Source organism: Vigna angularis, chromosome 5, assembly GCF_016808095.1.
Source record: "Vigna angularis cultivar LongXiaoDou No.4 chromosome 5, ASM1680809v1, whole genome shotgun sequence".
Lineage (NCBI taxonomy): Eukaryota > Viridiplantae > Streptophyta > Magnoliopsida > Fabales > Fabaceae > Vigna > Vigna angularis.
In genome coordinates this window covers 8,628,131-8,700,219 of record NC_068974.1, presented here as the reverse complement: position 1 = coordinate 8,700,219, position 72,089 = coordinate 8,628,131, and the positions used below count along the sequence as shown (strand labels likewise).

The 72,089-nt window shown below is 36.5% G+C and overlaps 3 protein-coding genes across 6 annotated transcripts; 2 read left to right on the top strand and 1 right to left on the bottom strand.

The window, feature by feature from the left end:
* The first annotated feature begins 4,708 nt into the window (after positions 1 to 4,708).
* LOC108339170 (L-ascorbate peroxidase 5, peroxisomal-like) lies at positions 4,709 to 5,463 on the top strand. The gene is made up of 4 exons (XM_017576312.1): positions 4,709 to 4,839; positions 4,919 to 5,043; positions 5,122 to 5,171; positions 5,338 to 5,463. Exons 1-4 carry the CDS (start codon positions 4,709 to 4,711, stop codon positions 5,461 to 5,463), a joined length of 432 nt encoding a protein of 143 aa, XP_017431801.1.
* A 194-nt stretch (positions 5,464 to 5,657) lies between these two features.
* On the bottom strand, positions 5,658 to 6,577 carry LOC108339169 (uncharacterized). The gene is made up of 3 exons (XM_017576311.1): positions 6,024 to 6,577; positions 5,813 to 5,939; positions 5,658 to 5,669 (listed from the first exon to the last, which is right to left on the bottom strand). The coding sequence occupies exons 1-3, from the start codon at positions 6,575 to 6,577 to the stop codon at positions 5,658 to 5,660; spliced, it is 693 nt and encodes a 230-aa protein (XP_017431800.1).
* A 16,364-nt stretch (positions 6,578 to 22,941) lies between these two features.
* On the top strand, positions 22,942 to 43,234 carry LOC108339168 (uncharacterized). 4 transcript variants are annotated; one of them, XM_052877628.1, is made up of 7 exons: positions 22,949 to 24,764; positions 36,869 to 36,959; positions 37,611 to 37,768; positions 37,862 to 37,913; positions 38,019 to 38,101; positions 38,270 to 38,353; positions 42,201 to 42,338. In XM_052877628.1, the coding sequence occupies exons 1-6, from the start codon at positions 23,307 to 23,309 to the stop codon at positions 38,336 to 38,338; spliced, it is 1,911 nt and encodes a 636-aa protein (XP_052733588.1). In that variant the 5' UTR covers positions 22,949 to 23,306; the 3' UTR covers positions 38,339 to 38,353; positions 42,201 to 42,338. The 4 variants fall into 4 exon arrangements, with proteins under 4 accessions (XP_052733587.1, XP_052733588.1, XP_052733585.1 ...); XM_052877625.1 differs by having other exon boundaries at positions 22,951 to 24,764; positions 38,260 to 38,353; positions 42,201 to 43,234; XM_052877624.1 differs by having other exon boundaries at positions 22,951 to 24,764; positions 37,859 to 37,913; positions 38,260 to 38,353; positions 42,201 to 43,234.
* The last annotated feature ends 28,855 nt before the right edge of the window (positions 43,235 to 72,089 follow it).

Below are 72,089 nucleotides of genomic sequence, written 5' to 3'. Positions count from 1 at the left end.
GGATGTTTCCATATCAAACTTGAAGATTTGAGGATAAATCCTTTTGAAGAGGGAGGAGATGATGGAATACCCCTAGCCATGGCCCAAGCACTTTCAAGAAGAAGCTAGAATCATTTATGCAAGGTGAAGAAGGCTCTTTCTCATAGGTCATCATGGAGGTTGAAGAGTAATGTAGTTTATTTAGGACTTGTATTCGACCATGTAGTGTAGGTTTGATTAAGGCTTGTATTAAGGCCTAAGTAGCATGTGATTTTCCCTAAGTTAGATATCCAAACCAAGTGAAAAGTGTATGCCATGTGTCATACTTCTATTTGAGAGGATTTTCTTTTAAAAAGGTAGCCACATGACACCTTAGGAGTGAAGAGTTTTTCCTTTTGGAAGTGGCCACATGTCCTTCCACCATTGGAGAGGATTTTATTTTAGTAGTAGCCACATGACACTCTAATAATATAGAGGATTGTGTTTTGTTAGTGGCCACATGTCCTCCCATCATTGGAGAAGATTTGTTGACACTTGTCCACTCGTTAGAAGGCCTCATTTTTTACCAATGAGAGCAAAGGTAGGAGATCATGCTTTTAGGGTTAGAAGGAGACACCATTGACCTATAAATAGAGGTGTCTCCACCCTTGTTTTTCATCTTGGAATTAAGTAATGTTATGCTGCCAAATTATAGTCATACACTTCCTTGATCAAGATTAGCACAACCCTAGAGGTCCTTCTAGTCACCTACCTCATGGAGTTGGCCTAACCTGTCCTTGAACCATCAAACTACACATCATCTTCACCATACACACTTTCATGGAAAGCATAATGTTGAAGCTTACCTTGATTGGGAAATTAAGGCAGAGCAAATCTTTGCTTACCACCAAGTGAATCAAGAGAGGAAAGTATCATTGCTTACTCTTATCTTTCAAAGGTATGCCAAGTATTGGTGGACTTCTTTAGTCTAAGAAAGGAGGCGCCACAATGATCCTCCCATTGAGTATTGGAATGATTTGAAATATGCCCTTAGGAGGAGACACATTTTCTCCTACTATAATAGGGAACTTATGGACAAACTCCAAAGACTTTAGTAGAGGTCTATGACTGCGGAAGAGCATAGGCAAAAGATGAAGTTGTACATGATGAGGGCAGAAATTGTGGAGAAAGAGGAAATTACTTTAGCTAGGCTCTTGAGTGGGTTTAACTTTTATATAAGAGATAGGGTTGAACTTGTACCTTATAGAGATTTGAATGACTTAGTTCAAATGCGTATCAAGGTAGAACAACAAAGCTTGAGAAAATCTTCTTCTAAAAGAATTCAAGTTCAACCTACCTCTTTTGAAAAGAAAAGTTTTAAAGAACAAGAGCCCTTTAAGCCTCTAACTAAAATTCCTGAAAAGACCAAACAAGAAACCTCTACACACACTCGCACTAAAGAATCAAATGTTTTAAGTGCCTAGGAAGAGGTCATATAGTTGCTCAATGTCTGATGAGTGCATATTTATGCCCACATTTTAGATTTAATTTCAAAATTTTAGTGGAATAATTGTGCTTAAATAATTGATTTGAATAAGATTTTGCATGATTGGCTTTATCGGGTTTGGGAATTAAAGAGGCTTAAAATGTGATTTTAGTTGCATAAATTATTTTGGAGAGTCTAATGTTTGTTTATGCATTTGGAATTAAAGTTTGAATTGCAATTTTGAAAATAAAGAAAAGACTAAAGTGCAATTAGAAGAAATTTCTGGACTTCTGTGCAATTATGAATAAAATAAAAAGAGTGTAATTGTAATTTTGGGCAAGTTCAAATCTATTAGATATTTTAAAAGATAATTTAGAGAGAATATATCTTAAGATATTTTATTTGATATTGTTAAATAATTACCTTATTTAACTATATCAATAAATATAAAAAGATAATATTTGCCAAATCTTTTTGAATCTAGAAAAGATATTATCAAATATTCTTAAAAATCGATTAAATCAGTTGAATATTTGGAAGATATTATATATAAGATAAAAGATCTTTTATCAACAGAAGATTAAGAGTCCAATCCCAATCAAACCTATATAAAGAGACCTAGGGGAGGCAGAAAAGATAACTCATTCATTCTCAAACTCCTCCACTAGAAGCATTCATCCACCACTCCTCTCACTTTTATTTTGCCATGTATTCTACTCCGTCAATGAAGGGCTAAGCTTCTAGGGCTATTCCACTATAATTCCATTATGGAATATGAGCTTAAGTTGAATTATTGAATTTGTTTCTTTTGATTATTGATTTGAGTTGAGAATCTACTTTGATTAAATTTAGGAACTTTCATATGATTAAACGAGTTTTTGCTATCAATTGAGAATGTACTTTGATTGGTGGTAATAATTTCAACTATAATTAATTGAGAATTTACTTTGATTAATTAGCATTTAATTTGGTTATGACATTTAAGAATAGACATGATTAAACACAATAGAATTTGATTGAGATTGTACTTTGGTTGAATTCATTGTGAATAATATAGAAAGGTCTTGCATTTGATTAGGAATCTACTTTGGTTAACTACATGATCGCCCTCAAATTAATTAAGAATGTACTTTAATTAATTTGAAACTTGAACAATAATCAATTGAACAATTATCTATGGATAACCGATGATGAATCTATCTTGGAAAAGCAGTGGAATTAGCCTATTTGATCATAATTATTTCACTACAAGAAAAAAGTGAATTACATACAGCCAAAATCCGTATATAAGGCCCAAAATCCATATATAACACTTGGTTATATACGGATTACATACGGACAAAAATCCATATATAATACTATCGTAGCTAGGGTTATATACGGATAAATCCGTATATAACTTATATACAGAACTTATATACGGATTTATCTGTATATAAGTTATATACGGATAAATCCGTATATAACTTATATACGGATAAATCCGTATATAACTTATATACGGATAAATCCGTATATAATGGTTTAAGAAGAGCTAAATAAACACCCTGCATATAGCAGTTCCCCATGCACAATTCATACAAATAGACATGGACATTATAGTGAACATTCACAATTCATATAAGCAGACCTGGACATTATAAATTGCACATTGACATATAAAACCAATAAGCTTTTCACATACACTTAATCCACAAAAGAAATATTGTACATGAATACATAAATATTGTTTACATCAATATAACTACAAGAACAAACATTAGGTAAGTTCATAAACTGATTCTGGTTGTGGTTCTAAATAAGTTCAACAGTAATGGAAATAAGTTCTAAAGAATGCCTAATAATGCATATAATCATTTCCATCTTGTGGTTCATCTGGTGGTTGCTGGTCTGGAGGTTGCTGGTGTGGTGGTTGCTGGTTTGGAGGTTGTTGTTCTGGTTGGACATCATTGGGTACTTCATTTTGAACTTCAGGATTTTGGAGGTTTAAGAAGTCTTGTGCAGCTACGACTGCTGAAGGCGGAAGGAATGGCAGGAGGACACCAATAAAGCCTTCAAAGTTTTGAAGTTGCTGACCATATTGTTTTAATTGCGATTTAAGGTTAACAATTTCTTCTGAATTTTGTTGCTGAGCAGAAGAAGATGCATGTGTCTGTTGGATGTAACTATCAACACAGTCATCTCGGGAACTGACATTTCCAATGTCGTATACGCGTCCCTTGTATTTTCCACCAGCAACCTCTAACCAACATCGGTTTCTCAATCTTTCCTCCTCCGTAGGGTTTAGAGGAGTAGATGTTGAGACAATTATAGATACAGTCTCAAATCTTATTTGAGAAAATTTTTCAACAAATTGTTCCTGTTAAATGAATAAATATTATCATTAAACATAAGGTTTAAAAACCGACAATGTATAACGTGATAGAGTTAGTATAAACTTACATGGGTTTGCCTAGACCTTTCGTCCACAAATTCCCCTGTTGATTGACGAATATGTGTCTGCTGAAATATTTCATCAACATGCACAGACCGACCAAGCTCCTGTGACTGCAAACAAAATGAGTTGTTAATAAATATTTGTAAAGCTTATGATTACAAATATAAGAAAAAACATGTACAAGTTACATATCAAACGAATAGCATGCTCATGCACGCTAATAGATCCTCTAGTGTGCAAACGACCACCCTTTTCAGATGTATGATTCTTCTTTGTCGTTTCACACTTTTATCTATAAAGTGGCATGTTCCACTTTTCCAGAAGACCATTCCAAGTATCATCCCCAGCCAATGAGGTTTTTTTCCTTGAGTTCTAGCTTTTTTATACATCTCTGAGAGTCTATGAGATGCCTTGGTGTGAAATATTTTTTTACCTTTTCCTCATCTTCAGGCTTCCATGAAACCTTTCTCTGTTATATTAGAAATAATAGGTTTGAATAAGTAGGAGTGTTGAAATCTTAAAAGTTGAAAAAGTTTTATATTTTAAAATCAATAAATAAACAAGTTCAAAGTATAAAAGTGTATCACTAACATTTTCTAATTCAGGAAATTAATCTTATTGGTTGTTAGAAATGAATGTTCTGGTTATGAAGGAAACAAAACAAATTATTTTTCTCTAGCTTCAACAAAGTAATCCCTTCCTTGGAATGGCAGCCTCAGCTTCTTGTTCATCAGGTTCATATAAAAACCCTTCACATGCAAAAGCCATTCTGCACTTTGCACCTTCCATTTCATAATCCTCTCTCTGAAATTTATCTCGACGGTGCAATGGCAAAGGCTATAGGTGATGCTGATTATGTGAAGGAAATTGAGAAGGCTCGTCGTGACCTTCACGCTCTTATCTCCAACAGAAATTGTGCCCCTCTCATGCTTCGATTAGCATATGTTACTTATAATTTGTAGCTACTTTCATTTCTTTATCTCCATTGTATATTTCATATAGCAAACTTTTCACTAACTTTTATATCTTATTTGTAGGTGGCATGATGCTGGTACTTATGATGTTAAGACAAGAACAGGAGGCCCCAATGGTTCTATTAGGAATGCACGAGAGTTGAATCACGCAACAAACAAGGGGCTGGAAACAACATTTGTGTTCTGTGGTGAGTCATCTAAAATTAGTTTTTTTCTTTTTCTATCACTTTATAATTCTCACTGCTTTTGGTTTCTTTGTACAACAGAGGACGTGAAGGCCAAACATCCAAAAGTTTCATATGCTGACCTTGACCAAGTTACAATTTTAGTTTTGGCATGTAGTTTCACTCATAAAAAGCACATTTTTTAAGCAAATTTGTAACACATTAATATCAGTTAAGCCAAAAATCATTAGAATTCTTTAAGTTCTCACATGTAACAAATTAATTAACTTGCATGCATTGGATTATTTTGTATTTCAGCTAGCTGGTGTTGTTGCAGTCCAGATTAAATGCAGGAGACCAACTATTGACTTTGTTCCAGGAAGATTTTCTAATTCACCAACTTTGTTTAGTCTCATGCATGTGTTTCGATTTTCTATGTTTTAATTTTCTAATATTGTACAATATGCTACTTTCTTTACTAGGATTCATTGGAATCTCCAGCATAAGGCCATCTTCCAGTTGACAAACAAGGTAAATCAATGTGTTTTTTATTTTGTCTGCAGTTTTCTGTCATTTAGAAGATTGCAATATTTTGAAGATATCATTTCTAATATGTCTCCATGCATGTTTATATTCTATTATCTTTTCATCTGATTCATGTAGAAACTTAAAACATTCATTAATTAATCTATGTTATATTTATTGATTTTTATACACATGAAGAATAGGTTTGATTTACACATACAAAGAATAGTTGCTTAGTGTAAAAGGATTGGGATTGAAAAGTGTGTACCTTAAAACGGTCGAAGAAGACATCTCTAGCTGACTTAGGGATTTGTCCCCATGTTAGCCATGGCTCATCAAACTGTTGCTTGATGGTGGCTGTAATTGCCTTCGATGCAGTTTTTGTAGGATAAAACCTAAACCAAAATTAAACTCAAACATTAGAATAATACAACAATGAATTGGAATATATATATTAATTGAGTTAAATTTTTTGTTACCCTCCTCCAATGGGTGTAATTATTGGACAACTGTTGGAACATTCTTCCACGTAATTGGCGGCTGAACTGGAATGTGGATCTGCATCCTCTATACCAGGTAATGGTGCAATATTTGTGGGAGTTAATGGGTTAGAACCAACATTGGGAGAGAGTGAAGCCATTCGATTAGTAGGCACTTGGTATGGAGTAGGTGTCAAGCCAGGCACTTGTAATGGAGGTGGAAGAGATGTACCAATGGAGGTAGGTGTAGATGTAGGAACTTGATGTGGAGTGGGAGTCAAGCCATGAACAACTAATGGAGGTGGAACAGATCTACCAGTGGAGGTAGGTGTAGATGTAGGAACTTGATGTGGAGTGGAAGTCAAGCCAGGAACAACTAATGGAGGTGGAACAGATCTACCAGTGGAGGTAGAGGTAGGTGTAGTTGGCTGACTGCTTGAACCAATTTCATTATTGAAACGTGTCATCAACTTCACTAAATAAGATTTCTTCCCCTTCCCCTTATCATATTTTCCTGAAGGTGGAAGAGGAGGGTCAGAAGCACCTGATGCCATATTCTTGAACATAATATATGTTTTTATACAATAGAAGAAAAGAAAATATAGAAATAGTACAATCAGAGATAAAATTTTGTAACAAGTAAACCAAAAACAATATTATACTTCAAAAAACATAACTAAAAAACAATATAAACTAGGCCTATGCCAGACAATGTTTAAATAATATATGCACCAATAGTGAAGAAGTTTGTTGCATGATCTTGCGGAAATTTGATGGTTAACAATGCAAAAGCTTTTACACTATTTATGTTAGACTCTAGTTTTAGTTGTCCATAACATTGAAACTATGTTCTCTGTAATTTGGTGTAGTTTTTTATGATTGCAGTGCCAGAAGAGGAAGAGTATATCTGCCATAATATGAATTGGCAAAAGCTAGGCTTTCAGATGATGACATTTTCCAGGGTAAAGTTACAAATAAATGGAGGAAATTCATGAAGGGACAGATAAAGAGGGCAAGGATGTTTTTTGATGAGGCAGAGAAAACAGTTGCAGAGCTAAACCCTGCTAGCAGGTGGCCAGTGTGGGCATCAAGTAATTCCTAAAGAAAAAAAATGGATAATTTGTCATTTTTGAGTTTAACGGAATATTATCTTTCTAGCTTGTGAATCAAGTAATTCCTTGATAGTACATAATAACAAAGATGAGGAAGAGCTTAAGCTTCCTTTCTTTGATCAAGCTACAATCACCAAAGCAACTTATAACTTCTCAATTAACAGTGTATATGGTAATCATATCAAAACCATTAAACTAAATAGAATAGTTATTTACTCATTAAACAAAACATAATAACTACTTACCCTTTTATGGTGATTTTCTTTTTGAATCCCAAAAGCTTCCTCCACTTATCTTACCCTTCGAATACTTAGCAGTCCTATATCACACAAATTCAACCAGAGAAAACCATATAAAACATATATATATAATTAATAATATAAATTATATGTTATAGTCCTCAAAGACTGAGTAAACATACCTTAACACGCCTCTGAATGTTCACTCAATGTCCTAACAATGCACCAAAGTATTCCACAACACACCAACCAAACGACACCCTATTTTATGCCCAAAATACCAAAGAACAAAAGGGTTTAGGATTTTCTCATTTTACAAACGAAATCACTTAGGAATGAACAAAATTTACTTACCACAACAATCATCAATTCAGCAAATCTACAACATCGAACACTGAAAGATGCTTAGACATCCGAACTTCTTCTTCATTGTGAATCACCACAACATTAAACCACTACACATCGAACAAATAAAGATATATATTAAAGGAAGAAAATTCTGGACTCACCATAGACTCACTGAGACTGAATGACGGCGGTCCAAAATCAGAGTGCGAGAACAACAGCCTAGGGTTCCTCTGCAACTGGAAGATCACGGCGGCGTTGACGGAGAACACGATTACCCCACAACGGCACCACGACTGGAACACCACGATTGGAGGCAGGCACTCCTACGGTTCGAGCGACGAAGATGATGGATCGACGAACGAAGATGATGGTTCCAGATTAAGCCTATGATTGATGACAAGAATCGTTTGATGACAAGAATGGCATGAGAAGAACCAAATTTACTAAGCATTAGGGTTTTGTTTACTTACCAGATTAAGCTACTCAGCGCCCAACTACGGCACTGCACCAAACAATGAGCCCCAACCACAGTGTTTGATGAAGGATTGATGAAGGTCACAATAATAGAGAGAGTGACGACGAAGAACCAAAGCACGATCTACACCCACACCGAAGAGGGCTCGAGAGAGCAACACCCACACCAAAGATGGCTCGACAGAAGGACAACGAACTGAGACCGAAGATGGTTCGAAAGAGAAAGGAAAGTGTGATGGTTCCATAGAGAAGAAATCTCGAGGGTTCTAGAAAGAGAGGAAAGCTCGAGGTTGAGAAATGAGACCCAACTTCCACTTAATCAGAAATATATTTTTTTAAAATAATTATTTCCCATATCTGTATATAAAACCCGTAGATAAGACTTGGTTCTAACTACATACGAATAATACACGTTATATACGGATGCCATCCTTGAGTAATTTTCCCGCCACCACGCGCCAACCTTATATACGGAATTTATATACTGAACATTCGTATATAAAAAACCGTATATAATATCTGTATATAACATCTTTTTAAAATTCCGTATATAAATTCCGTTTATAATATTTGCCTTATATATGGATTTAAATCCATACATAAAGTTCCGTATATAAATCCATTATTTCTTGTAGTGTTTCTAAGTTTCCTCTTTGTTTTTCAAACATTAATTCAATTATCATACTTTCTCACTTTCATTCTTGAGAATTGCATAGCATTCATAAGATTCAAATATTGAAAAAAAAATTTGTATTCGTTGGGAGACGACTCAGGGTTACTTTAACTCTATCTACTTTCTTGACTACTGACTTGACAATAATGAAGTTACCTTGAAAAGTAGTATTAATTTGATAGCTTCAACAACAACGTATGAAAATCCCACCAAGAGAACCATAATCATGAGGGCATTGACATCTATAGCAGAGAAGATGAGTCTTCCACTAGTGAGAGTGAGAATGAGCATGAAAAGTCCAATGGAGAGGAAGTTTATCATTATGATGGTCAACTTCTCATGGTGAGAAGAGTTTTGAAAAACCAAACAAGTGTTAAACACATATCCCAAACAAAGAACATCTTTCATATAAGATGTCAAATTCAAAATAAAACTTGTTCTCTCATTGTTGATAGTGGATCATGTTGCAATTTTTGTAGCACTAAGTTGGTGGAAAAATTAAATCTAACTATAATACCCCATCCCAAACCTTTTACGAACATCCTTGGCTTAACGAAAATGGGGATATCACATTAAAGAATCAAGTAAAGCTACAAATTTCCATTGGGAACTTCCAAGATGAAGTTTTATGTGATGTAGTTCCCATGGAGGCTTGTCATGTACTGTTAGGAAGACCTTTGCAATTTGATCATAAAACAATTCATAATGGTCTTGCCAATGCCATCACTATGTATCACCATGAAAACAAATTTTTACTTCATCCTCTTTCACCATCTCAAGTGGTTGAGGATCAAACAAAAATGAAAATCAACAAAGAGAGTGAAGAAAAAGAAAAAAAATCAAAGTCAAAAAGATAATCCTTAGGGATGAAAGAGATTTGTGGGAGAGTGGTGTTCCCTACCACAAGGTTATTCGACATGAAGCTCTTTTGAATAAAAAGGCTTTAGAAAACCTTCTTCATGTAGAAAAACCTTCATACCTCCTTATGTGTCAAAGAACAAGCACATGCGCTTCTAGTGAGTCTAAGACTCAAGCTTTGTCTCCTACCATCAAAATTCTTTTGAAAGAATTTGATGATTTTTTTTTCCTAAAGAAGGACCCATTGGGTTTTCTCCTTTTAAAGGGATAAAGCATCAAATTGATTTTATGCTTGGGGCAAGGGTTGAATGAGCCTATAAATTCACCTTCCTCACACCTTTGTATACACTTTGTGCATTTATGGTAAAGGTATTTTGTTGAGATGACTCTAGAAAATTTTCTAAGCAAAGTCACGGCTAGAGAAAGGGCTTGACCTCCTCTAACGACTTTCCTTAGATAGGTTTACCTTCTAATCTTCGTAGCTCATCACAAACACCACCTCACCATTGCACCCATCCAATCTTCCATCAACTGCACCTTTTATTCCTTTGCTTCCGCTATTTCCATCCACTCTCTTCATTGAATCCATAATTTCTTGGAGTTTCCAACTTCGAGAAGTGTATCATCAAGTGGCTAAGGACCAAGCACAAATGACAAGGAGTATGAAGAAAAAGGAAAAAGAAAAATCAAAGTCAAGAAAATAAAGGAGTAGTCCTTATGAAACTGAGGTGTGGGAGAGTGATGTTCCCTACCACAAGGTCATTCAACATGAAGCTCTTTTGAATAAAAATGCTTTAGAAAACCTTCTTCATATTGAACATGCTTCATACCTCCTTTTATGTCAAGGAACACTCACATGCACTTGTAGTGAGTCCAAAACTCAAGAACTATCTCCTTCCATCAAAGATATTTTTAAGGAATTTGATGATATTGTTTGTAAACATTGACAAATACACATTTTGTGTAGATAATATCATTTTTTTGGTTCTGTGGTCAATAAATAATGGGGTTCATGTGGAACCTGAGAAAATAAAAGCCATCCAAGTGGTCAACCCCAACGAATGTAGGAGAAGTTAGAAGCTTCCATGGATTACAAGCTTTTATAGAAGGGGATTTGAGGATGGAGATGGTTCCTTACATTTGAGGAAAAATCCTTCCCAAGATGGAGGGGATGATAGCTTGGGCTTAAGCCCATACTCTAATCCAGGCCCTATTACTTTAAGCATGGCTAAAAGACTCTAAGAGGACCTTGAAGATACATCAAGCAAGAAAAGGTGAAGAACTTATTCACTTGGATGCAAGGAGAAATGAGCTTTTGAAATAGCCCATCACCTAGCGTGAATCCTGGACCACCCAACGCGCTTGAATTAGTCAGCTCATTTCAGCACGTGTAGCTCATTTTTAACATGTTTGATGCATTGTAAATGTGTAGATATGTGACATTCAATCCACATCAGGTGCCTAATCATCAGGATCTTGATCTGAACTGTGGGAGGCTTGAATCAGCCTATAAATTCACCTCCTTCATCCTTTTGTACTTACTCTGCGATATATGTAAGAGAACTTTGTTGAGATCGCTCTAGAATTTCTTCTTCTACAAAGTCTTGGCTAGAGAGAGAGCTTGACCTCCTCTAGCCACCTTCCCTAGATAAACTTCCTTCTAGACATCATAGCTCATCTTAAACACCATACATACCTTGCACTAAGAGCTAACTACTTCATTTTACTTCATTGCTTCTTTGTTTTTTGTTGTATCATCTTACCTTCTTCATTGATCCAACTCGTGTTCACGCTTTCCAATAATCAATGTCAATAGGAGGAGTGTATCAACCATCATCTAAACAAAGTAGACTTTTTTATACTCTTATCTCAAGTTATTAAACGCAACTCTGCGAAAATATTTTGATTGTTTAGTGGGATTAAACCTTCTAGTAAAAGGGTGACCAACTAAATTCAGTACAGAATCATGGCTATGATATCCATGTATAACCTTTAATCAAATAACATTAAAACGAGATAATAATCAGAAAATAACTTATGGTGAAAACACAAGACTTAGAGTCTGAATCCCAAACACACAAAACCTAGAACCAGAATCCCCAACATAGAAAAGCTTAGGAAAACACTTAGGTTCTTAGGAAATAGAAAATCATCTAGGTTAGAACACCTAGACGCATGGCTAAACGCTGTTGTGGCTAAAACGTCTAAGAGAATGAAAGTTAAATGCTTGATGTTTATCATACCTGAAAAAGGTATTCAACATTAGTCTCGAAAAAAAAATAGGTCAAGACAATGTCTCTAACAAAACATATTAAAAGAAAAATATCAAAATATAAAAAGAAAGCTTAAACTAGCTAATTACTATCTGTCTAAGAAGAGACAAAACCAAAAGAAGCGTTTACTTGACTAAATGATACCATGAGCTTTATTAAAATAGAATGACTAAATTTCTCACACCAAGAGGGGTGGGAGGGTGAATTGGTGGTGTAAAAACAAAAGCTTTTAAAATCTTTTTAACAAAATATGATGCCTTTACACTTTTCTTGAATCGCAAGGTAAATTATTTGCAATGCAGCAGAAACTTAATCGAATATGCAAAGAACTTAATCGAATGAATAAAAGAGAGTAGGGATTAGAAAATTCAAACACTGTGTTTTTATACTGGTTCGGCCAAGCCTACATCCAGTCTCCTTCCAACCACAAGAAGCAAATGCACTATAAAGATCAAGGTTTTTACAACAAGGTTTTAATAGAGACCTCACGTCAAAAATATAAAAAACCTCTCTAACTCTCTAATCTAATATAGGCAGTAAACAACAAGACCAGTAGCAAGAACACCCTCTTCTGCTGTCTAACCCTTTGAGGCACCCTCAAAGTCAAGAACACCACCGTTCTTCTTCCTGTAATCACAACAGGGAAACCAAACCAATCTTGAAAAGATTGTAAATCTTGATCACACAGTAAACACCCAAATGTGCAGATTGATCAGACATTTGAAACACAGCTGGTCTTGCTCCTCAACAAATCTTAGAATCCTTTATCACCATGGTCAATCTTGATTCTTGGAGCTTTTCCCTTCTCTATAAGATCACACAGCTTTCTGTAAAAGAATATGAAAGTGTTAGAATCACTAAAGTTCTTACATAATTCAAAACAGCGTCAATTTATAGTTAGAGACATATCAGACGCATTTTAATCAACTTTGCTACTAACTTAATCAAATACACCATTGAGTTATAACAGTTTAGCAGCAATCACAGCAATTAATTGAATGTACAATTAATGCAATCGACTATCATTTAATGCTTGGTCAACACAATTAAAATTATGATCGTTATGTTAGTTGTGACAAGCATATAACAGTTTTTCAAAACATCAACGAACTTAGTCGAATACAAATCACATGCAATCGATTAAGCAACAATACTTAACACATTTTTGAAAACTTTTCTTCTTGAAAAATCTCACAACACACTTGAAAAGATTCTGTGCAAACACACGAGTTTTAATCGATTCACCCCATAATGTAATCGACTTAAAACTGTTGTTTTGCACATATTTAAAGTTCAACTAAAGTGCATGTGATTTTCCTTTTCCAAAAACATATGTCATGCGTACACATTTAAAATCACATATTTAACACAGTGATATGCAATGAACAACACAATCATGTTCTCATATATGCTTATACAGATTTAACACAGTAAAGAACAACATATAATATGTAAACATAGAACATGTAACACGTAATATACATGTGTTATTAATTATGTGTTGTCATCATCAAAAACACAGATATTTCTGAGATTGGGTTAAGCAACACTTGTGCTCCCCCTATCAACAAGCTTAAACTATACTTCATCCAATGATGAAGTATCTATACTAAATGCTACCTAAAGATAGAAAATAAAAAAGCACCTTATTGTTCTAAGAAAGCATTAAATGACATTAAATGCTTAACGTTCAAAAATAACAAAAAGTGATAAAAAAAAAAGACGTATCTACTGCATGCACAATTTACTATACGTTTGCAGATAAGTTATTCTACATGCATCCATAGAGCTACAAATCAAATATCAAAAAGTGGACGTTAGAGACAAAGGAGATATTCACAGAATGTTCTTCATTTGAAGCCATAACAAAAAAGAGCGTACAACCTACTTCAAGAAAAGGTTTGAGAAAGCATGCCTACTCTGACAAGTTGACTTACCCAACGACTGTTGTACGAAGAAGAAAGAGAAAGCACGAGTATTAAGGCTACAAGCTCAATCTAACAAACAAATATCCATGAAGCCCTTAAGAGGATAGTCAAGTGAGAAGCTTAGAACGAAATATTCATCCTTAAAAGCAAAAGAGAAAGAGCTCAAGAAAATACATTTGAGTTGAAGAAAAGAGAAGAGAAGAAAAGAGAAGAGAAGAGAAAATGAGGAAAGAAATACTCTCAAGCTTCATTGTTATATTTCTTATAGTTGGAACAGAAAAGAGACAAACACCTGCAAGGGTTTAGACTACTTTGTATTTGATTGCGGCCGTACCCGAATCAAATTAATGTGCAGTATACTAGGAAGTGACTCCTAGATCGTCTCTCAAGGACCAAATTTGGACAGTTTAACAAATTCAAATTAACACAATAAATGATTAAATTAAACGCGAACTAAAGACAGGTTGTCCAATAGTTCAGTTATAATGCTTCCAATCCTTGATTAGCAATAAATTACACGCTCATCTCACCCTTATCCAACACGAATTAACCAACTAAGCGAAGGTTAATCCAGTCTTCAAAAATGTAAATTAAGAAAACACAATGCATATGTCTAATCAATTCTGCACCACACAGATTAATCAACTAATTGGAGATTAAACACAAATTAGACAACTAAGCGTGTACCTAATTGCAGCACATAATAGATTAAACATAATGCAAGGCAAGATGAATAGAGTCACAATGACAACACAATAATCTCATGGAAACAATGCAACATCCCTAGTTTCCAATCTAGCAAATTTAAGCTACTATGGAATACAAAAATGAAGAACACAAGCATTTCATTAGGTTTTTAAAACAAAACAGAGAAAAAAACTCAATAAAATGAAAACCTAAGCAAAGACAAAAAACACATTTTACCAGAATACGAAATTCAAAACAGAAAACAAATTTCATAGTAGAAACAAAAAAAGAAACGAAAAGAAATTCAAAATGTGATTTGAAACTAGGAACGAAATTGTAAATGGAAATCAAACTGAACAGCAGAACGAACATGACACAATAAACATGGAATTGGAATGAAACCCAAATTCCATTAAAACTGGAAAACAAAAAAACGAAATAAACCTTAAAGAGAAGAGCATTGTTCACGTCTTTGCATAATAGAATGGCAAGGGAATAGTAGAATATGTTTTTGAAGTGTAAAAATGTAATCGTGAGCTGTTGGGCAGTTTACCCTAGGTTAGTAAGTTAGTCCCAAAAATGGGCCTAATAATGCTAAGTCTGACCCAAAAACAAAGAAAACAAAATTACAATTGAAATTAAACTAAAATTCTGATGTGGAAAATGGTTGTTGATGTGGTAATCCTCTTGGAGTCCCAAAATATAATTCTAAAATTGTCCTAAAAATAATAACTGGAATAATTACGCTCAGATAATTCAAATTAATTAAAATAAGAATTACTGGTAAATTAAGCCCAAATAGCAAAATTGAGGAAATATTTAGCAATTAAGCATAATTCACTAATTAAATTTGATGCGGAAAGCTAAGTGAATAAGACAAAATAATGATTCATCAATATTGTATCTACATCCTCTCTAAGAGAGTTATAGTCTGAACAACTTGTAAACAATCGTTGATTGCAATTCTGAAGGGAAGTAAAATACTTAAAACTAAACTTTATTTTTATTTTTCTTCTTCCTCCAATTATTTGAAGTTGTGATTGAAAATATTGGTCCAAAGATTATGGAAACTGCTCACATTGTGACTCATAATAAGTCATTGGTTGCTCATAATGTGGTTCAAAAGAATGGTCAGAGTATGACTCAGAAGATTGTTGTAGTGATGTAGTTCGAGTCGACCTAGGTCTTGGTCGATTTAACTTGACCTAAGCTCGAGCAAACATGGTTCAACATGATGTGGGGATCATCCCAACTTAGTTTGACATGGTCTTGACCTAGTATCTAGGCCCAAACTAAACTATGACAATCCTGAACAAATTATTTTCTCAGTCCCACCAAAATTAGCCCAATCTACATTTAATGGAGCTTGACTTGACATAAGTCTAGCCCAATTTAACTAACCGTGATCCTATCTCAATAGTTTTTTAATTTTTAACAATTACTTGATATTTAAATAGTTTTAGAAATTTGATTGTAATTGAAATACTTATTGAAACAAGAAAATTAAAATTCATTAAATTTAAATGGTCTTATCCAAATAAAACTTTTGAAAAATAAAACATAATGCTAATAAAAATTGAATATATTTGAATGTCTTACAAATTTTGGAATATAAAAAAAACTCTGAAGAATGATGGGTTTAATTAGGTCCAACAGTCCAATTAAAAACTTTCAAATCTTAGCAAAGTCTATTTACAATAAATTCGCCTCAACCTAAAAATAATAATAATAAATAATAGAAGAAATCAAATCCAACTATCTGGATGTTCATTTTCAAGTCCTAAAAATGTAGTATCCAATACAACTAAATTTAAAAAAAAAAAATATTTTCAAGAAAAGGTAAAGCCAAAATAGTGAATAATAATTAGATGAACTGAGTATGCGTAATTCAAATAATTATTACTAACGAGTCCAACTTATTATTATTATTATTAACGAAAGAAAATAAACTAAAATTCTAAAATTGGACAAATGGTAAGTGAAATCCATGTATAAATAAGTTATAAATATACGTACGAAATATATGCTATCAAATAGTAACCATTTACACTCTAAATTAGATGTTTACAAGAAGGCTTTTAGTTCCTGCACACCCACAATTTCTTTGGGCACACCCTTCAAATTTTCAAAAATGATCATTTTTCTCTAAGTAAAAGTGACTTTCGAATTACATATTCTTGAAATTTTTTGGAAAACACTGTCAAGAATATTCGAAACAAAAATTTTGGAATAGAATTTCTAGAATAAGATTTCAGAAACAAAATTTCCGAAATCATGAAATGAATTATGGAATAAGTTTTTCGGAATGAAATTTCTGAATGAACTTTCTGAAACATATATAATACCTATAGAATGCCTTTTGGAGTGAGTTTTTCGAAACATCCTTAAATGAAGGGATCGCGATATTCCAACAACGATTTCTTAACACTTTTTTTACAACGCCACGTGTCGCATGTTCATTGGTTTGGTTTTAAAATGAATTTTTTTAAAAAACCGTGGAAGTGGAAGTCCGTAAGTTTTGTTTTAATTGAAAATCCCAAAATACCCCTCTGTCTGTTTCATTGGAAACCTCTGTCTGTTTCATTGGAATGGAAGGTTGCGTTTCCTGCCTCTTGAGTTTGCTTTCTCTGTGATTGTTCTGTGTGCGTCGTGTTGTCTCCTTCCAAATATGCCCCTTGTCCTATTTCATTAGAAAGCAATGTTCTCTGCATTCTTCTTCTCGTTCTCATTCTCCCTCTTTGTTGTCGCTCTCGATCTTGGTTGTCGTTCTTCTTATACGTTTTCGTTGCATCTCTTCGTTTTGCTCAACATCGTCCTCTTTGTTGAGGGTATTGTGCGAAATGGCAAGTTTCGGTAACCATGGTCCTTCGAACAAGGTAAATGCGTTATTCCTCCTTTTTCGTCATTGCGTTTTTGGTTTGGCTTTTGGGTTTTCCCTTTTGTGCTAAAATTTTTGTTGTTTTCGTTTTAGGAATTTGCCCTTTTGCTTATTTTGTTTGTCGTTGATGCAGAGAAAGTTTTATGCGTGCTTTAGACGAGCAAGACAATCTAATTGCAGAACTTAAACGGAGGGTTGTTGTCCTAGAGGCAGAGTTGGCTGAAGAGAAAGCTAGAAGAACAAATAAAGATGATGGTGGACAGAGTGTGCCTCGTGCAGAACCCTTCATGAACAATGAATTTGTTTCCCCAGGAGGCATGTCCACCAATCCACCTCCTATGAAGACGTATGTAGGGTCGGATCACGAAGGCGTTACAAGAGTAGAGCGCTTAGGACTCCTGGAGATGGATTGTTTAGAATAAAAAATGAGTGATATATTGATTGGTTAAAAGAATGTAATACAACATTGAAATAGATGAACAAATTGTGTAATGTAACCTATTTTGTTCAATGATATAAAATATGCATCTTTGCTTGTGTTACTTATTATTAATGTTAATTGAATTCCTTTTTTATTGTCATTGTGAAATGAGCTTTTATTTGGAATGTGAATGAATAAAGTGGCCATTTTGATTGAGTATTCATGTATGTGATGGATGAATGAAACAATATTTGTGAGTACAGGATGGGAAGTCATGTTTTGGCAACCCATGATGGAGGAAAGGAACAATGTTTATGAGATGAGCAACTTGGGTGAAGTCCACAAACTTTTGAACCAAAAAATTGACTTGTAATTGTTTACAGGTTCCTGGTAAACGATTACAGGACAAAATCTGGATTTTGTACAGAAACTTGAACTATAGGAACCAGCTGTGGTAACCTAGGTGACCATAGTCAAACTTTTTCATATTTTGGCATAAATCTCATGGTTTTCACTTGAATTTGTTGTTTAAGTGTGAGTATAGGGTGAGAAGTGATGTTTTGGCACCCCATGATGGAGGAAAGAAACAATGTTTATGAGATGAGCAACTTGGGTAAGATAACATGCTGTCAACTTTGACCTTTGCTAGCTATTTTACTGATAACTTTTCCCACCGACCTCCAAATGATGTGATTCTTTTTTTATGAGAACCTAGACTCAAAAATCTTTCCAATGACTACTAATTTGTAATTTTTGGACATCTGAGTTGGTACAGTTTATTCTTTCAAGTTAGCGTTTCATATATTCTTGCCAACTCTAACCTTTGCTTGTTCTTTTGCTCATAACTTTCTTCACCGAACTCCAAATGAGTTGATTCTTGTTTTGTTGGAATCTAGACTCAAATACCTTTCAAATTATGCCTTAGAAATCAAGTTTACACCTTTTTTGACACTGTAATCGATTACAAGGACACTGTAAACGATTACACGAACAAAATCCAAGATTTGTACAGAAACTTGTACTAGAGGAGTCAGCTGTGGTAACCTAGGTGACCATACTCAAAAATTTTAATTTTTTGGCATAAATCTATTGGTTTTCACTTGATTTTAGTGTTTAAGTGTGAGTAGAGGCTGAAAAGTCATGTTTGGGCACCCCATGATTGAGGAAAGGAACAATGTTTATGAGATGAACAACTTAGATGAAGTCGTGAAACTTCTGCACCCAAAAATACACTTGTAATCGTTTACAAATTCTTGGTAAACGATTACACGAACAAAATCCAGCATTTGTACATAAACTTGTACGGGAGGAGTCAGCTGTTGTAACCTAGGTGACCATAGTCAAAATTTTTAATTTTTTGACATAAATCCGATGGTTTTCACTTGATTTTAGTGTTTAAGTGTGAGTAAAATCTGAAAAGTCATGTTTGGGCACCCCATGATTGAGGAAAGGAACAATTTTAATGAGATGAACAACTTAGATGAAGTCTTGAAACTTCTGCACCAAAAAATACACCTGTAATCGTTTACAGATGCTTGGTAAACGATTACATGAACAAAATCCAGGATTTGTACAGAAACTTGTACTGGAGGAGTCAGTTGTGGTAACCTAAGTGACCATAGTCAAAAATTTTAATTTTTTGGCATAAATCCATTGGTTTTCACTTGATTTTAGTGTTTAAGTGTCAATAGAGGCTGGAAAGTCATGTTTGGGCACCCGATGATGGAGGAAAAAAACAATGTTTATGAGATGAACAACTTGGGTGAGATAACATGTTGTCAACTTTGACCTTTGCTGGCTATTTTACTGATAACTTTTCCCACCGACCTTCAAATGATGTGATTCTTTTTTTATTAGAAACTAGACTCAAAAATCTTTCCAATGACTACTAATTTTTAATTTTTGGACATCTGAGTTGGTACAGTTTATTCTTTCAAGTTAGCGTTTCATATATTTTTGCCAACTCTGACCTTTGCTTGTTCTTTTGCTCATAACTTTCTCCACCGAACTCCAAACGAGTTGATTCTTGTTTTGTTGGAATCTATACTCAAAGACCTTTCAAATTATGCCTTAGAAATCAAGTTTACACCTTTTTTGAGACTGTAATCGATTACAATGACACTGTAAATGATTACACGAACAAAATCCAAGATTTGTACAGAAACTTGTACTGGAGGAGTCAGCTGTGGTAACCTAGGTGATCATAGTCAAAATTTTTAATTTTTTGGCATAAATCCATTGGTTTTCACTTGATTTTAGTGTTTAAGTGTGAGTAGAGGCTGAAAAGTCATGTTTGGGCACCCCATGATTGAGGAAAGGAACAATGTTTATGAGATGAACAACTTAGATGAAGTCTTGAAACTTCTGCACCCAAAAATACACTTGTAATCGTTTACAAATTCTTGGTAAACGATTACACGAACAAAATCCAGCATTTGTACATAAACTTGTACGGGAGGAGTCAGCTGTTGTAACCTAGGTGACCATAGTCAAAATTTTTAATTTTTTGACATAAATCCGATGGTTTTCACTTGATTTTAGTGTTTAAGTGTGAGTAAAATCTGAAAAGTCATGTTTGGGCACCCCATGATTGAGGAAAGGAACAATTTTAATGAGATGAACAACTTAGATGAAGTCTTGAAACTTCTGCACCAAAAAATACACCTGTAATCGTTTACAGATGCTTGGTAAACGATTACATGAACAAAATCCAGGATTTGTACAGAAACTTGTACTGGAGGAGTCAGTTGTGGTAACCTAGGTGACCATAGTCAAAAATTTTATTTTTTTGGCATAAATCCATTGGTTTTCACTTGATTTTAGTTTTTAAGTGTGAGTAGAGGCTGGAAAGTCATGTTTGGGCACCCCATGATTGAGAAAAGGAACAATGTTTATGAGATGAACAACTTAGATGAAGTCTTGAAACTTCTGCACCCAAAAATATACCTGTAATCGTTTACAAATATTGGGTAAACGATTACACGAACAAAATTCCGGATTTGTACAGAAACTTGTACTAGAGGAGTCAGTTGTGGTAACCTAGGTGACCATAGTCAAAATTTTTAATTTTTTGGCATAAATCCATTGGTTTTCACTTGATTTTAGTGTTTAAGTGTCAGTAGAGGCTGGAAAGTCATGTTTGGGCACCCCATGATGGAGGAAAAAAACAATGTTTATGAGATGAGCAACTTGGGTGAGATAACATGCTGTCAACTTTGACCTTTGCTGGCTATTTTACTTATAACTTTTCCCACCGACCTCCAAATGATGTGATTCTTTTTTTATTAGAAACTAGACTCAAAAATCTTTCCAATGACTACTAATTTGTAATTTTTGGACATCTGAGTTGGTACAGTTTATTCTTTCAAGTTAGCGTTTCATATATTTTTGCCAACTCTGACCTTTGCTTGTTCTTTTGCTCATAACTTTCTCCACCGAACTCCAAATGAGTTGATTCTTGTTTTGTTGGAATCTATACTCAAAGACCTTTCAAATTATGTCATGGTAATCAAGTTTAGGCCTTTTTTGCCATTGTAATCGATTACAAGGACCCTGTAAACGATTACCATAGTGTTTTTTCTACAGATTAGCTCTGCACTTGTCCAACTTGGTCCCTTCAGTAAGAATGGCTTCTTCCCCACTTCTTGGGGTCACCTCCCATCACCTACCACCCTCTACCACCAGTCAAACACCAACACCAAGTAAATACAAGTGGACTTGTGCTTTAAATTAATAGTTTTTGCCAATGATCACCCAGGACACCACAACTGACTACTTCAGTTCAACTTTCTGTACAAAGCAGTGATTTCTCTCGTGTAATCGTTTACGAGGCCACTGTAAACGATTACGACAATGTTTTTTCTGCAGATTAGCTCTGCACTTGTCCAACTTGGTCGCCTCAGTTAGAATGGCTTCTTCCCCACTTCTTGGGGTCACCAAACATAACCTCCCAACCAGTAATGACCCTTAAATTCACTTGTATGGTTTTTTGGTCAAAAATTCCACAACTTATATTCATTTCTGAAACCATTGCCTACATTTTAAATACTTATTAATATTCTGCGTTTTTTTTTCAATATAACACCTTTATTCATTATAACACACATAACGTAAAAAGAATTAAATTCATGACACCCAAACCGCCACCAAACTTCGAATCAGAAAAAAGATACAAGAATAGGGTTAGAACGACAGAGAAGATAGAGGTTAGATCGAGAGAGAAGATAAAAGGGATGAAAGAAGTGTAGAGGTGAGAGCGAAAAAACGAAAACCGCGAAACTAAAAATGTTAAACTTGTAAATTTTTCTTCCAATTTTGCCCTTAGTCTGATAACTTCTCTTTATTTTCTTTTTATTAAATTTGACCAATGCAAAAACGCCACCTGGCGTTGTCAAATTGTTGGCTTAAATTCGTTGTCGACATATCATTTTCCTAAATGAAGTATGTTCTGAAAAGAACTTTTTGAAATGACTTTTTTTTCTCATTTTTTTTTCTTTTCTTTCTCTGCAGTGTTCTTCCACTCTGCTTCTTCCGCTACAACACCAATGATGTTGGAAGCAACGACGCTTGCAAAAATGAGAATAATAATGTGATGTAATAATGAAAGATATTTGAGTATTTTTCTTCTTATCGCGGGGTGCTGGTAATAATTATGGGAATATAGGAAGCAATAGCCTTCCAAGAAACCCTCTTCTAGCCTTTGTCCATGTCTATTTAGACCTTAAACCTATAATTTTAATCTCTCTGAATAGAATGTATGATTATGGTAATGAAATATGTACTTAAACGAAAATACTACTAACAAATATATTTTTCCTACCTATTAAAATTTATTAAAACTAATAAACTTCAGTAAGTTTATTTCCGACTTAATTAAGTGTTTATCTGAAAGTGATATTTACTAATATATACGTTTTTCTTAGTGAGTTTCACTGTATGCATAATCAGTAGAATGTTGCCAACGCTTTTGTTTTGCCAAACCTTTGTATTGGTTAAAAATAATATTTATAAAAAAGGTTTGTCATCTCGCCATCTGCTTGATTAATTTGTGTTAGAGTCATATGTAAGGAAAAGAGAAAGCCCCCTCCCTTTTTTTCATTAGCAAACGCAAGTTCTTTGTGCAGTCCCTACCCCAAAAGAAAGGTAAGTTCTCACTCCAACACAACAGAACTGAACACAACACAGCAGCAGAACCCACCTGGCAAACACAACTCACACACACACTCTCTCTCAGCGCAGGTTTTCATTTCCATTACATCTCATTAACATTCTTACTGTACCATTCATTGGATCTGACTCAAACCGAACACGTTCCCCGGCATTGGATCCGTTCCACGATCCGACCCATTTGCCCTTCGGGTTGGTTGATCCAAATGGGAATGCCCCACAAGCCATGACCCCAGCCGTGGAGGAGGACCACCACGACCCTTCCCTTTTCCACGACTCCAACGACCGTTTGCTCTCTTCATGCTCCTGCTCCACGTCCGCCTCCGACGACGACGCTCCCACTCCCCAAAACGACACCAAACCTATTAAAAACGACACTCATGCCCTCCCCCAATTCCCCTTCCCCACCATGTGCAAGTACGATGCCTGGATCTCCGAACCCTCCTCCCTCTCCGAGCGCCGCTCCCGCCTCCTCCGACAGTTCGGTCTCCCCACCCCGCCTTCCCCCGCCGCTACCATCCCCCGATCATCCTCCTCTCACCAATGCACCGACACTTCCACCGCCGCCGCCACTATTCCCCGATCGAAATCCGACAACACCGCGGATCGCGGTACCAAGCATTGCAAATCATCCGTTGTTCCCATTCGCGACAATGACAACGGTTTTCTCGTGAATAATAATATTAATATTAATAGTAGTATTAGTGGTAGTCATTCTGTGAATAATAGGATTTGTGTGAGTGTATCTGAGGAGGGTGGAAATGGGGAGGGGAATGTGGTCGATGAAGTGGAGCAAGCGTGTACAATTAGGGATTTGGACAATGGGAAAGAGTTTGTGGTGAAGCGGGATGGGGTGTGGAATGAGGTTAAGGAGGTGGGGACTGGAAGGCGTTTGACTGTGGAGGAGTTTGAGATGACGGTGGGGCATTCTCCGATTGTTCAGGAGCTAATGAGGAGGCAGAGTGCGGAGGAAGGTCGCGATGGGGACGGCGTGGATGGAGAAGGTGATTGTGGGAATGCTGGTGGTGTTGATGATGAAGGGGATGGTGGCAAAGTGAGGAGAAAAGGTGGGTGGTTTAAGTTCATGAGTTTGAAGAGTGTTGTGGTGGGTCAGAAGGAGAGGAGAAGTGGTGATGAGAGGGATACGTCTTCCTCAGAGAAGGCGGGTGGCCGGAGGTCAAGCTCTGCCACCGACGATAGCCAGGATGGTGGTAGTGGTTTGGTTCAGGGGGGTGAGAGAGTGAGGGTTAGACAGTATGGGAAGTCTTGTAAGGAGGTTACAGGGCTTTATAAGAGCCAGAAGATTCAGGCTCATGTTGGATCCATTTGGAGCATTAAGTTTAGTTTGGATGGGAAGTACCTTGCTAGTGCCGGTGAAGATTGTGTGATTCATGTTTGGCGGGTTCTGGAGTCTGAGAGGAAGGGCGAGTTACTCGTGGAGAAACCGGACGATGGGAATTTGAACATGTTGTTTGTTGTTAATGGGTCGCCGGAGCCTTCTTCTCCTGGCATGGAGAATAATTTGGAAAAGAAGAGAAGGGGGAGGTTGTCTGTCAGCAGAAAATCGTTGAGCGTGGACCAGTTAGTAGTGCCGGAAACTGTGTTTGCTCTCACTGATAAACCGGTTTGCACCTTTAAGGGTCATCTCCATGACGTGCTTGACCTTTCTTGGTCCAAGTCTCAGGTTAGCTTCTGTAAAAGGATGATGTTATTGTTTAATTCTACTTTTGTCTTGTATAACTGAATATACGTGTAAAGTTCATTTTATTTACATTCATTCGTACACCCATAAACATTAAAATTGTTATTAGTTTTTCTGCTTTGTCTTGTTAACAGATAAAATCACTTAAGAGGAACAGCTAGGCTTTTCTACCGCCACGTAAAATTATTGAGCTTGGATTGAGAAATTGATTGAGTGCTTACCAAACAAGCACCGAGTGAGGCTCTTGGTAGAGAAAGTGGATATAATGAAACAGTTTGATTAAATGGGTAGAAAACCAAAACATCAGAAAGCATTAAGAAGATACTCTAAACAGTTATACTGAAAATTTGATTATTATGGAGCCCATTAGCGTCTATTGATTTATTTTAGCTGGCGTTGCCTAGTGGGACTTGGTTCATATTTTATTGTCCATTTATTATTAGCAGAATAGGCATCAAATGTGAATTCTGAATTGTATCAGAGTATAATATTTATTAGTTTATGTATTGAAATGATTCTTTTTTGTGGAATATGCTGTTAAGGGAACATAAATTGTTGCTATAAGTTTGAAGACTATTTTCGTTTATTTATTTTTCTGGTTAGAACATTATGGAATTGTTTGTGCACTACAACAACTTTTGTTTTAAAAGTTCGTTGTTGTTATGAGGTTACTTACTGTAGTTTTAAACATAAACTCAATATTGAAATCTGAAATCTAGGAACAAGTAGATAAAGTTATGTTTCTGAGAGTAGATTTCTAGAGCTATTTCCTTACTTCCTGGTAAATTGATTACAATTTATTTGAATTTAAGGTAGTAGATCAACCATTATTTATTTTCTGAAGTTGCATTTTCATTCTAGGCCATCCTTGGAAATGCATTTTCTAATTAATAGTTTAAAGTGTGGTGACTTGTAATGGTGTCAGAATATTTATCCTATTTATCATTATTAGAATATTTATCCTATTTATCATTATTAGAATATTTACCCTATTTATCATTATTAGAGTATTTACCCTATTTATCATTATTAGAGTATTTACCCTATTTATCATTATTGCATCAGAACTGCCCTATTTTGTATTTGAACTTTCTTATATATAAAATGATAGTGAGAGAGATCTTTCAAACCCTCTAGAATTATTTTACAGTTTCTATCACTTAGCATTTGTAGGGTGTCGTTTGCCCCTGTCCGTGGTTGTCCTCTTCAACGCTATCAACCACTGTTCTTCATTGTTTTGCTGTTGTCCGCCACTGTCCGCTGCCTGTCGCAGTCACAGTTCCGTCAGGCAACCACCGGATCTGGTTCGTCCCTTCGAGCGACGACCACCCCAACTAGTGCTGGGTCTCATTCTCCTTCACGCGCCGCCACGCACTCCATCTTTGTGCATCGCGAACAGGCGCGTACTGTTCACACGCTGTTGTTGGGGTGGTGGAGACTGCTCATGATAGTGATTCCACGCTTCACGTTACTGGTGAGACCCGTTCCGTTTATCTTCTTCTTCTTGATGATTTTCACGGCCACGCTCTGTCCCGTCTGCACGTTGTGCGCATAGTGCACCTTTGCGAAGGCGCCGCACCTAATAACGCACCCAAGCTCGTACTTTCCGAACAAGTTATTGTCCTCCATCGCCACTTGCTCGATCTTCGGCATGGTTGCGCCGGCAGTGCTGCACCAGAGATCGAACCCTAGCTCTGAATGACAGAGGGAACCACTTAAAGCAAAATTGAAGGACGCGTTACCCGATAAGAGGGATGGATTGAAATGGGTCAATCGCAGAATTCGATTTTCGTGAGTAAATGCAAATGGGGCGTTTTTTGGGGGAAATATGATAAGGATTTTTCAGTTTTTTGATTGTGGGTTAGGAGGAGTTCCGAGAAGACAGAGGATTGTAAGGTGTTGTGGACATTGCGGGAATCGGTCGTGTTTCTTCTGTTGCTCGTCTTCGTCTTCATTTTCCTGGCGGCGGCTGTGGTTGTGGTTTCGGCGGGGAACAAGGCGGAAGTGAACGATGGTGGGGATAGCGAAGAAATTGGTGTTTTTCGGGAATGCGGCTAGGGCGTTCGATTTGGAGGATTTGGTCAGGGTTTCGGCCGAGGTTTTGGGGAAGGAAAGGGACTTTCGGAATGGCGTATAAGGCGGTGCTGGAGGTAGGGCTGGTGGTGGCGGTGTAGAGGTTGAAGGATTTTCTAGGCTTGCTTTTCAGTATTTTCTAGGTTTGCTTTTCACTCAATTTCGCCCTTTTCGAGTTCTTGGACAATAATTAATGATGATAATGACAGTGAAGGTGGTGTGGAGATTTTGCATCAAAATTTGACCTCTGCGAGTAGTCCACTTCAGGGGCTGCTTCGGAAGCTTGGTGTTGGGTTGGATGATTTGCTCCCATCTTCTGCCATGGTTATTTGTCGGAGAGAAGAGGGAATCGTGTAAATCAGCCCTAATCTCGCATAAATTAGCCCTAAATCAATTTTTCCCCAATTAAAAAAACTCAATTTCTTGATAAAACCCTATCTTCTCTAATTAACGAACACGTCAGCACGCACAGAAGTATATTTTGACACGTAACCACTAACTGTTGCCAGATCATCATCCCATTAACTCCGTTTGGTTATATTTAACGGAAGGGACTAATTTGACTCAATTTTAAAACTGAGGACCCATTTCAAACACTTTCATAACAAGGGACTAAATTGAGATTTGTCAACGAAATTGGGGACTAAATTGGCTATTAAACTTAGTTTATTTATATTGTTCAGCCTTTGATTCCCTCTTTATACCATTCAGCCTTTAATTCCCTCCTCTTTTATTCCTCCTCTCATATACTTTTAACTTCCTAACACGGTACCTCAAGTTCTGGAAGCACATGAACTAGTGGAACCATATGTCATGGTTGCCACACAAGGAAGTGGAGGACGTGGCACTAGAGGAGGAGGACGAGGAGGTCGAGGACGAGGAGGTCGTGGACGTCCTCAATGCACATACTATAAAAGGATGGGTGACACTCAAGAGAATTGCTACTCCTTACATGGTTTCCCTTCCAAAACCGTCAATATTTGGAAGACTAAAACTTCCACTTCTAACTTCACCAAGGATAAATATCAAGAGTATATAAGGTTAAAGTCTAACAACTTGACACACTTCTCAATCTCCCATAACATCAACAACTTGCATTTCTCAATCCATGAAAGTTCAAAATTCATGGGTAATTGACTCAGGTGCTTCTGATCACATTTCTTGTAATATCTCTTTGTTCTCATCCATTTCTGTTAGAATAATTACTAAGTCTACTTGTTAGTGTAGTCAGTAGGACTAAAATAGGGGGTAGTGTGTTATGTTATCTCTAATCATTGTACCTAGCAGTCTAGGACAATGACTTGACCTTCTATCTCTCTATTGTATCAACTCTTTATCTATATAAATAACAGAGCATGAGAGGTGTCTTTCAAGCCCTCAAGAACATATTTTTATCTCAAGTTGGTATCAGAGCAGGTTCATCCTGTTCTGGTTTTTGTCCTAAGTGGTCCACCAGCATTGTCATTGTTGTTTGCATCTGTCCGGTGCCCATTGTCGTCGTCCGCGGTTGTCTTGCCACTGTCTGCAGCTGTCAACTGCAGTTTGAAGCTCTTCAACTTGGTTCTCTGCCATCTCGCATATGTCCGCCACCGTCTGCTGCTGTCCGCCGTCACTGTTCTGTCCGGTGACCACTGGATCTGGTTCGCCTCTTCACGCGACGACCAACCCCACCGGTGTCGGCGTCTGATTCTTCCCCATGCTCCGCCACGCGCCGCTTCTTTGTGCGCAGCGAACAGGCGCGTGCAGCTCACGCGCCGCCCTCTGTCCGTCGTAGAGTCATCGCGACACCTCCATAGCCGTCGCCTGGACCTCCTCTCTCTGCTCTGACCCTCACCTCAAAACCCTACTTCAGTGAGGTCCAGAAGCTCCCCTTGAAGAAAACCCTAAGAAACCCCTAGGGTTTTCTAGTTCCTCTCGGTTTTCTGGCTCCTTTCTGGTTCCTCTCCTATTTTTATCAACAATGGCATCTGGAAGTGTTCTTTCTTTCTCTGGAAGTCCCTCAATTACTTCCGAAAAACTAAACGGAAAGAATTACCTCTCTTGGTCTGCTGACGTGGAAATGTGGTTTCTCGGTCAAAGACATTATGACCACCTTGAGCAGGATGGAAGCCAAGTACCTTCTGAAAAAGCTGAACAATGGAAACAAGCAGATTTCCAATTGTGTGCCCTATTGTGGCAATCTGTGGAACCCCGACTTTTGATATCTCTTAGAGCCTTCAAAATATGTCACTCTTTTTTGAAGAAAGCTCAAAGCATTTATGCTAATGATATTCAACGTCTCTATGATACAACAAACAAGCTTGCATGTCTCAAAATGACAGACCATGATATGGTCTCCTTCATGACTGAAGCCCAAGCAGCTGTGGAAGAGTTGAGAATGTTCTTGGAAGTGGAATCTTCGGAAGACATCAAGAAGAAGCTTGACAAGTATTATATGGTGATGATCCTTCGTGCTTTACACCCTGAATTGAATCATATCAGAGATCAACTTCTGACATGTCATGAGGTGCCTTCCTTGGAAGCCTTAACCACACGTCTTCTTCGTGTTCCAATGCCTCAATCTCAGGAAGCTCTTGAAACAATGGAACCATCTGTCATGGTTGCTACGCGGAGAAGAGGAGGACGGGGCACTAGAGGAGGAGGACGTGGAGGTAGGGGATGTCCACAATGCACTTACTGTAAGAGGATGGGTCACACCCAAGAAAACTGCTACTCCTTGCATGGTTTTCGTTCAAAAACAGCCAATATCTCTAAGGCTGAAACTCCCACTTCCAACTCCAAGTTCACTGAGGAAGAGTATCAAGAGTATCTGCGATTAAAGTCTAACAGCTTGGCGCAATCATCTCAATCCCCAAGTACATCCACAGCTTGCATTTCTCAATCCATGGAAGGTCAAAATTCATGGGTAATTGACTCGGGTGCTTCTGATCACATCTCTGGTAATACCTCATTGTTCTCAACCCTTTCCCTCCAAGAAAAACCCCATTTCATTACTCTTGCAAATGGCTCTAAAACTTGTTCAAAGGGAGTCGGTCAAGTCTCCCTGTCTCCCTCTCTAACTTTGAAATCTGTTCTTTTTGTCCCTAATTGTCCATTCAATTTAATTTCCTTAAGTCAGTTAACCAAAATGTTACATTGTTCAATAACTTTCAATTCAAAATCTTTTGTTATACAGGAGCGTGGCTCGGGGAGACAGATTGGAGAAGGATATGAAGCTGGAGGTTTATACCATTTTGGATCTCGTCCACGGGTATCCTGTGTTGCAGCTCTTCCCCCTAAAGTGTTAAATGACCAATTTGGCCACCCTCACTTGTCAAAGTTAAAAAAGATGTGTCCTGAACTTAGTGGTCTTCAGACTTTAGAATGTGAGTCTTGTCAACTAGGAAAACATGTTAGATCCGTCTTTCCTAAAAAGTCTCAATCAATGTGTAATTCTAGTTTTTCTATTATTCATTCTGATGTTTGGGGACCTAGTCGTGTCTCTTCTTTTGGTTTTAGGTACTTTGTTACCTTTATTGATGAGTATTCTCGATGTACTTGGGTTTATCTAATGAAAGATCGCTCTGAATTGTTACCCATCTTCACATCCTTTTTGAATGAAATCAAGAACCAATTTGGTCAAGTGATTAAAATCTTAAGAAGTAATAATGCTAGAGAGTATTTCTCATCCAATTTTTCTGCAATCCTTAGCTCCCATGGTATTTTGCATCAGTCCACTTGTCCTGATACACCCCAGCAAAATGGTATAGTCGAAAGAAAAAATAGACACTTAGTTGAAACTGCTCGTACCCTTTTGCTTGGTGTCCATATACCTGTCCATCACTGGGGGATGCCATCTTAACCGCCTGTTTTCTTATTAATAGGATGCCCTCCTCCTCTCTCAATAATAAAGTCCCTTTCTCCATTCTCTTTCCCAATGATCCTCTCTTTCACACCCCTCCTCGAGTTTTTGGTTGTGTATGTTTTGTTCACGATATGTCTTCGGGGCTAGACAAGCTCTCCGCTCGTGCGATCAAATGTGTCTTTTTGGGCTATTCTCGGCTTCAAAAAGGGTACCGGTGTTACTCTCCTGAAACCAAGAAGTAGTACATGTTTGCCAATGTTACATTCTTTGAACAGACACCTTTCTTCTCTCCATCTGTTCAAGATGTCCATATCCTCCAACAGGTCCTTCCTCTTCTCGTAGTTGAGTCCAATATATCTAATGTCACTGTCAATCCAAGTCATGCTCAAGGTCCTCCCGAACCTTCCTCTTCACATATTGATATCTTCCGACACAGTACCCCGATGGGTAGTCCTCTTCTAGAAAATGGTGGATCTCCTCCTTCATGTTCTTCTCCCTCATCGCCTCCTGCGACGCCTCCTGGTGAAGATGATTCTGGTTGGCCCATTGCTCTCAGAAAAGGTACTCGTTCCACTCGAAACCCTCATCCCACTTATAATTTTCTTAGCTATCACAGATTGTCGCCCTCCTTTTATTCTCTTTTATCCTCAGTGTCCTCTATGGTTATACCCAAAAATGTGAAAGAAGCACTTGATCATCCTGGATGGCGACAAGCCATGATTGCTGAAATGTAGGCTCTTGACCACAGTAATACTTGGGAGCTTGTGCCACTTCCCTCGGGCAAAAAGACTGTTGGTTGTCGATGGGTCTTTGCAATTAAAGTTGGCCCTAATGGTGACATTGATCGGCTCAAAGCCCGGCTAGTTGCAAAAGGGTACACTCAGGTGTATGGCCTTGATTATTGTGACACATTTTCTCTCGTGGCCAAGATGACTACCATTCGTCTGTTCTTTGCAATGGCAGCAATTCGTCATTGGCCACTTCATCAATTGGATATCAAGAATGCCTTTCTCCATGGTGATCTTGAGGAGGAAGTTTATATGGAGCAACCTCCTGGGTTTGTTGCTCAGGGGGAGTCTGGTATGGTTTGCAAATTGCACCGATCTTTATATGGGCTCAAGCAATCACCACGTGCTTGGTTTGGAAAATTCAGCTTTCATTGTTCAGAAATTTGGGCTAAAACGCAGTGAAGCAGATCATTCAGTCTTTTATTATCACTCGTCTCTTGGGAAATGTGTTTACTTAATTGTATATGTTGATGATATCGTTATTACAGGGAATGTACTGCTGGAATATCTCAATTGAAGGAGTACTTGTGTAGACATTTCCAAACCAAGGATCTTGGAAGCCTCAAATACTTCTTAGGCATTGAAGTAGCTCAGTCAAAAGACGGAGTTGTAATCTCCCAAAGGAAGTATGCTCTGGATATTTTGCAAGAAACAGGCATGATTGATTGTAGACCGGTTGAGAGTCCCACGGACCCAAATCAAAAATTAACAAAGGTGAGTTATTCTCCGACCCGGAGAGATATAGGAGGCTAGTTGGAAAACTAATCTATCTCACTATTACAAGGCCAGATCTATCTTTTATTGTTGGGGTGGTTAGTCAGTTCATGCAAGCTCCATGTGTTGGCCATTGGAATGCTATCATTTGCATTCTAAGGTATCTGAAAAAGGCTCCCGGGCAAGGGCTGTTATATGAAGAAAAAGGAAGCCTTCAGGTATCAGGATATTGTGATGCCGATTGGGCAGGTTCTCCTATTGATAGACGATCTACTACTGGATATCGTGTTTTCCTTGGAGGAAACTTTATCTCATGGAAAAGTAAAAAACAGAATGTAGTGGCTCGATCAACAGCGGAAGCTGAATATAAGGCAATGGCGTCACTAACATGTGAACTTATATGGGTGAAACAGTTCCTTCAAGAGCTTAGCTTTTGTGACATCCAGAGTATGAAGATGTATTGTGATAACCAAGCTGCTCTTCACATTGCATCAAATCCAGTGTTTCACGAGAGGACTAAGCATATAGAAATTGATTGTCATTTTGTTCGGGAAAAGTTATTGTCAAAAGAAATATGTACCGAGTTTGTTGGATCAAATGACCAACTCGCAGATGTGTTGACTAAGTCATTAAGGGGACCTCGGATCGAGTTTATTTGTTCCAAGCTTGGTACATACAATCTGTATGCTCCAGCTTGAGGGGGAGTGTTAGAATAATTACTAAGTCTACTTGTTAATGTAGTCAGTAGGACTAAAATAGGGGGTAGTGTGTTGGGTTATCTCTAATCATTGTACCTAGCAGTCTAGGACAATGACTTGACCTTCTATCTCTCTATTGTATCAACTCTTTATCTATATAAATAACATAACATGAGAGGTGTCTTTCAAGCCCTCAAGAACATATTTTTATCTCAAGTATTTCCTTTCGAGAAAAACCTAATTTCATAACTCTTACAAATGGATCTAAAACTTCCTCAAAAGGAGTCGGTCATGTTTCCTTGTCTCGCTCCCTCAATCTAAACTTTGTCCTTTTTGTCCTTAATATTCCTTTTAATTTAATTTTCCTAAGCCAATTGACCAAAATGTTAAATTGTTCAATAACCATTGATCACAAATCTTTTGTTATATAAGAGTGTGGTTCGAGGAGACAGATGGGAGAAGGCTGATCTCGTCCAAGGGTGTCCTGTGTTGCTGCTCTTACTCCTAAAGCGCTACATGATCGACTTGGCCATCCTCATTTGTCCAAATTAAAAAAGATGTGTCTTGAACTTAGTGATCTCCAGATCTTAGAATGTGAGTCATGTTAACTAGGAAAACATGTAAGATCTACCTTTCCTAAACGGTCTCAATCAATATGTAATTCTAGTTTTTCAATCATCCCTTCTGCTATATAGGGACCTAGTTGTATCTCCTCCTTTGGTTTTAGATATTTTGTTACCTTCATTGATGAATATTTAAGATATATTTGGGTTTATCTTATGAAAAATCGTTCTAAATTGTTAGCCATCTTTACATCTTTTTTGAATGAAATAAAAAATAAATTTGGTCAAGTAATCAAACTATTAAGAAGTGATAATGCCAAAGAATATTTCTCATTCTCCTTTTCTACAATCTTGAGTTCCCATGGTATATTACATTAGTCTACTTGTCCTCATACACCGTAACAAAATGGTATAGCAGAACGAAAAACTAGACACTTGGTTGAAACTGCCTGTACCCTTTTGCATGGTGCCCATATTCCTGCCCATCACTAGGGGATTCCATCTTATTATCTTATTAATAGGATGCCCTGCTCCTCTCTTGATCATAAAGTCCATTTCTCTCTATTTCCTAATTATCCTCGCTTTCACACATCTCCCCAAGTGTTTGACTGTGTATGTTTTGTTCATGACATGTCTCCAAGACTAGACAAACTCTTCGCTCGCGCTCTCAAACGTGTCTTCTTAGGCTATTCTCGACTCCAAAAAGGATATCGGTGTTACTCTCCTGAAACTAAGAAGTATTACATGTTTGCCAATGCTACATTCTTTGAACAAACTCCTTACTACTCTCCATCTGTTTAGGATGTTCATGTCCTCCAGCAGGTCCTTCCTATTCCACTAGGTGAGTCAAATAGCTCTACTGTCTTTGTCAATCCAAGTCTTGATCAAAATCCTCCTGCATCTGCTTCTCCACATATTGAGATCATCCTACACAGGGTCCCAATGGATAGTCCACCACCACAAGAAAATGGTGAATCTCCTACTTCAGATTCTTCTCCCTCGTCACCTACCATGCCTCCTAATGCAAATGATTCAGCATGGCCTATTGCCCTCAGAAAAGGTACTTGTTCTACTCGAAACCCTCATCCCATTTATAATTTTCTTAACTATCATCGATTGTTGCCCTCCTATTTTTTTCTTTTATCCTTAGTGTCTTCTATTGTTATACTCAAGAATGTTAAAGAAGCACTTGATCATCCTAGATGGAGACAAGTTATGATTGCACTGTTGTTATACCCAAGAATGTGAAAGAGGCACTTGATCATCTTAGATGGGGACAAGTTATAATTGCAGAAATGCATGCTCTTGACCACAGTAATACTTGAGAGTTATTGCCCCTTCCCCCGGGCAAAAAGGCAGTTGGTTGCAAATGGGTGTATTTAATTAAAGTCGGCCCTGATGGTGAAATTGATCGGCTCAAAGCTCAGCTTGTTGCAAAAGGTTACATTCAGGTTTATGGTCTTGATTATTGTAACACTTTCTCTCCTGTAGCCAAGATGACTACTATTCGCCTCTTCTTTGCCATGGCAACCATTCGTCACTTGCCACTTCATCAAATGGATATCAAGAATGTCTTCCTACATGGTGATTTTGAGGAAGAAGTTTATATGGAGCAACCCTCTGGGTTTGTTGCTCAGCGGAGTCTGCTATCGTATGCAAATTGCATTGATCCCTATATGGTTTTAAGCAATCACCACGTGCTTGGTTTGGAAAGTTTAGCTCCATTGTTCAAAAATTTGGGCTAAAACACAGTGAAGCATACCATTCGATTTTTTACTGTCATTCTTCTCTTGGGAAATGTGTTTACTTAATAACATTACAGGAAATGATGCTTGTGGAATATCTCAACTGAAAGAGGACTTATGTAGACATTTTCAAACCAAGGATATTGGAAGTCTCAAATACTTAGGCATTGAAATAGCGCAATCAAAAGATGGAGTTGTAACCTCCCAAAGGAAGTATGCTCTTGATATATTACAAGAAACAGACATGATTGATTGCAGACTAGTAGACAGTCTCATGGATCCAAACCAGAAATTAAGAACATAAGAAGGTGAATTATTTTCCGATCCAGAGAGGTATAGGAGACTGGTTGGAAAACAGATTTATATCACTATTACAAGGCCAAATTTATCCTTTGCAGTTGGAGTGGTTAGTCAGTTCATGTAGGCTCCATGTATTGATCATTGGAATGCTCTCATTCAAATTCTAAGGTATGTAAACAGGCTTCCGGACAAGGATTGTTATATGAAGATAAAGGAAGCATTCATGTCTTTGGGTACTATGATGCAGATTGGGCAGGTTCGCCTATGGATAGACGGTCTACTATCAAATATTTTTTTTTCTGGGAGGAAACATTATTTCGTGGAAAAGTAAGAAACAAAATGTAGTAGCTCGATCAATAGTTGAAGCCGAGTATAGAGCAATGACGTCACTGACATGTGAACTTATATGGGTGAAACAATTTCTAGTGATTGATCCTTGCATAATAATCCCTAGAATAAAAGTCCCTATGAGCATTTATGAATATATAAAGTTGTTCCGCACTCAAGTCCACTGAGATAATTTTATTAGGATCAATCACTATGTTGAAGGTATTAATTGCTTTGGATATACGAATTTAAAAGACCTTATTTTCGCTTGACATCTTTGCATAAATTCCCCATAATTTAAAAATGCCTATAAACATTTATGGATATATGAAGTTGTTTCCAACTCAAGTCCACTAAGATATAGTATCACTAAGATCAATTACTGCAGCTAAGGTTGTCCATTTTGGAGTTTGGTAGCTTTGTCATGGTTTTATCCTTAGAACACCTTGGTGGATTTAGAGAGGAAGGTGTACATAAATAGCCTTTGGTCTCAACTCCTAAGAGATATGAGACTTTTGAGTTTACCAAAACACAGGTCCCCCAAATCAAGGGTTAAGGAGTAGGAGTGTTCACTTTTCGACTTTTTTGTTCCCATAGATGATGCCAATGTGCTGAACTCAGAAGTAATCCTTTCTAAAAGATTTCAAATTATTGATTAATAAACAGTTCTAAATATATTATTAGGCAAATTAAAAAGGTTAAGCATTTTCTAATTTTATGTAAATATTTAAACTATTTTTATTATGAAGATTTTTTTTAATCAGTTTCTTATTTGCTAAATTCTACCCATGTTGTAGTAGTGGTATTTTGGTTTGAGAGCACCATACAAGGTGAAAATGTGAAAAATGACTTTTAGTCAGATATTATTATAAGCTAGGAAGATGTCAATGAAGAACTTGAATTGGGCGAGGGGGATATGTTTACTTCGTAAGAGAGTTTCTTGATTATCATCTTATATTTGATCCTTACAATTCAATATTCGTCATGACAATGTGCAGTTTATACCTTTCCTTATGTTTTTTCTGTTTCATCAGCACTTGCTCTCATCTTCAATGGACAAAACTGTGCGCCTGTGGCATTTGTCTAGCAAGTCTTGTCTGAAAGTTTTTGCACACAGTGACTATGGTGAGCACACATATCTATTATATCGGCTCTGGTTACTTTTTTGTATTCTGAATAGATTTTATGGATTGCAATGCTTCGGAATATGCATTTGTGATATAAGCTTCTATTTCTTTTCCTACTAAAAATTGAAGAGAAGTTTGGGCAATACACTGAGACATGCATTTTTCAACAGCTGGATTATTGGTTGAAATTTATCGTGACTTGTGAAATAATAGTGAAAGTCATCAAATAAGAGATGAGACCCTTCATTGTATGATTTTTAATAAATGCCAGCTATTACTGAAAAATGAGACCAGTCAATTTGTGAATTTTAATAACAGTATAAAGTGTGATGGAAATAATGTATTTCAGAGTGTGCTGTTAGTGTTTCTCTAAATTTTAATTGGATTCACTGTATAATCCAATTGTACACTTAGTCATCCGTTGGTCATGGATTTAGTAACCACTTTAATGGACAATAGCATGATTTTATCAAATTTTACTGTTTCTGCATACAGAACTGATTGTACAAAATTTTATTCCTTTCACATATCAGTTGCCACTTAAATGTAGCAATGATAAAACATTCTTGTACTCCTCCCACCCTTCCTAAACCGTTTCTCCTCCTTGCTAATTATTCCTTTACTTCAATTTGTTATCTGTCTGGCACAGTAACTTGCATCCAGTTTAATCCTGCGGATGATAGATACTTCATTAGTGGATCTTTGGATGCCAAGGTTCGTATTTGGAGCATACCTGATAGACAAGTTGTTGATTGGACTGATCTACATGAGATGGTCACTGCTGCTTGCTATACGCCAGATGGTCAGGTTAGTTCTACATTTATATGCATTATTTTATCTACATGAAAAAATTTGATATTTTAGTCGGAATTCAATAATATTTTCTGCTGCTCAAAGCAGGGTGCACTAGTGGGTACTTACAAGGGTAGCTGTCATTCATATAATACATCTGGTATCATCAGTGTTCTCTTTAACTACATATAAATTTATAATCTATTTCGATTATTGCAGGTCACTGATTATTGCTATCATTGTCATTTTTTTCTATTTTATTCAGAAAATAAGTTGCAACAGAAAAGTCAGATAAATTTGCAGAACAGGAGAAAGAGATCAAACCACAAGAAAATTACTGGCTTCCAGGTATAATGGCTACTGGTCTGTATTAATTTTTCCCAAAACTGAAGGGTTAAAATGGAAAAAAAAATAAAGGCAAATAATTGAGGCTTAACAACAATTATAAATTTTCTTTGGTTGGTAATAATACTCGCTATTGTTTTCGTACTGATTTTTATTAACAGTTTCTGCCAGGAAGTTCATCAGAAGTCCTCATCACTTCTTCTGATTCCCGGATTCGACTTGTTGATGGCATTGATCTAGTTCACAAGTTTAAAGGTAGGTGAAATAAGTTCAATACCAAGTGACTTTTATTGAAGCTCCTCGGTAATTATATTTTAGCTTCATGCTGTACTTAAAGAGTTGAGAGAAACTAAAAATTTTATTACTTCTCTAAACCCTAATACACCATACTACCCTATTTATAAGGGATAGTAGTTCAGCATACAAGGAATATAAGGAAACTCCTAAAAACCTACTAGAAATACATTATATTTCAACACTTCCCCTCAAGTTGGAGCATATAAATCATATACACCAAACTTGAAACATATAAATTGAATTCTAGACCCCCTTAGAGATTTGGTCAAAATGTCTCCAAGGTGTTCATTAGAGTTGACAAACTTAGTAACAACGAGCCTTCTATATCTCTCGGGATCTGAGAAAATTCACCTTGATCTTTCATTAACTTTTGATTTGAATCCATAGGACTATTGTTTCCTCCAAAATATCAAAAGCATGTTTTCTTTTTGAAATGATGACACCTTTTGAGTGTGCCACTTCAATACCAAGAAAATATTTTAGACGACCTAGATCTTTAGTTTGAAAGTGGTTGAACAAATTATTCTTCAATTGAGTAATTATAGTGACGTCATTTCCTATAATAACAATATCATCAACATACACCATAAGATAAACACATTTGTCAAGAGAAGGGTGACCATAAAATGATCCTCCTCACATCATTTCAATCCAAAATTCTGCACAACTCGACTAAATTTACCAAACCAATACCCCTAATTAGTCTATATAAATATCTTCATGACAAAAAAGAAGAAATTGAGAAATTGGTGCGTTAGGTTCTTGAAGGTGCGACAAGTGTTAGTCCTTACTGAAGTAGGATGGGAATTTTGCATGGATTATAGGGCTTTGAATAAAATAGTTGTACAAGATGATTTTTCAAATGACATTATAGAATAGGTTTCGGAAGAAATAGGCAAATTGGTTATATCTTTTAAGCATGATTTGAAGGAGACTTACCATCAAATTTGTATGAGATATGAGGATACTTAGAAGATAAATTTCATGACACACGAGGGCCACTATGAATTCATTGTTATGCATTCAAATTGATTGGTGTTGCATCTACATTTTAGTCCATTATGAACAATGTTTAAAGACCGTACTCGGGAAATTTTGCTCATCTCTTTCTATGACATTTATAGTGAGAATTTGGAAGATCTTATTCAACATCTGAAATTTGATTAAGATTTGTATTAACATGATATGAAGGTCAATTAGAAAAAGTGTAGCTTTTGCTAGTCCCAAACGTTGTACTTAGGGCATATTACTTAAACAAAAGTGGTGGTAGTTGACCCAAGAAAATTAGACGTCATGACATTATGGCTTACACCACAAGATGTGAAGAGTTTGCAAGGATTGGGAATTAATGAGTTACATACAAATTTTTAACAACTACGGCAAAATAGCTCAATTATTGATTGCCTTACTAAAGAAAGATGCTTTTGAAGGCAAGATAGTAGTTTAAGTCACATTTGACGAGTGAAAATCTGCCATGGTCTCATTACATATATTGGTTATTCCAAAATTTTCTTAGCAATTTCTTGTTGAAACCAATGTTGTCAAACTTGAGGATGGTTAAATTATTTGAAGGGTTGAAAGAGATCATAACTCTACTAGTAAGAATTGTGAGTATACATAAAACTATTTATAATCTTGAGCATGCATTAAAAGTAATATGGACAATGATGAAGTCAATGATCAACAACAATGAAGGTATAGTGTCGAAGATGTTGATGTAGTGTTGGAGATGGTGATGCGATGGTCTTGATTGATGTGATGGTTGGCAACAATGAAGAAAGCATTGGGGACTATAATGTCAATACTGTGGTGGCCAACCACATCGATGGTGATGTGTGTTGTTGATGGTGAGAGCATCACCTAGAGTTGTTTGGTTGTGTCCTCAAGAGGTGATGGCTAATAACCGAGAATTTTTATTTTTTTTTCAAACATCCACTCTGGCTAAGATGGAGTAGTTGGTATGATTGGTGACCACAGATCACAAGGTTGCTTACTAGGGAGGTTTATTGTTAGTTGATCTATGTAGGATTTGGTACTCTCCTCCAGCTTGCTGATTATTCATGAACAATGTTCTTTGAAGCTTTAGTTGATTCAGAAATCTTAGTAGCGTTTTAGCACTATATGACATGGTCTCTCTCTCTCTCTTTATTCTTCTTGAGATTATTATATAGGCTTTGAAGAAAGTAGTGAATGTAAAAACTGTTGTTGGCCATTGAGTAGCTTCAACACTTTTGATGGCTTTCCTTTTGCATAAAGAGGTTGATATTGCTGAATGCATTGAATGCACTCCGGACAATAGTAAATGTTCTTGGGAACTGTGCATTTCCTTGATTTGTCTAATTTGTAGTGTCAGACGAAGTAGACTGTTATTCCAGTGTTGACAATGTTTAGTTCAATGAATTGTTGAAGAAAAGCAACTTAAGCTCTTTGTTCAAGAGATCCTCTTATGTGACTTATCCTTTTCCTAACCTCTTAACAACATAGAATAAACATTTATACATTTTTCTTTTGTACGAGGTTGGCTCACTTCTATTTGCTTATCATTTGAATACGTATGTGGCACGTTAGATATAAAAAAAAGATTGCACAGTATTGTATTGTCTGTTAGACAAAACAATTACTTCTTACATGATTTCTTGTTGGGATTAATCATCGTCTTTTGGATGAAGTATGATCGTGTTTTTATACTTAGTTGTTGCTTAGCTCTTCATCAAAATCTCAACGTATTGGACTTTTTCTCCAACACCCTCCCTCACTATTAAAGGGGTCCATGATTCATTGAAGCTAGAGAACGTTAACAAGATGACCGAGAAGAGGGATGAACTTTCATTAGAATTTGCTGAAATCTTAAGATCAAATACGTTGTGATGTTGATGTGTATAGGAGAGAGGTCAGTTTCAAAGATTATTGGGTATTGCTAAAGCTTCCAACATACAAAATGAGGTCTTTAGCTAAGCATCCTAATGAAAAGCGGTTACCTAGATTTTGTGTCCCTTGAGCTGATAGGAAAGTGCATCTTGTCTGTCATGTCTCATTAAAAAGAGCTGTAAACCCAGAACCTCCCCACAACCTCTGCCTGCTGCTTTGACTGAAGTAAAGAAGCTTTAAGTATTTCTGGAAGGTGTCCTAACTAAAGAGACTGGATGCTCGTGGTGATGTGCAGGTGTTTCTCAAGTAGCCGCCGCTCCTAACTTTTGAGAGTAGTTGGGAGTTAGCATCTGAGATTCAGTAAGCATTCTCTTGATTCCACCTTGGGGACAAGTTTCAGTTGAAGGGTGGGGTTTTTAATTGAAGAATACGATGACCTCCTATTATACATGTATCAGAGAAAGAATAAGAAAAATAAAATTGTGTAATTGATTGTTTTCATTAGTTGGTTAGAGCTGAGACTATTTATAGGAGAAATTTGTTAGTAGAGAGGAAGAAAAGGAAATTAGTTTTAAATTTGGGAGGGTCCAGGTTCCTTGACATGCCTGGAGTGATTCGGTTGAGAACTATTTTTGAATATGGGGTGTACTTTTTAATATCAATAAAGGAGTTCTGGGTTTTTATTCTTTTTTTATTCGATCCCGGTTTTATCAGTACATTTGTAGGTCTGCAATAAGTGAGTTCAATGTCAGGCAAACTCATAAAATAATACACAAATAAACACTCTTGTTTTGGAGTGAAATCTTTTTTCTTAGTTTAGTAGGATTCTTATTTGAATAATGAAAAATATTTGTTAGTTTTAATTCTTTGATAGAATGTAAGATCTTCCAAATATTTCTTCCATCTCACAGAAAAATGATACGTCTTTTTTTTCCAGGATTTCGCAATGCAAATAGCCAAATTTCTGCCTTCCTCACAGCAAATGGTAAATATGTTGTCTCAGCAAGTGAGGATTCTCATGTATACATATGGAGAAACGAAGCTGATTGTAGACCTAGCAGGGGTAAATGTATTACCATGACAAGCACATATGAACATTTTCACTGTAAAGATGTGTCAGTGGCCATTCCTTGGCCAGGTATGGATGATTCATGGGAGATGCATGATCCGTACTTTGGAGAAGAACCTGAGCTTGATGATAATAGGGATGAGGAGGTCTCATCAGCCAATCATCCTCCTACCCCTGTAGAGGAAACTTTTGGTTCTGAGGGTTCACAATTTGCTTCGGGTTGCAATAACAGTCCACTTCATGGAACCATTGCAAGTGCAACAGATAGTTATTTTATTGATAGAATTTCTGCAACGTTGCCTGAGGAAAAACTTTTGACTACAAGGGATCCAAGCGCTCAGGCAAGTGCGGATTTATCTTATGGAGTAAATCATAATATGTCAGCATGGGGTATGGTGATTGTAACTGCTGGCCTTCAGGGGGAAATTAAAATTTTCCAAAATTTTGGATTGCCTCTTGGTATATAAGAGATTATCCAAAATTCATGCCTATGAGCATGGGAGAGTTGAAGTTTTCAACTCAAGAAAGAGAGAAGGGGTGGGGTTGTTGTAGTGTTGTGATGTCGAATTTCACATTCTCCTTTAGTTAGAACTGTACAGAAGAGGTGTTGGGTGAGATAGCATAAGATAAGTTCCATTTGTTTCTTGTTCTATTGAATATTGGATGAGATATGTTGCCGTTTCAATCAAGCATTTGGGGGGACAGAAAAGAGCAAAAAATGGGGTAAAAGTCATTGAACAAAAGAGAAAAGAAAAAGAAGGTTCACCTGGAATTTGGAAACCGGTGGATTTATTGTAATGGGAAAATGTAGAGATTAACGACCTTGGGAAAAGCTTGTTGAATTACATATGATGATTCTTTTACATTTGTTAATATTAATCTTGTTATGTAATTTTTGTTCAGTGGAATCAATTTCAATAAAATAACATAGCTCCAACTGCTAGGGCGACTAATGTTTGGAAAACTTGTGGCTTTTTATTTCTAATAGATGCAAACTCGAAACTCGTCTAAATTCTAACAAATAAACCTTTAATTCCATCTCGAATGGTCTTTAAAGTAAAATATTCATATATAATTGTTATATTTAAAAAAAATATCAAGCAGTCTTTTAAATGTTGAAGAACACTTAAAATTGCTCCTTCAATACTAGTAAAATATAACTTTGAGATTAACCACTATATACTTGCAAACTCCCACTCATGCTTGTAATCATTTAAGGATTATATAGAACAGGACAATATTTTAAGGATCACTTTCGCATTTTATTCTTGTAATATATATATATATATATATATATATATATATATATATATATATATATATATATATATATATATTTTGGAGACTAGTCTAGGGTTTCTTGACCTATACATAAAGGTCTGCGATGTATTTTAGTATTGACATATTGCCAAAATTGCCAAACAACTTATTTGAGCTAACTTTAGAGTAGCCTTCTCTTTAGTCTACTTTTTTGTTAAGACAAGATCATCTATAAGATTGAATGATCTAAAAGGTCTTATGTGGTTTGAAATTTAACATATAAAAGGTTTGTGAAAATGCTTTGAAAAATCTAATTATCTTAAGGAAAGACTTAGTAAAAACACTAAGGTATTGAACAAACGCACCACTAAACGATTTTTCTAAATGATTTTCCTATTTGGTCTGTTAACGAGTCTTGCTGAATGTAATTATTGTTATTCATCGCTAAACAATGATCAAACGAACTCTCGACATATCCTGAAAAATGAAAGTGTTAAATATGTTTTTGGAAAGTACGCCAAAGGACTTAAACAATATTCCAAAAACTTGTGTTGAAAGACACCTTGTTAAACGTATCTTTGAATAAAAGAAAAAAACTTAAAAAAGCGTTTACATAGACTACACAATACCATGTGCTGCATTAAACGCTCTATGTTTAAAAACAAAAAAAATGATAAAACAAATGACATTTGCTGCATGCATATCTACTTTACTTTGTGAAGATTGTCTATTGCACGCATCCACATACTTCATCCTATACAAATTAGAAGTGGACGTTAGAAACAAAAAAGACATTCACATAATGTTCTCTTCATAAAAAAGCAAGCTTGCACTGACAAGTTGACTTTAATCAATAACTGCTACATATGACAAGACTAAGAAGACTCAAAGATCAAAGCAAAGCTTTATCTGTCGGATATCTTTTTTAGAAGCCTTTAAATAGAAGATCATTCAAAAAGATAATAAAGAGAATATAATAGAGAAAAGGCTCAAGTGAACAACGTAGAGAAAAAGCTCAAGCACACAAACTCAAAAGAGAATATATGAGAAAGAGAAGTAAAGCTCAAGCAAGGAAAATACTTTCAAGCTTCGTTAATATATAAGTTTGCTATTGTACGAAGAGAGAAGAGAGAAAGTTCATGTGAGTTTGTTAGATTGAACTGTATTGAATAGATCTCCTCTCTACAAGAGTTATCGTCTAAGGACTTGTAATCAATCTTCTGATTGTAAATTCTGAAAAGAATTCAAATACTTTACGTTTAACTTGGTGAAGTTAAACGGTAGGTAGACGAGTTTGTCTAGTGGAAATCAAGAGTGGTTGAAACTCAATGACGTTTAACTTGGTGAAGTTAAACGATAGCTCGATGAAACCAAGAGTAGGTTATGTCAAGACAAAATCGTCTATGTGCCTAAATGCTCTCATGTTTTGAAATTTAATCAAATAACATTAAAACAGATAATAATCTGAAAATAACTTAGGGTGAAAATACAAAACCTAGAACCTGAATCCCCAAACATAGAAAACCTACACAAAAACTTAGAACTAGAATCCACAACACATAAAAACTTAGGAAAGCACTTAGGATCTTAGATAATAGAAAAACATCTAGGTTAAAGAACCATGTGCATGGCTAAACGCTATTGTGCTTAAAGCATCTAAGAGAGTTGATATTAAACGCTTGATGCTTATCATCTCTATTGAAGAAGTCTACTCAAGTCCCAAGAGAGCATCACCCATACCCTCTCCAATGGAAAAAGGGAATAAGAATTTATGTTGAACACTGGATTGATCTTAAGGAACTGAGGATGTATGGCTACAACGTACTACAAGGTGCACACAAATGTGGTATTCATCGATTCTTTGAATGGGACACTTCCATTTTACTTGAGTTAATCTATTAGTTTTGGATGAATATGGAATTCCAAGGGAAAGAAAAGATTGTCTCAAAGGTACTAGGAAAGGAGGTAATGATCAACATCCAAACTATAGCAAAAGCCACATGATGTCCTAGAGTGGACAATTGTTTCTACAACAATTGGGATGAGATGTACATAGAGGAGAACAAAATAGAGAAGCTTCTCTTTGGAGAAAACTTCAAACCAGAGTATGCTAGGATAAAACTGATCTACAATAGTCTAACTCCACATGCGAAGGTGTTGCAACATGTGTGTCCTATGACCTTCCTTCACAAGAACATCTCGCGTGATCACATCACTGAACTGGGAAGGTTTGTTATCTATCACATGTTGACCGGTACCCCTTTCAATTTACCACATTTGATTTATTTCAACATAATGAGATGTGTGAGAAATAGAGAAGATTGGGAGAAAATATCCCTTGTGTGTTTTGAATACACATAGGGTATTTTATTTATATTGTAGGATATGGGCCAATGTCCTTAATACAGAATAGGCTGACCCCAAATAATAGAAACACACATCTTACCATCTAACACTCCCCCTCAAGCTGGAGCATATAAATCATATGTTCCAAGCTTGTTACAAAAATAATCAATTCTAGGTCCTCGTAAGGACTTAGTGAATATGTCTGCCAACTGGTTGCTTGAGTTAACGAACTCAGTCTTGATATCTCCGGATATGATTTTTTCTCGAATGAAATGACAATCAACTTCAATGTGCTTGGTTCTATCATGGAAGATAGGGTTAAAGCTAATATGGAGAGCAGCTTGATTATCACATATAAGTGTCATGTGAGTGACATCTCCAAATTTCAATTCACTAAGCAATTGTTTAAGCCATACAAGCTCACAAGTAGCTGATGCCATAGCTCTATATTTTGCTTCTGCACTGGACCTTGCCACAACAATTTGCTTCTTACTTTTCCAAGATATCAGGTTGCCACCAATAGAGACACAATATCCAGAAGTAGACCTCCTATCAGAAGGGAAACCAGCCCAATCAACATCTGAATAGCAAACGATTTTTGTATCGTTGTTAGGACCATATGGCAAACCTTTTCCAGGTGATCCTTTAATATACTTCAATATGCGAACAACTGCATCCCAATGGTCTTCACATGGAGAGTTTAGAAATTGACTTACCACACTAACTACGAAGGAAATGTCAGGACGCGTAACAGTAAGATAGTTTAATTTAGGTTTAATAGGTTCGGAGGTCCCTATATTTGTGGGTTCGTTTCAATTGGGTCCTCCAATTTTGGAAGTGATCAATTGGGTCCCTAATTTAACAAAATTGAGTCAATAATATCTTTTCCGTTAAATGTAATGCACGGCGTTAAATTTTTAAACAGGTGATATGTGGAGCATTTTTTTATTTCCAGGTGGCATAGTTTAAACTTAATACGTGGCACAACCAATTTCTGCAATTTTTAATTTGCATTCAGATTCCCTTTTCCTTTCTAATCCTAAACCCTAATTTTCTTTTTTCACCCTCCAGCATTGTCGAAATCCCAAACCGCCGAATTGTTTGATCCTGAAGCTTCCTAAGACAAGGTTTGTTCTTTCAGTACATCCTTCATAGATCCATTCCTGGACGAGAGGGAGAAGGCGTGGCGGTTGAGGAGGTCGATGTAGAAGGCGTAGGCGGCGGGATGGCGGTGGCGGTGGGGGAGGACGCGAGTGGAGAGGAGGGAGATATAAAATACAGATTTCAGGTTTCAGGGGTTTTCAGTGTCAGCATCAGCAACCTTAGTTACGTTCTCCACAGACTTAGCATCGGTTGGAACAACTTCAATTACTTTCTCCTCAGGAAGAGCTGCTTCCGTGTTTATGCTCTCTTTTAAAGGGGTCTCGGGCTTTTCAGCTTCTGAAGCATTCTTCTTTGATTTCCCACTTGGCTTTTCTGTTTCCGATGGTTCGATGATAAGCTTCTCGTTGTGTTTGATGGGTTGAAGATGTCTCTTTAGTCTCTATATGTTCTCCCTTCACTAGCTCGCTGCTTTGATTCTTTTCCTCCGAATCTTTCTCGGCTTTTGGTTCTGGTTGCATTGTTTCCTTAGCAGGTTCATTGGGAAGAGTTTCCCCTGAACGTTTCTCAGCTTCTGATTCCAGTTTCACTGTTTCCTTGGTTGCTTCACTAACACTAGTTACCTCTAAAGGTTTCTCAGATTATGATTTTAGTCTAACTGTTTCCTTGGCTGGTTCACTTATACCAGTTACCTCTGAAGGTTTCTCAGCTTCTTACTTACAATTTAAAATGATATAAAATACACGTATTAAGTTTAAACTATGCCACCTGAAAATAAAAAGATGCTCCGCATATCACCTGTTTAAAAATTTAACGTCGTGCATTACATTTAACGGAAAAGATATTATTGACTCAATTTTGTTAAATTAGGGACCCAATTGATCATTTCCAAAATTGAAGGACCCAATTGAAACGAACCCACAAATATAAGGACCTCCGAACCTATTAAACCTTTAATTTACCAACTAATCTTCTGTACCGTTTAGGATCTGAGAAAGGCTCCCCCTGATTTGGTAGGAGTTTGATGTTAGGGTCCATAGGTGTCTCAACAGATTTACAGTTCATTAACCCTGTTTCCTCCAAGATGTCTAACGCATACTTCCTCTAAGATATGACAATACCAGCATTGGATTGTGCTACTTCAATACCCAAAAAGTACCAGAGTTTGCCAAGATCTTTGGTTTGAAAATGGTGACAAAGGTGTTGTTTCATCTGAGAGATGCCAAGATAGTCGCTTCCTGTGAGAACAATGTCATCGACATACACTATTAAGTAGATACATCCAGCACTTGAGTGGTGATAGAACACTGAATGATCCGCTTCACTGTGAGCCCTACCAAATTGTTGAACAACACAACTGAATTTACAAAATCAGGCCCGAGGAGACTGTTTTAGGCCATATAAGGATTTGCGAAGATGACATACCAATCCAGATGACTCCCCCTGAGCAACAAAGCCAGGCGGTTGCTCCATATAAATTTCTTCATGCAAATCACCATTTAGGAAAGCATTTTTGACATCAAGTTGGTAAAGAGGCCATTGTCGAAGAGCGGCCATGGCAATGAATAGGCGAACATAGGTCATTTTTGCCACTGGAGAAAAAGTATCACCATAATCCAAACCAAAAATCTGTGTGTAGCCTTTGGCAACCAGTCGAGCTTTCAGACGATCAATTATGCCATTAGGGCCAACCTTGATAGCATACACCCACATGCAACCAACAACAGACTTTCCATATGGTAATTGGACAAGCTCCCAAGTTCCACTTTTCTGTAAAGCCCTTAATTCATCCAGCATAGCTTGACGCCAGCTAGGAGAGACAAGTGTAAAAAGATGGAGATAATTTGTGGTAACTAAGAAGAGTATAATGGGGGGAAGGGTTACGGGTAGAGCGGATACCTTTACGGAGGGCAATGGGCAGGTCAGACTCATTTGCTGGAGCTGGAGGAAACACAGGAGGTGGCACTGGAAGTGAGTCATCAGGGAGACAATTGCGGCGACTATAAACTTGAAGGGGTGGTGGTGAAGGACGATCCTGTGGTGAATGAGAGTCTAAAGAAGGAGGAGACAAAATGGGTGGAGCATCACCAGGAGGATCACAAATAATAGGAATATCAACAGTAGCAGGTAGAGGTACAGAACTAGAAGATAGATGTGAAAAGTAAAAAGAAGATTCATCAAAAGTGACATCAGTAGAGATAAAATGACGATTGAGGGAAGGGGAAAAACACTTATAGCCCTTTTGTGACCGTTGAAATCCTAAGAAGACACATTTGTGAGACCTAGGAGATAACTTATCAAGACCAGGACTAAAATCATGAACAAAACATGTAGACCCAAAAACTCTAAGAGGTAATGGATGTAGAGGGTCTTGAGGAAATAAGATAGAATAAGGGATTTTGTGATCTAGGACAGAAGATGGCATGCGGTTGATAAGATAACATGTCGTGAGAACTGCATCACCCCAAAAATGTGAGGGTACTTGACCATGAATTAGAAGGGTACGAGTTGTTTCAATAAGGTGTCTATTCTTGCGCTCAGCCACCCCATTTTGTTGAAGGGTATAAGCACATGAGGTTTGGTGAAGAATGCCATGAGAAGCCATAAAATGTTTAAACTGTTGAGAAAGGTATTCACGGCCATTATCACTACGTAAATTTCGAATAGAAACCTCAAACTGTGTTTTTATTTCATTGAAAAAAGATTGGAAAATAGAAAACAACTCAGAACGATTCTTCATTAAAAACAACCAAGTACATATGGAATAGTCATCAATAAAGGTAACAAAATACTGAAAACCTAAAGTAGACTTAACATGACTAGGTCTCCAAATGTCAGAATGAACCAATGAAAATGGGGACGAAACCCGTTGTGAGACACTACGAGGAAAGGAAATACGAGTATGCTTCCCTAACTGACAAGACTCACACGACAAACTTGATAATTTTGAAAACCTCGGGACAAGTTGTTGTAGTTTGGTAAGACTAGGATGACCTAACTAAGCATGAAGAAGGGATGGTGACTCCATGATTACGCCAACATGTGGAGAAGGGCGGAGATGATAAAGGCCATGAGACTCACATCATGTGCCAATCATGTGTTTCGAACTTCGGTCCTGCAACCAAATAGAATCTTTAGTAAATGAAATAACACAATTAAGAGTACGAGTTAGACGACTAATGGACAATAAGTTGAAGGGAGACCAAGGGACATAAAGTACATGATCAATGGATATGGATGGAAAAATATTAACAGTACTAACACCATGAGATGAAACTCTAGACCCATCAGCCATTGTTACCGAGGGTAAATTATCCGGACATGACAAGGAAGAAAACAAGGACTTGTTACCAGTGATATGATCGGTGGCGCCTGAGTCAAGGACCCAAGGTTCGAGGGAGTGAGACTGAGTCAGACCAACAAAAGGTGTACTTGTACGTGCAACAGATGCAGATGTAGTGGAACTAGAGTGTTGACGATCCTCATACCATTTGAGAAATTCGTTAAAGATTGCAGGTTGTTCTACGGTATTAGATGGAGTAGGATGGTCTGCAGACGGTGATCGGGGAGGTGGATCAGAATTAGCCATTGCTACTGGTCGAGGAGGACGTCCATGAAGCGCATAACATCTATCAATTTTGTGGCCTAACTTGCCACAGTGGTCACATTTTGGACATCTTTTACTTGGCTTGCGAGACCGACTTCGATCATCACGTTGGGCAACCATAACAGAGGAATCATCAGTATGAGAAGATGTCTCAGTGAAGGGTTTCCTCGGTATACGCAAAAGAGCAGAACAAGTAGAAGTAAAGTTGGGTATGACATGAGAACCCAAAATCTGATCACGGACATGAGAGACATCATCAGAGAGTCCGTATAATGCCAACAGCATGAAGAACTTTGATCGTTGTTCCAATTCTTCAGTAGGAGTGGAAGCAGGAGGTAATATATCATTAAAATCATGAAGAAGGGCATGAATTTTACCCAAATATTCTGCCATGGGACCAGGATTGCGTGGACAATTAACAGTTAATAGGTCCTGACAAACACCATAAAGACGCTGAGTGTCATTTGTGTATAACAACTTCGCTTGTGCCCATACTTCTGAACATGTTTCATATGATCGAAACATTTGTTTCAGTGAGGAGTGAATGGTGGACTTTATAACAATGCATAACTGAGCATCAATCTTCATCCAGCGGGAAGTGTCATCTATGGTAGCAGTAGTCACATTTTGAGTAAGGTGATCTAAGTACCCCTGACTCTTCAACCAAAGTTTGATGTCGGACGCCCATGTTGCATAATTTGTGCCATCTAACTTGTCAATGGACAAGTGTACATTCACATAATTGGTGTATATTGAGGGATCAGAAGATGAGCCACCAACAGAGGTGTTTGTAGACGAAGAAGACGCCATGGAGAGGGAGAAACCCTAAAAATCCAAAGTGCTCCGATTGACACAACGACCACAGATCCAGAAAGAGGGCGAGGAGGCGATCACGGCGGTTCTGATCGGCGGCGGAACTCTCCGGCAACGCGCTGGCACGCGCGGCGGGAAGCGGCAGCAGCGGTGACTATTGGGGCAGTGCATGGGTGGTCTGTTCGCCGCGATCTTTGTGCCACGGTGGTCGCCCGGCCGAGACGATTCCGATGGTGTGGTCGTCGATCGATTCTGGAACTCCGGCGACGGTGGCAGCGGCGACGGTGGCGGCGACGACGGCAGCGACAGCGACAGCGGCGATGATGGGTGCCGGAGACTGTAGAGTTGGCTGGAACTATTCCTATGCTCTAGATACCATGTGAGAAATAGAGAAGATTGGGAGAAAATATCCCTTGTGTGTTTTGAATACACATAGGGTAGTTTATTTATATTGTAGGATATGGGCCAATGCCCTTAATACAGAATAGGTTGAGCCCAAATAATAGAAACACACATCTTAACATCGAACAAGATGCATTAGCGGAATGCATACTCAACGCTTCTGGACACATTATCCTTGTTTAATATCAAGAATAATGCAACATCAAGGAATTATATCTCATCTATTGTCACAAGCCACCTCAACTTAAATCAGGAATGTCATCTTAGTAAATGGTGCAGTAAGAAGTCATAAGTTCAATGTGGGTAAGCTCAAGCAAATGCAACTGGAGGTGAGAAAGCTTACAAAAGTTCCTCCTTTGGGATCAAAGCGACTGGCTAAAGAAAGGGACAACAAAGCTGCACCTCATCACCAAGATATCAAACAAAAAGGACTTTCAATGAGATGCTTCAAGAGAAGTCTGAGTGAAGTTGAAAGAACTCTCATAAATCGCGAGGCCACAAGAGATTATCAAGGAAAAAGTCTAACCACAAAGCTTGAAGCAAAAGTAGTAGTTGCTCAGCGCTCTCCTAGTCCCTCTATGGAAATTATCTCCAATTCTCCTTCACATCTCATAGAACAAGTACGAAAACTAAAGGGTGGAAAAACTATTAAGACTCCTCAACCAGAAACTCTAGTGGGGAACAAGAAAGGAGGGCAACGCTGGCAACGACGGAAAGACAAAATCCATAGGAACAATCAAACTCCAATGACAGCTTAATAGTTTTCTCTGTCTACCTCTCAAGTTCAACGTCTAATTGCTAACCTCATTGCTAAAATATGTTGTTATATATATTCTAAGCTATCAAGCATAAAATTTTGCCAATTTAGTTTAATGAGACATACACAACCGTTTGACCAAGAAACTACATATAGCCGTTAACAAAAATATATAGCACAAGATAAAACTGTCATGCTTGTAGATAGGTCTAAAAACAAGATAAAAAAAATGATATATTCCTGAATTATCCATCTATTAAATTGGAGTTTTGAATGGAAAAATCCACAGTATTATGCTCTCTTGAAGCATCTTCTTCTTTATCTCCATCTATAATATTATTCAATCTATAATCTTAGGGTTTTATTTCCAGAAGGGAACTTTTGAAAAGACAGCAGCGCGAAAGGCTCTATTGTTAAATAAAGGTTGTGCATTTTGAATAATTAATTTAATTAATTTGATTTCAATAAAAAAAATAGGATTTGAATAATTAATTTAATTTAATTAAAAATAATAGGTGGGTTGGTGAGCCAACCCGACCCACCACAGGTTCAACCCGTGTGAGTCGGGTTCTTAGTGAGCCGGGTCAAAATTGGCTCGCATCAAAATTTTTGTATTTTTTTCCAACCCAACCCGGCTCAAACTTGTGGTGAGCCGAATTGGCTCACGGGTTTCAACCCATTTTGACGGTACTAGTTTTTAGTTAATGTTGTAAAGTAAAATTGGAATTCTTCTGTATTTTAAACTTTTTTTATATAGTTTGTTCTCAAATTTTAAAAATAAATGAATTTAAATTAAGAGAATTATATTAATTCATTTTATATATTTTGTTCTCAAATTTTAAATATAAATTGATTTAGATGAAAATAATTCTATTAATTTATTTTTTAAGTTTAAAAATAAAAATTATTTGAGAGATAAAAACCAATTTTAATTTTGTGTTTAAATAATCAAATAAAACAAAATAGAATTAAATATATTTTTTTTATGTTTTTAACATGTAAAATAGTTCTACACTTGTGTACCACGTGAAATTGAATTGGGTTGATTTTAGTCATGTTTTGTAACTAAGTTTTGGTTTTGATTTATCTTATATTTTAATGTCACGTGTAATTACATTGTCTTGCAATAATTGTATTAATTATTTTTAAATTCTTAATTATATTTTGTTTTATAGTTAATAAATTATATTAATTATTATTAAATACAATTAAATATATTTTTTAAATTTTGATGTGATTGCACTAAAACCTACTCAAAATTGATCAAATTGACTACAACTCACTTTAACCCTAAATAGAAAAAAAAAACAAATATCATAGTAAAATATCATGGTCTTAATAGCCTCTTTTGTCCTCAGTTGTGCTTGATTTTGTCAATTTCGTCTTTGGTTTTAAAAAGTGTCTACTTGGTCCTGACTTGGGAAATTTTGTGTCAACTTTGTCCCTTCCGTTAAAAAGAAACAAACAGAGTTAGTCTGATGATATGGCAGTTTCTTTTCAAATTTTTTTAATCTTTGGGCCTTTCCCAAACAACAGAAACCTTAATTCCTTCACCGTTAGCTAAACCTTATCCGCCACCACCACCTTGACGCGTCGCAATAGTGAAGTCCAAACCCTATCCAACTGTGTCGTCACCACCCACATCGTCAATGCCGCAAAGAACCTGCAACCACCACATCGTCTTTCACCATCAATGCCGCAACCACCCACACCGTGAAACCCATCCACCACCATGAACCATGTCGCGTTGTCACCACCATATCGCGTCGTCACCACCATGTCGCGTCGTCACCACCATGCCGGAAATCGCACAACCAGGTTCGAACCTACCCTCCATCATCAATCTCGCGCAACCCAAATCACCAACAACAACATCATCTTCTTCCTCACGATTAAGATCCAGAAAAACCTAGAAAAATTCTCAATTTGTGAACTCCCAATTCGCACAGAATAGAAATGAAGGCTTACCATATGGCAGCCCTTCCCCACCCAAAAATTAGGGTTTCAGATTGGGGAAGAGTGCTTCTGCGTCGTTAACTCGCGAGAATTGGGTTTCGGTCTCCCCATCTATGGTGGCTACTGGAAACGTGATGGTGTTTGGCGAATTGGAGGTCTTTTCTTTTTTGCAGGTGGTGAATTCAAGTGGATGGAGGTGCGAATATGCGAACTCAGATATCGTAGGATGAGGCTTTTTTTTCTGATTTTGTGGTTTGCAGGTTTGGGCTTGGAGAAGGTGATGGAGGTGTGGTGGTTGTAGGTTCTCGCGTTGAGTGGCGCGATTTTTACGGAGGCGACGACCTGAAGTGGGTTTTGCAGCGCGGTAGCGATGGTGATGGCATAAGGCAATGGTGGTGGTGAGGTCGCACTTGGGTTCGTGATCCTGCAGGGAGAGGCTCGCTCTACAGCAGCGGCTGCATGGCGATTTAGGGTTTTGCTTGGTGTGGTGATTTCTGGTATGCAGGTTTGGTGATGGTGAAAATTGGTGGCTAAGCTCGCGGGTTTGATGGAGGTGCGAGATGGTGGTCGTGGCAGCTTCCGTGAGCTCGTGATGGATGGTGCCTTGCGGCGGCTTTGTAGCATTGGTGGTGGTCTAATGAAGATGTTTCATGGTGGCGGCAACACATGATGTTAGCAACGCCGTAGCTGTTGACGACGGCGATTGTGGATGGTTCGGCAAGTAAGGTTTGGTGCTTGATGGAAGTTAGGATTTCTGAAGATGGTGATGACGTGGCAGTCAAATTTATACATTAAAATCCAATCTGTAAAATCCACCTCAACCTCTCATTGACACGTTACCAATTTATACTGCCATATCATCAGTTCATTAACACCATTAGTGTTTTTTAATGGAAGAGATAACGTTAACACAAAATTTACTAAGTCAGGACCAAGTAGACACTTTTTTAAAACCAAGGACCAAATTGACAAAACCGAGCACAATTTGGGACAAAAGAGGCTATTAAGCCAATATCATATTTGCATCAACAACTCAAAGTAAACACATTATAGTGCCCTAATCTCAAATACTAAAATAGAATCATACAAAAAGAGTTGAATACTCACTTTAGGACTTTAACCACACAATACTATTCAATATAACAACAAAAATACTCATTTATCATAAAAAAAAGTTTATCACATCACAAATCAAATTTTTAATTGCTCTTACGAACACAAAATTATGATAAGGGTACACCATTAAAACCACTTATCAACCAAGACTCAATATGATGACTTAAAATATACATGCAAGCTGAATAGGGTCCACATACAATATATATATAAGAAAAGACTAAGGAAAAATGTTGAAACTTAACTTACTGAAATGAAAAAAATTGATCGATCCGTATTAAAGAGTTCGTCACTAGTATTAGAATTGATGAACTTTGTTTCTCAACACCAAGAGGGGGGTGAATTGGTGTTTTATAAAAAATAGCACTTTTCAAATCTTTTTCACAAATGGTATGGTTCTTTAAAACTTTCTTATGTCGTAAGCAATGGTGTGGTATGAAGACAGTATGCGTGTAAAACAATTACATAATGTATGCACAAATGTAAAGAGATAGGGAGAAGAAAATCAAATTTAGTTTTTATACTAGTTCGGCCTTAAAGCCTGCATCTAGTCACCCTCCCAATCAACCTTAAATCGGAGAGTAATTCACTATAATGATTAGAGTATTACAGCCAAGGCTTTACAGACCAACTCTCAAATGTAAACACCTCACAAACTCTCAATCAAATATAGAACAACAAAACCTTTCAACACAAAACTACCTCGTTCTTGTCACAGCAACCCCTTTGAGATATCCCTTCTCAAAGTCAAGAGTACACCACTCTTCTTCCTAAGGCCACACGTACAAGGAACAACAAATCAAAGATTGCAAGTCTTCTTCTCCTGATCAAACAGAATGCACCTTCAGTTGTGCAGAACCGATCAACCTTTTCAGTCCAGTCATGTTTGCTTCTCAAGAATGCTTCAAGATCTGTAAACCACTTCTCGTTCTTGATTCTTGGAGCCTTTGATCAATCTCTAAAACTTCTCAGATGAAAATCAATAAGATATGAAAGTGTAATTCTAAATTGTTCTACAGAAAATCAAACAATACGTCAATATATAGTTTATATCAGTTCTCACGAAAATCAAATCGGTTTACATATTAATGTAATCGGTTACATTAAACACATGTAAAAAAATTACAACCAATTCAGCTCCTAATTGAATATACAATTAATGCAATCGATTCTCATTAAATGCTTCGTCAACCATATTTAAAAATATGACCGTTATAGTAGTTATGACAAGCATAAGTAAGTTTTCAAATCATAACGAACGTAATTGAATACATAAACCATGTAATCGAGTAAGCTTTAAAACATAGAAGATTTTTAAAACTTTTCTTTCCCAAAACGCATCACAACACATTTTGAAAAAGATATATGCAAAGTACATTCTCAATTGATAGCAAAAACCCATTTAATCATATGAAAGTCCCTAAATTTAATCAAAGTAGATTCTCAACCAAACCTACAAACTCTTGAACTCATATGATTAATATGCATGTAGATTCAAACACGTTACGATGCAAAAATCATTGCTTTTAATATGATTGAGAGATGAAAGACATAGAAAGAAAGCAACTTAAATCAATAATCAAAAGAAATAATTGCATTAATTCAACTTAATCTCAGAATCCATAATGAAATTACAGTGGAATAGCCCTAGAAGCTCAGCCCCCCATGAATGGAGTGAAACACATGATGAAAATAAAAGTGAGAGGAGTGGTGGATGAATGAAGTATCTTTTCTGCCTTCCCTAAGTCTTTTTATATAGGACTTGATTGGGCTTGGATCCTGAATAGTTTGTTTATAAGATATATTTTGTTGATATATTTTTGGATTAAATGAATTATCTTTAAAAATATCAACTGAATTATCTATTTCATTAATGTCCTTCTTAAATTTCCAAAATTACAGAAGAGCCCCTGAGAGTTCCTCTAATCACACCTTAGCCCCTGTTGACCAGACTTTGACTGTTTGACCAGGTTTTGACCATAAAGGATCGTCCAACGAGATGCAGCCATGTGGCATTCCTCTTTCTCACCCAATTAGGGTTTTGGATGGCACACCAGGAAGAAGCTTGCGCTGCTACTCGAAGATCATGGAGTGAGACCGCGAAATAGAATTCGCTTCCCTAATGGATGCGGGAGGTGATTTTCTTATGTGGGTTTGGTGGAGAAGATGATCGCGATTTTGTGTGGTGGTTGGGCTCGATGGAGTTTGGTGTGCGAGACGAATGGAGGAGAAAATGATGGTGGTTCGAGATTCTCTCCTATCGGGACCATGATACTAGCTCGTGGCACAGTCTATGAGGCAAACACTGTAGTGCATGGTGTAGAGCTAGCAGAAGATGAGGTCACCGTGGATGAAGTTGTCGTAATAGATGTCGTTCTTCTTGTGCCTACAAAAGAGTTTTTTACTGTGGCAGAGGCATATCAGTCCTTCGCCGCCTGGTCTAGACATTTGGTTGGTACTGTATCTGACACCCTAGTAAACAGTCCTACTATATACTTCTCAATTTTAATATTTACTTCTTATTGACGTCAGAACATAACCAATTTTTCATGTAACAGCAGATAGGTCAAGAGGGAAGTCATACACCGAAGAAGACTCATTTATTTGAGGACGACCCTCTTGGTGCGTTACACGAGCTTGTTAACATGATTGCAAACTCGTTGATGATTGTACCATGCGATTCTACTAAATTTGGAAGAGATGTTGAGATCCCATTGTAGTTGCATCAGCAAGATGTTAGGGAGCTTGCATCGGGGAGAGAAAAAATTAATATTACACTCGTTTAGTTGTAGATGATGTAAGTTTATGAGAATTTTTTTATATAAAAATTGATTTATTAAGTTACTTATATCATATCATTTCTTCATTTCAGGTATATGTTTGGTGTCAGTAACAAGATGGGGTTCAATGGTGTATATAGATTCATTGACCTCTATATGACACATGAAAGAAATAAATTTGATAAAATTCAAGCATACATCACCGCCTATTTTGCAATGGGGAAGAACATATATTTTCTCCCTTATATACTTGTATAAGTGAAGTTTGTTAACTTTAAAAATTCATTTATGAATTTTGGTATCATTTTATCTTTTAAGTAAAATAATTAATCACATTTATTTAAAGTAAAATATATTTAATTTGTATATCATTAATTGCAACAGGTAAATAATAAATAAATAAAACCAGGAATAAATTTATTTATTCATGAAAACTTAATTATTCTATTTATGATTTTTGTGGGGTCTTAATACATAAATATTAAAGAAAGAATTAATTGATATATTAATTGTAACGTGCAATGAGTGTTATATAAATATGGTATGCATAGGTTGAGACGATGAAGGCATTAGAAATAGAGAAAGTAAAGATGAAGAGCATGAGGTTAGTAGTGATGGTTGTGGTGGTTGTTGCTTTGATTGGGATTGAAAAAGAAGGTCCATTGAGAGTGGCAGAAGGAGTATGCGATTCGCCTCTGAAAAATCCTCCTAAGAAGAGCTGTGCGCAGAGTTGGTGTATTCCCGCATGCATCCAGCAACATCCAGGGCAGTTAACAAGTGGAAAATGCGATGGACCAACCTGCATATGTAGCTACATTTGCGCTTAACTCCTTTTCTTCATTCTTATCTTTTTATGTTCAATGTTCACACAAATAAAATAACTCTCTTTCACTATGTCTCATATTTTCATTCCTCTCTTATTTCCAATTTCTCTCTTTTTCTTTTTTCTTTTTTCTTTTATATGTCCTTATTCTCTCATCATCTCCTCTCTATTTCATGTCAAAATAAAATTCTACAACAAAGGTTTCCACTTTATTTTTTTAATTGGTGGAACTAAATTGGGTTTCAAATTTAACTCTTGTAATTAAGTTAATGTAAGAAATAAGACCAAGAAAGGATTTAAAAATGGTTTTAGTTCATGTTGTAAAGTAAAATTGGAATTATGTTGTATTTTAAACTTTTTTTTATATAATTTCTTATCAAATTTAAAAAATGAATGAATTTAGATTAACACAATTATATTAATTTAATTTATATATTTTGTTCTTACATTTAAAAAATAAACTAATTTAGATTAAAAGAATTATATTAATTCATTTTATAAGTTTTAAAATAAAAATATATTAAAGTTTGAAAGACAAAATCGAATTTTAATTTTGCGTTTAAATAATCCTTGAATAAAATAAAAAAGAATTAAATATATTTGTTTTTTATGTTTTTAACATGTAAAATAGTTCTACATTTGTGTACCATGTGAAATTGAATTGGTTTGATTTTAGTCTTAAATACATGTTTTGTAACTGAGTTTTGGTTTGGATTTAGCCTTATATTTTAGCTCTTAATGTCACGTATAATTACATTATCTTAGAATTAATGAATTGTATTAATTATTTTTAAATTCATAATTAATTTTTTTATAGTTAATAAATTATATTAGTTACAATTAAATATAACTAAATATATTTCTTTTTACTTTTGATATGACTGGACTAACGTACTCTTACTCAATTGACCAAATCCATAAATAACATTTAACCAAGGAAAATACAATGTAAAAAAAAATATCAGTGACAATTTTGTAAATAAAATATCATTATAGACATTGGTTATATCATATCAGACGTCTAATCCTTTGTCAAAAGTTACAAAATCAGATATTAGAAAAATCATTTTTCAGAAGTTACAAAATCAAACATTAAACCTTGAATCCTCTTTTCCGGACGTCAATAAGTTGTAAAGATGTCCAAATAGTAGTTTCAAAATAAATTTCTTTTAGAATTAGACGTTAGTGGTGGAGGGGGATGATGTCAAATGCCCTTTTAAATCCCAAAAACTCAGAATGCGAGTTTTACTTTCTGTTGCGTTTTCGGTTGAGTTTTCGTTTCGTTCGCATTCATCATTGCTACTGCAAGGTATACGTTTGATTGATTTTCTTTCAATTAATTTATTTTGCACCGACTAACTTTAGTTTGCACCGATTAAATTCTGTTTGTATCGACTAATTTTGGCTTATGATGGAGTTTTGTTCGTGTGTTGACGAATCTTGGCAGCGGCATTGAGTGTCCAATCTTCATTCCTCAAAATCATAATATATACTTATTTTTATTGTTCTTCATTTAATAAATTTGAAATAAAAGAAAAATGAAAATAAAAAAGTTAACCTTATCTAACTTATGCGAAAACAATAATAAATATACTTTTTTCAAATTACTTTTAAGATATTGATGAATATTTTAAATTTCTATTAATTATTTTTCATATTTTTTATTCTTTTAATTGTTGGAACTAAATTAGTTTCGAATTTAACTCTACTAATCAAGTTAATGTCAGAAATAAGACCAAAAAAGGATTTAAAAATGTTTTTGTTAATGTTGTAAAGTAAAATTGGAATTCTTTTGTATTTTAAACTTTTTTTTATATTCTCAAATTTTAAAAATAAATTAATTTAAATTAAGAGAATTATATTAATTCATTTTATATATTTTGTTCTCAAATTTTAAATATCAATTGATTTAGATGAAAAGAATTATATTAATTTATTTTTTAAGTTTAAAAATAAAAATTATTTGAGAGATAAAAACCAATTTTAATTTTGTGTTTAAATAATAAAAAAAATAGAATTAAATATTTTTTGTTATGTTTTTAACATGTAAAATAGTTCTACATTTGTGTACCACGTGAAATTGACCTGGGTTGATTTTATTTATGTTTTGTAACTGAGTTTTGGTTTTGATTTATCCTTAGATTTTAATGTCACGTGTAATTACATTGTCTTGGAATTGATGAATTGTATTAATTATTTTTAAATTCTTATTTATATTTTTTTTTTATAGTTAATAAATTATATTAGTTATTATTAAATATAATTAAGTATATTTTTTTAATTTTGATGTGATTGCACTAAAACCTACTCAATATTGATCAAATTGACTACAACTCATTTTAACCCCAAAAAAAAAAAACAACAACCCAATAGCATCGTAAAATATCATATTTGCATCAACAACTCAAAGTAAACACACTATAGTGCCCTAATCTCAAATATTAAAAATAGAATCATGCAGAAAGAGTTGAATAATTGTCACGCCTCATTAAATGCACTGCTGAGTCACCTGGTTACTCTCATAAATGCACCCACGTCACACGTTCAATGCCATTAAAACGCACTCACACACTCTGACGCACAATGGACAAGTGTCAAAATGGAAGGTTCGAAAATCAGTAAGTGGAAAACAGGTGTCAACTGGAGAGGAGACGTTCGTTCTCGACTGTGGAGCAAAACTGGGTTTTCAGAAAAACACTCCACTCTCCTTTGCATGCACTTTCTTTCCAAGAAAAATCTGATCTTCCATCTTCCTCCTCCTTCTCTCTAGAAAACCCTCCCTTCTCTCTTCTGTAACTTACCATTCTCTACTCCGATCCCGTTTCAGAAACCGTAGAAGTACTCTCGACGCCGTAAGCTTCAGTTTGAACCGAACAGTTTCAGAGTCTGAAGCTGGTAAGTTCCCATCTCTAATCGTTCGTTCATGGGTTACATGCAAAACCAAATTTTGGTTGCATGCAGTAGTATAATCTAAATCCTTCTGTATTTTTATGGTTAGACTTAGTTGGAGGAATTAAGAAAATCGTTGAGGGTAGAAAGCTGTAGTTGGGCGAGTCAAAATTCTTAGACGTTCACCACTGATCCAGGTAAGGGAAGCTTATTTAATTTAATTGATACTTGTATGTTGTATGAACGTCCGTTATTGACTGAATGTATGATATATATATATATATATATATATATATATATATATATATATATATATATATATATATATATATATATATATATATATATATATATATATATATATATATATATATATATATATATATATGCTGATTGATTATGTATGATGATGGTTGATGTGTATGAATTGTGAATATGGATAATTATTGTGGAGTATGAATTGTAATACGAATCCTATAAAGTATATGAATTGATAATTGATATGAAATTATAAGATATGAACTGTGTGATAAATGTTGAGTTAGAATAGATGAAAAATCTGAATATGACATTTCTTACCATGATAATGTACGCTCGTCATCGAACGGTCTTATACCGTTCGGTTTCCTAGTAAACGGTTTAAAATGGAATTCTTTCATTCGGAAAGAACTCTGGTCGAGAACGAGCGTCCTCCTGTGAAATGCTATGTCTGAGCGTTCGGCTCAGCCTAGCGGTATCCAAGTCTCTGAAATGAAATAATAATATTTATACCCTTATACTTTAAAATTAGTAACGCTCGGTCTTATACCTAGCGTTCGTCATAAGCAGTGCTCGGTCGTATACCTAGCGTTCGTCCTAATGAGCTCTCGGTCTTATACCTTGCGTTCGTTGTAAGTAGCACTCGGTATTATACTTAGCGTTCGTTCCAAGTAGTGTTCGGTCTTATACCGAACGCTCGTCCTTACCTTTGATTACCAAACGGACGTAAATAGCGTTCGTCCAAATACTTTAGTAAATGTGTATTATCACGTTCGGTCACTGACTGGTAGTCGATCTCTTTAAATGACTTGTCCTCAGTATAGTTAATTACTCGTCTTGTTGTATCTTTATCCATTTGGATTCGGTCTAGAGCCTTTGTACTTAAATTAATCTGAATATTGATTTGGATCGTTCTAGAGTCAGTTCATTCAATCAATTCGAGTGGCAATGACGTTCGTCAAATAATTATGTGTCGATTCTATTCTGATTGGCAACGAGTCTTTCTAGGTCTCGTCTGTAACGTTCGTCCTCGTCCTTTAGAGGGCTGAACGTTCGTTATTTTAGGTATTTGAAACTAAAGATGAAAATGAGAATAAAGTACAAGATTTAAAAGGGTGAACATGATATGGAATGATTATACTATTATGGATTTTGGACGAGCGTTCCAGGGAGGAACGACTCATATGTATTGAATATTGGATTTGGTAAAGTATGATTGTGGTTATGCTAATGCTAGCAGTCCATCCTGATGTTCCGTGAGTACTCATCCTCACGTAGAGGGGGTAGGTCATGTATGGGAACGGTAGGAGGTCCTAATCCTTAGGGGTACTTTGGATAGGGCTAACCTCGAGTGGCAGCTGTTAAGTGTATCCCAGTTACTACATCACTCGGGTGCAAGGACGCCTGTAGCTACACAGATTCATACAGTCCGGACGGTCTGTCTAGTACTAGATTTAGTATGATTATACATGTTGAATTATATGTTTGTGTGTTGACTGAAATGTTAAATTTATATGTTGATCTATGAATTAAATTACATAAGCTTACCCTTTGTTTTTCCTTGTGTTGTCTCTCGTCCTTGTACGTCCGTCTTGTCTTTGCAATGATCATCCGTGTGGATGTGAGCAGACGGAAGTGCGCTACTTGAAGAGGCGCTGGAAGAAGAAAATTTGGAAGATGCAAATCTGGTAGACGTGGAAGTCAAGGCCGAGCCCTAGATCCGTGTTAAATATATATTCCTTTTATGTTTTTAACATGTAAAATAGTTCTACATTTGTGAAATTTAATTGGTTTGATTTTAGTCTTAAATACATGTAACTGAGTTTTGGTTTTGATTTATCCTTATATTTTATGTCACGTATAATTACATTATCTTGGAATTAATGAATTGTTTTAATTATTTTTAAATTCATAATTAACTTTTTTTTATAGTTAATGAATTATATTAGTTACTATTAAATATAACTAAATATAATTTTTTTTACTTTTGATGTGGTTGGACTAAAACTTACTCAATTGACCAAATCCATAAATAGCGTTTAACGTCCCACGTCTAACATTTAACCAAAGAAAATACAACGTAAAAGAAATGATCAGTGACAGATTTGTAAATAAAACACCATTGTAGACATTGGTTATCCCAGATCCTTTGCCAAAAGTTACAAAATCAAACATTAAAAAAATCATTTGCCAGAAGTTACAAAATCAGACATTAAACCGCGAATCCTCTTCTCCGGACATCAATAAGTTACGAAAATATCCCAAAAGTAGCGTCAAAATAAATTTCTTTTAGCAATTAGACGTTAGTGGTAGAGGTGACTGACGTCAAATGCTCTTTTAAACCCCAAAAACTCAGAACGCAAGTCTCACTTTCTTTTGCATTCGTTTTGGTTTTCGTTTCGTTCGCGTTCGTCATTGCTGCTGCAAGGTATATATTTGATTGATTTTCTTCGAATTAATTTATTTTGCACCGACTAACTTTAGTTTACACCGATTAGATTCCGTTTGTATCGATTAATTTTGACTTATGATGCAGTTTTGTTCGTGTGTTGACGAATCTTGGCAGCGACATTAAGTGTCCAATCTCCATTACTTCAAAATATATACTTATTTTTAATGTTCTTCATTTAATAAATTTGAAATAAAAGGAAAATAAAAATAAAAAAAAAGTTAACCTTATCTAACTTATGCGAAAACAATATTAATAAACTTTTTTCAAATTACTTTTAAAATATTGATGAATATTTTAAATTTCTATTAATTATTTTTCATATTTTTTATTCATTTAATTGTTGGAACTAAATTGGGTTTCAAATTTAAATCTAGTAATTAAGTTAATGTCATAAATAAGACCAAGAAAGGATATAAAAATGATTTTAGTTCATATTGTAAAGTAAAATTGGAATTCTTTTGTATTTTAAACCTTTTTTTATATATTGTTCTCAAATTTTAAAAATAAATGAATTTACATTAAGAGAATTATATTAATTCATTTTATATATTTTGTTCTCAAATTTTAAAAATAAATAGATTTAGATGAAAAAAATTATATTAATTTATTTTTTAAGTTTAAAAATAAAAATTATTTGAGAGATAAAGACAAATTTTAATTTTGTGTTTAAATAATCAAATAAAACAAAATAGAATTAAATATATATATATATATATATATATATATATATATATATATATATATATATATATATATATATATATATATATATATATATATATATATATATATATATATATATAGGAGTTTGGTAACACGCGTACGCCTGTTTTTCAGTTGGTACATTTTAGCAATGTGTATCGGGTTTTAGTAGACAAAAATACCCTTATATATCATGGATTCTAAGTTTTAAGGTTAAGGGTATTTTAATAATTTTCATTCTCAAAACTTAAAAAAAAAAAAGTAACCCCCAAACTCTTACTCACCTCTCTCATTCCTCTCAACCATTTCTCTTTCATCTCTCTCACTCCAACATTTTCTCTATCATCCCTACTGTAGCCCCAATTGAAAAAATCAGAAACATTTGTCGTTAACCGCAACGTGAGCTCGTGAACCGCCATTGGAGTTCAATTGTGCCTCCGCAAACCTGTATTGGCCTGAACTTCACTTTCGGTTTGAGGACTCCTGTCCGGGACACTTCACTTGCGAGGTAACATTCCTTCGTTCCCCACCTGAAACCCTACAGATATGATATACATGTGTTGGAAATGTGGTGTAGTGTGTGATTCTGTATTGTTGTGATTATTGAATTGATCAATTTGTAATTGTATAATGAGAAACATGAGATTTTGTTCCATTTTTCTTCTTTCATTTGATTTGCCTGATCTTGTTTCTGGTTTCTAGTTCTAAATAGGAATCTAGGTTAGTTATTGTGTTCTCATTCAAACAATCAAACAGGAGACAACCATAAGCATAAAGAGTTTATTTATGAATGTACATATACCTTAAGGTGCTGCTGAACTCATAGAGCTTGCCACGGTTGAAAAAAATGATGAGGGCAACCTCAGCATCACAAAAGACTGAGAGCTCATATAGGCCTTGTTGAGCAAGGCATTTCTTCTCTTGGCAAATATGACTTGCCTGTTGATTTTGTTCTTTATCCTCTTCAGTTCAACCCTTCCTCTTCCCATCTCTATTTTCTCTGTCTACCTCTCTTAAAAACACTAGAGAAAAACGATGACGAGTGCACCTGAATATAGTTAGGTTAGAGCTGAACTACAAATAATTCCATTTGAAAGTTTCACTCAACCCTCCCATGGATTGATACCTGAAGAGTCAATCATGCGAGAAATTAAAACTACTGAAGAAACAAATGTAGTGGTCGAAGAGCAGTCTACAGATAAAGGTAACCCTGAACCATCCTTCTCTCAAACACCTCAATCACAATCTAATGCAGACAAGTTGGTGTCCATTCAAGCTTCTGACGAGAAAACCATACCTGAATCTCCCTTACTACCCGACTCAACCCCAAAACTAACCCTGAACATATCATCTTTTTATCCCCAAACTTTCAACCTATCAACCCTTCAACTATCCACTCTTAAGCGTCCCACATAATAAAGACTATGAGTTTCAACCCTCGCCTGATAGCCACAAAAATCTACCTACCTTCCAACCAGTCGTTAGACCTACCATTGAAATACCCTATGACACAAACCATTTTCAATCAGCATACCACCAGATACCCTCACCTGAATATTTGAACCTTTCGTTGGATTCCATAGTCGCTCTTCCTACACCTCCCATAGTGAGAGAAATATATCCAAACCTCAAGCGATCACCCCCTTATACCCAAGAGAGCTATGGCATTCATTTGGTATGACCCACAACCTGCTCATCGATTAATGATCTCTAAGATGAAGAAATAAGGACGACAATAGAGCAATCCTTGGCTGAACATCATGACTCAAGCTCTGTAGGGATCTTGTTAGGGAACTAATTGTATATAAGAGGAGGAGAAAATCCACATAGCCTAACTGCCAAGGCAGTTAGGAAGAAGGGGGTTGGTATTCTGTTAGTTCTGTTAGTAGTCTGTATAAAAGGGGATAGGAGTTGTATAGTCTTTAGTTTGTGAGTCTTATTCGTGACAGGAACACTTTGGTCCTGTAGGGGGAGGTTAAGCTCTCTTTTACCCACTTGTATCCAGTATTCTTGATTGGTTGGTAATACAAAGAGGTTATACAGGGGTCTAGAAGCCCATTGCTTTCTTTAGCAAGGCGCTGTCGGAGGGGTCTAGAAGTAAGTCTATATACGAGAAGGAGTTGATGGCGGTGGTGTTGGCCATCCAGCATTGGCGACCCTATCTATTAGGGAGGAGGTTCGTGGTTCACACTGATCAGCGCAGCCTCAAATACTTGTTGGAACAGAGGATAACGACGCACAACCAGCAGAATTGGATAGCAAAGTTGATGGGTTACGATTTTGAAATCGTTTATAAGTTAGGCAGTTTGAACAAGGTCGCAGACGCATTATCTTGGAAAGGAGAAGGTGGTATGGAGGAGGTTGAGTTCCGAGCTATCTCCAGGCCCTACTTGCACAATTTTCAGGAGGTTTTGAAACAAGTGGAGGAGGATGACACGCTTCGAAAGATAATGGAGGATGTCAGGGGGACCCAAATAGCCATGAAGCCTATACGTTGGAGAATGACCGCCTTCACTATAAAGGAAGGCTGGTTTTATCAGCTAAATCGAGTTGGATTCCCAAGCTCTTAGCAGAGTTTCACGTGACGAGCACTAGCGGCCATTCTGGAGTGTTTCGTACTTACAGAAAAATAGCCCAATCACTATATTGGCCAGGCATGAAGAAAACGATAACAGAGTTTGTGGCAGCTTGTGTGATTTGTCAGCAACATAAATACTTAGCTGCTTCTCCCCAGGGCCTTTTGCAACCACTACCGATTCCACAGGCCATTTGGGAAGAGATAAGTCTTGATTTTATTGTGAAGCTACCCAAATCCCACGGGTTTGACGCAATCTTGGTAGTAGTTGACCGGTTGAGTAAATAGAGTCACTTCATTGCGCTGAAGCACCCTTATTCCGCCCGCACTGTGGCAGAGGTTTTCATCCAAGACATAGTTAAATTGAACGGGATTCCTACGTCAATAGTCAGTGATAGAGACCCTTTAATTTTGAGCGTTTTCTGGAAAGAGCTTTTCAAGATGCAGGGTACCCAGCTCAACATGACCACGGCATACCATCCTGAAACGGATGGCCAAACAGAGGTGGTGAACCGAATTTTGAAGGGGTATTTGAGGTGTTTTTGCTCAAAACAGCCTAGGAGTTGGAAGACGATGCTTTCATGGGCTGAATACTAGTATAATACCAGTTATCAAAGTGCGGCAAGGTGCTCCCCTTTTGAAATAGTTTACGGACGCGCTCCACCGGCTTAGAGTCGTTTTATTCCAGGTGAGACATCGGTGGAGTCGGTGGCACAAGATTTGTTAACAAGGGATGAGGGTTTAAAACAACTGAAGGTTCATTTACGGCAAGCTCAGGAGGCCATGATTACTCAAGCAAATAAAAGAAGGAAAGAAGCAGATATTCAGGTGGGGGATTGGGTCTATTTAAAGATTAGACCCCATAGGCAGTCGTCCATGCCTACTAGGTTGCACCCGAAGCTCTCTACACATTATTATGGACCTTTCAAGGTGTTACAGCAGGTGGGGAAAGTAGCCTTTCGTTTACAATTACCCGAGGCAGCAAGAATACATCCAATATTTCACGTTTCCCAACTAAAGAAGGCTGTGGGTGAGAAGAGGGTTGAGAAGGAACTTCCGGGTGAGTTACAAGCAAACGGACCCATGTTTTGGTCGGTGAGGATTTTAGACAGATGAACAAGGCAGCTAGCGTCAGAGGAAATACCTCAGGTGTTGATAGAGTGGCAAGAAGGGGCTCAAGAGGGCGTCACCTGGGAAGACGTGGCAACCATACAGGAGCAGTATCCAGAATTCAACCTTGGGGTCAAGGTTGTTGGAGGGGAGGGGAGTAATGTTAGGGAACTAATTGTATATAAGAGGAGGAGAAAAGCCACATAGCCTAACTGCCAAGGCAGTTAGGAAGAAGGGGGTTGGGTTTTTGTTAGTTCTGTTAGTAGTCTGTATAAAAGGGGGATAGGAGTTGTATAGTCTTTAGTTTTTGAGTCTTATTCGTGACAGGAACACTTTGGTCCTGTAGGGGGAGGTTAAGCTCTCTTTTACCCACTTGTATCCAGTATTCTTGATTGGTTGGTAATACAAAGAGGTTATACAGTCTGAATTGTGAGTTCTGTGTGTGTAAAACTGGGTTTCCTATAGGTTCTTGAGTAAAGAACCTATCAGATCTATACAAATGACATCAAGTTCTTCTCACATCTATCCCAATTGATTGTTGTTCACCCATTGGACGTGAAAGATGATTTTCCGAAAGAATTTTATCGCAACATCGCTCTAACTCTGTTGTAAGAAAATAAATATGGAAACAAACATCTGAGGAAAGCACTCGTTATGTCAGATGCTATTGCACCCATATTACCTCCAGTAGACAAGAGACCTTTGAAAACGAAAAAGATCATATCACTCAAGGAAACCAGGCCAGTCCCCACCAAACCATCAATGACGAATCCTGAACGGATTTGAAACAAGAACATTCGCATTCACAATAATGAGTCAAAATCTTATCTCTACTGGAAGCAAAGTATATTCAATTCAACTGACGAGTTCCAAATTAATCATGCCTCATTAAGCTCATTCTCATTCAAGCATGAAAGTGATTAAATACAGCCAAATGAAGCGTGTCTTCTACAACCCAACCATATTTATCACTTTGACGACACCAATGCTGCCTTCTTAAAGGATCAGTATGACATCAAATACTGGCTCCTAAAAAGTATACCTCGTGCATCGCCTTTTGACAAACTACTGGTCAGATTGAAGAATGCTAAACCAGATGTCATATGCAGAAAAATTGTCAAACTGATGAAAAGGCAAAAAGAAAAGAATAAATACTTAAATCAATTGTCCACAGAACGTCACCTGAAGAACAAGTAACCAACAGGGATGAGGAAGAAGCCTAAGAAGAAAATCAATCTGAAAAAGCTTTTATGACTGATCAACTAGAATTAGGAGTCTCCAAATCATCCGCATCGCAACCAATCATTGAAGAAGTATTCATCGTGGTTCGCTCTAATTGAGCTACGTCTAGTCTCCTCCGTAGAGGGTTTGATAACTGTTGAATTTACAGTTATTTGATACTTAATTTTGATAATAAAAACACCCTTTTTGACTTAAAAACTAGCTTGGAATCATAGTTTTGATGAATAAAGAGAGTTGAAGGTGAATTTAATGGTTTTGTGCTAGATTTAATTGTTTTCAATAGGAATTGAGATTATTTGGATGAAGAGTTGAAGTAGTAAAGAGTTGGAAGTCAGAAAAAACTGGAAAAGCATCAAGAAAGGGGGATCGCAGCAGCGTTGAGCACCACTTTAGGGGTCCTCAGCGCAAAAGTACATTGTCTCACGCTTGGCTGCCCTTTTTTGGAGCCCTCAGCGCAGGATGCTCCTGGCTTGCGCCTGGGCTCCCTTTTCAGGGGCGTTGAGCGCAACTTCCTCGAGACGCACCATGCTTGCTTGCCCTCTAAGCTGACCCTGAGCGATAGATTTTACCCGCACACCGCTGGGCGCCCTAATTGGAGCACTGAGTGCCAGTCTCATGGGCTTGGACTCGTTTCCTGTTATTTTTATGTTCTATTTAAGGACTTGGACGTCCTAGGGTTCACATCTTTGGACGGAATAGGCAAAGAAACACACTCTTTATTCCCTCGGAGGCGGATTCGGATGCAGAACCTCTTATCTTCAATTTCTAGGGTTTTATCTTTCATTCTTTTTCCATTGTTCATCAAGTTTCACCATGTCAATGGTGAACTAAACTCTATTTGTTGTTGGGGATGATGTAACATTTGTAAACTCTCATGTATTGAATTGATTCTTGATTATATATGCTTCTTTCATTAATTGTTAAGGTTATTCTTCTTTGCGTAATGCTTGCTTCGTTTAACTCATTCTTTAGCATGATGTATGATTTGCATGAGTACCGAAAGGTATCTTACAATTCATCATCCAAGAATTATTACCAGAAGCAGTATTGCTCAAGAATGGGGGTATGAGTTCTGGTTGTCTTAAGCTTATGTTCTTCAGAATTAATTATTAGAAATGCTAAGAATCGTATGAACTAATAGTTAAGGATAGGCTTTCTTCCCCAAGGAATCGGGTTTTAAGTATTTTAGATAGTGACATTACCATTAATGAATAAGTAGAATTCATATATACATGAGAGTAAACTAGGTGAAATCTAACCCCGACAACATATTCATACCATAATATCAAACTTGTTCATCTTTGCACTTTTGTCCAATTGATCAAATTGCATGCATATTTACTTTTCAGTATTTGCATTCTAAACCTAAAAGAGTTTGTTTTCAAGTCTTATTTAATCAAGAAATCACATAATTGTTTAGACCGTGAGTCTCTACGGAAACGATACTTGGTCTTACCATGTTTATTACTTGATACGATTCAGTACACTTGTCGGAGTCTTAACAAGTTTTTGGCGTCGTTGTCGGGGACTCGTGGTTTAACTATTCTATTTGTGTGATTATTGATTAG

Coding starts and splice junctions, on each gene's coding strand:
- LOC108339170 (XM_017576312.1), top strand. CDS start 4,709: ATGGCAAAGGCTATAGGTGATGCTGATTATGTGAAGGAAATTGAGAAG. Junction 4,840..4,918: donor GCATATGTTACTTATAATTT/GTAGCTACTTTC, acceptor TCTTATTTGTAG/GTGGCATGATGCTGGTACTT. Junction 5,172..5,337: donor CATATGCTGACCTTGACCAA/GTTACAATTTTA, acceptor TTTGTATTTCAG/CTAGCTGGTGTTGTTGCAGT.
- LOC108339169 (XM_017576311.1), bottom strand. CDS start 6,577: ATGGCATCAGGTGCTTCTGACCCTCCTCTTCCACCTTCAGGAAAATAT. Junction 5,940..6,023: donor ATTACACCCATTGGAGGAGG/GTAACAAAAAAT, acceptor ATTTTGGTTTAG/GTTTTATCCTACAAAAACTG.
- LOC108339168 (XM_052877624.1), top strand. CDS start 23,307: ATGACCCCAGCCGTGGAGGAGGACCACCACGACCCTTCCCTTTTCCAC. Junction 37,769..37,858: donor GCTATACGCCAGATGGTCAG/GTTAGTTCTACA, acceptor TGCTGCTCAAAG/CAGGGTGCACTAGTGGGTAC. Junction 37,914..38,018: donor TCATTCATATAATACATCTG/GTATCATCAGTG, acceptor TATTTTATTCAG/AAAATAAGTTGCAACAGAAA.